The following is a 71514-nucleotide window of genomic DNA, read 5'->3' on the forward strand; positions in this document are numbered from 1 at the left end:
GGAGCCAGAGACAACCCGAACTGCCCCTGCGGCTCCAGACAGACTATGACTCACATAGTCAACGACTGCCACCTCTCCAGATTCAAAGGAGGTCTCGAAACTTGACATCAGGCTCAACCTGACGCTGTTGACTGGCTATGGAAGAAGGGCAAACGCTAGAAGAAGAAGTCTTATTCCCAGTGTGCCCCACCCTGCCCCAGGTCCCTCCCTCCTACAAAAGCTTTAGAACCAAACCCCTAAATACTGAAGTCTCAGCTCTCCATATTTACTGTTTCTCCACCTACTGATCTACCCCAAGGTCAATTACCATTGGAAGCCACCCTTGGCTCTTGATTCTAGGCTCTCTGCTTCCTCCTGTGGTGTTTGTTCCACTCTGTAGTGTTACTTAGCATCCAATAATGTTTATCCTTTTTAGTTTCAATATTTTGTTATAAAATTAATGGACTCACTGTATAGAAGCACAGAGATTGCAAGCAAACAAAAAAGAACAAATTTCAAAAATATTTCATTTCACCCCAAAAGGTGTTATATGGTACAGTTCTTAGTGCATAGTAGATAATTCAGAAATAGTTAATGGTTTCTTTCCAGTAAGTGGTTGGTTGATAGATTAATTGAGTATTTGAGTCTCACACACACACACAATTTCATAACTCTCAGACCAACTTTTTCATTCAGAGAGAGAGAGAGAGACACCACAGTACTGGAGCTCTGCCCAGTTTTGTAATACTGTACTCTTAATGTAGTACCAGGGTTCAAACCCAGGCCTCATGCATGGCAAGGCCCATGCCCTACCCAGGAAGCTATCTCTCTGACCCAATAGTCTTTTCAATGTAAATATACATGTTGTTTAGATAAAATCAAATCATACTGTGCATATTTCTCTGAAATGACTGTAAAAATGTGAGCACTAGGGAGTTGGGTGGTAGCACAGCGGGTTAAGCGCATGTGGCACGAAGCGCAAGGATCGGTGTAAAGATGCTGGTTTGAGCCCCCAGCTCCCCACCCACCAACAGGGGAGTCGCTTCACAGGTGGTGAAGCAAGTCTGCAGGTGTCTATCTTTCTCTCCTGTCTTATCCTCTTCTCTCCATTTCTCTCTGTCCTATCTAACAACAATGACATCAATAACAACAACAATAATAACTACAACAACAATAAAAACAACCAGGGCAACAAAAGGGAAAATAAATAAAATTAAAAAAATAAAAGTGGTTTTTTTAAAAAAAATGTGAGCACTAGTTTTTAAAAATTTTCTTTATATTTATTTTCCCTTTTGTTGCCCTTGTTTTTTTTTGTTGTTGTTGTTGCTGTAGTTGTTATTATTGATGTCATTGTTGTTAGATAGGACAGAGAGAAATGGAGAGAGGAGGGGAAGACAGAGAGGGGGAGAGAAAGATAGACACCTGCAGACCTGCTTCACTGCCTGTGAAGCGACTCCCCTACAGGTGGGGAGCCGGGGGCTCGAACTGGGATCCTTGCACTGGTCTTTGCACTTCGCACCACCTGTGCTTAACCCGCTGTGCTACCGCCAAACTCCCGAGTACTAGTTTTTAAATACATTTTCAAGTCATTAAGTAGGTAAAAAGTTCCCATGACTTTTTAAAATAGATTTCATATTGGTTAAATGGTTTCACATCTAACAATGGTTAAATAGTCTTTAAATAAGTGGAATTAATGAGAGATCAGAGGAGACAGGATAAGAAGAGAATGCATGTAAATACGAGATCAAAGGTGTAAGATACTGAAATCCACTGGATTTAAATCTGCTTTCACCTACCTTATCTGCTGGGATTCCTACAACCACCCTCACACAGAAGGAAGCCTAGGCTTTCTTCATTAATTTCATTTACAGATGAGAAAATGGAAGCTCCATGAAGTTAAATGGTGTGTCCAAAGTCTGTAGTTTGGAACGCCGAGAGCTGAACCTATTCACTCACCTATGTGTTCATTCATTCATTCATTCATTTGTTCATTCATTCACCCATTCACAAATATTTGTTGAACTCTTACCAAGGTCAGGTGCAGGTGCTATGACACTGTCCCTGGCATTGTTAGAGGGCTGAGGAACACTGTGGCGGATTGTACAAAGCTTTATTTTAGAGAAAAATTCAGAAAACATGCAGGTGAATGCAATACGGTGCTTTCTTGGGCAAGGGAAGAAAGGCAGAGTAGAAGTGGGATTCTTTGGTAATTTTCATCCAAATAAGAAAGGGGCCAAGTCCCATGCCACCATTTATGATGTTCTACTTGCTTTTCTCCTTCTCACTTTTTATGAGGTGTGGGGGTTGAAGATCAAAGTTAGGGACCCACATGCAAGGCTTGTCTTCTACCACTGAGTCACCCTCCCAACCTTGAGGATTCTTTTTCAGATGGAGTCAACATGAAGCCCTGGGCTTAGTCCTCTGCTCTGTTCTGTGGACATCATTGCTGCAGAAAGCAGATGGCCATGAAATATTCCAGCCCTTTCCTTCTGCAGATACTGCCCAGGACCTGAAATGTATACACCCCAATAAAGGCTGCTGGCAACTGTTATAGAGCTCCCTCAAGAGCCCACTTAGGTCCACATGTGTAATCTAAACTCAAGAGCCCAGAATCACATGCATGCAGTTTACAACAAGCCATTGAACAAAATGGAAGACTGTCATCCACTTGCTCAATATTCAGAAAGATGCCATTATAAATATTTCCAAAGCTATGTGGCTCCCTTCAAAGTAAGGTTAGCCTCTCCCCTAAACTCCAGGTGCTCTCCTCCAGTACAAAGCCCTCTGTGTAGGCCAAGGTCAAGTACACCCCACCAAAAACCCAGATGAATCTAGGTTAGTCAGACAGCTGGATGGTAGCATCTATGCTGAGATGGACCTTGGGGAGTGGCAGGGAGTGAAGAATGGGTATGAAGAAAATAGCAAAGTAGAAGAAGAGAATTTGTCCTAAATTGCTAAAAAGCAATCCATGGTATTACTGAGCAATAAACTGGCTAAAGTAAGCATCAAAAACCAGAGTTCAGTTGCTTCAAGTTATCTATTTTTAAAAATATATTTTATTTATTTAATTAAATGAGAGAAATGCAGAGAGACAGATACACAAAGAGAGAGACCAGAGCATTGCTCAGTTTTGATTTATGGTGGTGAGGGTTATTGAACCAGAGAACTTAGAGCCTCATGTATGAAAGTCTCTATATAACCAATATGCTGTCTCCCTGCCTATTTTTTAATTACTTATTTTTTTATGAAACCAGAATACTGTGCAGCTCTGGTTTATGATGGTGCCAGGCACTGAGCTTTGGACTTCTGAGACTTTGGGCATGCTAGTCTTGTGTACTACCACTGTCATATATATATATATATATCCCAGTCCCTGAGTTACCTGGATAGCTTCCACAAACATGTCTCAGTCAGGTGTTGATTTAATTATTTTTATTTACAGCACTGATAAACATCTTTCACTTTTAAAGTTTTGCTTACATAACCAAGGGAATTTAAATGCAATTAAATAGCATATCTAATTCTCCCCCAAATGTGGCAATTATACTTTGGCAAAACCACCCATGAGGACAGAAGGAAAATTGTAAGCAACAAAACTCTACTATACTGTAACATCTCTTCAGACCTCCAGAAAGGAAGCGCTCGCCCTTGAAAACCATCATCTACTGTGAGTTGTTCCTATGAAATTCAGATCAGTGTCTCTGGCCTGGTTTCACACCAAAAGGAGACAGTTGATCCATCTATCAGCATTCAGGAATGTTCTATGTAAACACAAAAATCCAAAGTAAAACACCTAAAAAAGAGAAGCTCGAGAAATTGACCCCTCTGTGTCAGTCACACTCCACTCTCACCAGGAGATTCATCAACGGGAGGATTGTGTTGGACGCGAGTTTCACCTGAGCAGCAAAATTCCTGGTGCAATGACTTCATTCCAACCTGTGGACAGTCACATGCAAATACACGCAGGAGTATTAACAGGGCAAACAACAGAGGTAAAGGACGGGCATGCAGTTAGTGATCACCACTTAGTCAAAACTCAAAACCTGAAACTGGCATAATTTTGTTTTCATTTGTTTTGTTTGTTTGCTTTTGCAGTCTTTAATTACAACAGTGTGAAATATGCTTAAAAGCGAGACCATTTAAAGGCAGAAAATATATCTTGTCCTATGGGGAGAAGTGGATGTGACCTGACAAAATTAATTGGCTATAAAGGTTAAAGAACCTTATTTTTTACTTTTTATATTTATTTTTTTAAATATCTGAGCTTGTCTAGACTTAACAACAAGAAGCATTACATCTAAAAACTGGTAGAAAAATAAGCACCTAATGATCTTATCCTATCTCAAAGAAGTAGGCTTCTTAAATAGGAGTTGAAGAGATCATAACCAAAGAGTGATAGCAAATGCTTTTTTCTTCACTGTTAGAATAACTGCAGTCACCTATGGAAATACTTTCTTTCCAAATGGCATATTTTTGTCTATAAATGTCCAAAGTCCCTACTGTAGAAACTATATTTTTCATGAATAATTTGTCCTCACCTTTAGAAATTTAGGGAAGGACTAAATTCTGTAATATTGGGGTAGTGAAAAGTCTTTCATCAGTGTCATACTCTCAGCTCTCCCAGGTTCAGAACTAGACAGCTTTAACCCTCAGGAGACATGTGACTCACTCCTAGTGGTCACACTCGGAAGGTGCTAGTGGCATTTAGGTCAGACATGACGCTGAAAATCCTACAAGGCACAGAACAGCCCCCTCCCCATGCACCAGAGACATATCCCCTTCAGTATATTGATAATACCAAGATTGACTACAGCCTAACCTAATCTCTTCCTGCCTCACAGGGTCCTCATACAAGTAAAATCTACCTCCCAGATGTCTTTCCCATTCAAAAATACCCATTCCCACTGAAATCCAGAGTTCCTGATTTACCCCCGTTAAATTGGGCTGGTCAGTAAGGGAGAAATTCTAAATTCTCCTTCAAACATCATCTTCCTCCCTCCTTTGTTGATGCTGTTTCAAAAATAAAGTCAAGAGATAATATATTGTTTCTGTCAACTTTGAGGTCTAGTTAGATGGCTCACAAAAAGCCTAGTGAGGTGTTCCTTGTGGCAAGATAGCAAGAAAAAAAAAAACAGAAAACATTAATCTCTGTTTTCAAAAACAAAACTGACATCTGGAAGCAAGGGCAGACACAGTACTCTCCAGAAGCAGCACTGAAGTAAGTGTGAAGGTGGCAGAAGAGAAGACCAGTGGGAGAGGCTGCCCTGGGCCCTCCAGCATAGCTTTTTATGACTGGACCTAGCCACTACAGTGGATGCCCTAGAATATTAGAAATAATTTCCAGTTCTTAAGAGAGAAAAAAGCAAGGAGAGAGTTTTCTGGAATTAACCTAGGCATACAGGTCCCCTGAACTGAGTGACAGTACTTTTCTAATCTCAGAAGAATCAGGGTTGTTGAAATTTATTGTCTATCACATGTTATTGGATCCATCAGAACAGATTCAAAGAGAAACTCCACCTTTCCTTGGAAGCACAAAAATGCAGTGCAACTAAAAAGAAAGTAAAACTCAAGTCAAATCCTGTATTTCAGGCATCTGAGGTGGCTAATGCAACCACCTCACACAATACAAAAAAACTGTGCTTAATCAGCTTGTATGAGCATTACCAAGTACACTTGGCCAGTTGTCTCAAAAAAGGTATTATACCCTATTGACTGGACTGCAGAATTTGGTATGTTCATCGAGACTTTTTCTAAGTGTACATCAAGAGTCTTTTCTGAGGTTCAGACTTAATTATATTGGAATTAAGTACATTTCTTTCCTGGGAAAATGATTCAAAGATAAGTTAAAGAGCATTAGTCAGATACAAACTAATGTGCATGCCTTTAGCCACTGGTGAGAAAACTATGAAGTTACTTTTTTCTTCTTTCAATAAAAGCAGAATGAGGTGACATGAAATTAGACCTTCACATCTGGAAATGAGAGACAAATTTCCTCTTTAGTTCCAGTCAACCAACAACATTGATCTAGATAAATTTGGCACAAATATTTCCAAGTGAGTTTCAAAGAGGATCATTTTAAGCCCATATCAAATTTTAATATTAAAAATAAAAATGCTATCTTATGTTTATACCCTACTTTACTTATAAAGTAAAAAGAACCTGGTCCTATAAACTAGAGATAAAAATATAATTTAGTTTTTTTCTTCTATTTACACACTATTCATAATCCATTCATATTCAGACAACATATTTTCAAAGAATAAACAAAAATCCTAAATACTTATTAATACTAAAAAACAGGGGTCATACTTATTTCAGTCTCAGAATTTCAGGAAAACACATTTTTTAAATGATGTTTATGTAGCAAAATGTGGGAGCTGTTTATACTACTAACCCAGCATTTCTGATTAGTATGTCAGATCCCAAATTGGACTCAGTGCTTCAGGTCTAAGAGATAAGCATTTTTGGTCGGCTTGCAACTGATCAAAGAAGATTCTAGCTGTCTAGTGAGCCACCATGCATTTTATGTCTATTTTGAGACTATTCTGGTTTATATATTGCTGCCTCAACAGTTATTAGTAGCATTAAAGATGCTTCTCAATACTCAAGTAGGCCATTATGACCCCAAATCAGATTCTAATGAATTTATTAAAACTTGGAAACATAAGTGAGAGACATAAAAAGATAATCTCCTCAAAACAAATTCACATCAGAAATTAAAAGAATTCTCATTTCTGCCTTGGACAGATACTCTTCCATCAAGCAACTTGTTGGCAACAATGATAAATATTTTTAAATATGTCTAATTAAAGAAAAGCGTCTAGCTTCCTTTTTGGAGAGGAATTAATGAAAAATCAATTTTATATCTCCATCTATGACAGGAGCACTTATTTCCTCCTGGTAAAAGCTGATTGCTCCCTCCATGGGATCACTTAAAAGAAGACTCAAAGTTTATCAGAATAAAAATGTAGGTCATCATGGAAGCACAAGTAAGAAGAATCCCGGTTGGACCAACTCTAGAAAATAGTATTTCAGTATTCATATGCCTCTTAGGGATGTGGAAATGGTCCCACACATCTGAGTCAGGGGAAAAACACATTTTATACATTTAGACAGAAGAAACACCCACCAGCTCTTGTTCAGTTCATAGCAGACAGTAAACATAAGTTTTCTCTCCCTTTCACAAAATGAAGATGTGAAAGCCTTTTCTTCCTACTCTCCTTCCTCCCCACCATAATAAACTACTTCCAAGTACATTTTGAGAATGCTTCCTGCCTTAACAGAGGTGTTCATTTCACATTTAGTCCTAAACAAGTCAAGGAAAACAAGTCTGTCGTAAGAGGACTACCTCACTACTCTTGTGATCTCCCAATGGGATGCTGAAAATAAAATAGCTAGTATGGTTCTTAGCCATTTCTTTCTTCCTTCATTTTTTTACTCTTGTCTGAATACTTGGCTAGAAGCTCACCTGAGAGTCAGCTCAAACTCCCAGACAGTTTCAAACAAAACTACTCTGAATCCCCTGTCCACAGTCCCCACCTCCAGTGTCCCTGACCAACAGACGAGTGCAGTTTGCTTCTGATTACAAACATTCTAGGAAATAACTGTTGGGGAGCAGCATGAGACACCCAGGGTGATGACCCAGGTCCTTGAGTCACATGGATATGAGTAAGATACCTTCAAATAATGTCCCAAACAGCCAAGCCCTGACTGAATGCAGAGCGAGTGCACCATGGCCAGTTTGGACACAAGCCAAGCCACTCTTGCCACAGGCCACACTGGTGGTTACAAAAGGGCCACATTGAAACAGTCTTGGTGTGTGGCATTGGATCAAAAATGTGTGCTGTTTACATAGCCTCGGTCCTCCTGAGCTTTGCTAACAGCGTGTCCAGGCTCACTAAGACAGCCATCCAGAGGCACTTCAATGGCCACCTCTGCAGCAGCCTTTTTCCTGAGGCTGTCCCCTGGGTGGCTGTCCGGAGGGGAACAGCCATTATGCTCAGCACAGCCGTTGACATGGGCCAGTGGCAGCGCCCCAGGTGGACAGCACAGCTGCTTAGAGCAGCTACTGGAGATACAGGGTGAGTTGCAGAGAAGAAGCAGGTCCTTGGACTCTGGAGGCTCCTTCAGGTCCACAGTCTCAAACTGAATGGTGACATTGTGGATCCCCGCATTGTGAAAGATCTCCCGGATTTTCCTACTGGTGTCCTCATAGCCCCTGTCCCTCTGACACTTGATGTGCAGCGTGGCAATGATCTTGCCACTGATGAGTTCCCAGATGTGCATTTCGTGCACGCTGCTAATTCCGGGCACAGCCAAGAGCTTGCTCACTAGGACAGGGGAGAACAAGACAGCAGATTAGCAGGGTGGCTGGAACCTTCTACTGGCCCCTTCAGTGATGTCATCAGTCAGAATGACTGTGTGTTATGGAAGGAAAAACAGCTGCAGCTACTTGGCTACGTTTTCCCATAACCCCCCTTCTCCCTGACATCCTCTATCACACACACTGAGTCTCAGGTAAAAGCAATTTGAGAAAAGTTTAACAAAGAATTAGTTTTGAAAAAACCTGGAGTTATTGAGTTTACAAAGGATGAGACACTCCAGTGGACTGCCCTTGGCAGTATAAGTAATATGGTTTTATGAAAAGGACAACTTATAACATGGATATAAAATGTGGTGAAGGATGGAAATTAGACTATCGCAGGTAAACACAATAGGAAATTAGACTATTGCAGGTAAACACAATATAGTATCTCCAGAGGTTGTTTAGAAGGCTATACACCGGGAGTCAGGCGGTAGCACAGCAGGATAAGTGCACAAAGCACAAGGACTGGCATAAGGATCCTGGTTCGAGCCCCCGCTCCCCACCTGCAGGGGAGTCACTTCACAGGCGGTGAAGCAGGTCTGCAGGTGTCTATCTTTCTCTCCTCCTCTCTGTCTTCCCCTCCTCTCTCCATTTCTCTCTGTCCTATCCAACAATGACAACAACAATAATAATAACTACAACAATAAAACAACAAGGGCAACAAAAGGGAATAAATAAATAAAATAAATATTTTTAAAAAACAAAACAAAAATATATAAATAAATAAATAAATATTTTTTAAAAGGCTATACACATAAAAACCACTAAATGTTCTAAACGCACACAAGTTAAATTACAAAAGAACCCTTTAGCAGTAGTTTTAATACTAGTAACATTTTAAATCATCCATTAAAAGAACCAAGACATCACTCTAGCACATGCAATACTAGAAACAAAACTCAGGACTTCATGCTAATAAATTCATTGCTCTAACTACCATTGAAGGGGGAAATATGGAAATAAGGAAATAGTTTTATCAGTTCTATAACAGAATAGGTTGGAGTTATTCACAAGTAAGCTGCCTACTTAAGAATGTGAGAAACTATAGGAAGGGTATTTTCTAGTGAAAAAGCAAACAGCTAAAGTGTATAGATGGCATGTGATTCCCCCCTTTTCATTTTATAACACATCAGTGTACAAACATTAAAACATGAGTGACCATTTTTCAGTGGCAGAATTTTATCTTCTTCTTTAGGCTCTTCTATATATCCCATGTTTCTAAGGTGAGTGTTTCTCTGGAGAGATAAAATACTCAAGAATGATTGTGAGCAGTGGCCTGGAGGTCAGCTAGACTCTGCATGGCAGGTTAATCATCTATGATTTCCATGGCCTTGGGCAGTGGTCCAGCTTCTATTTGCTTCCATTTCCTCATCTATATATTAGAACTGATATTGGCAGTGTCTCTTACAGATTACTTGAAGGCTTAAAATAAGTTAACATAATTAATGCACTTAGTAACATGGGCAATGGGTGTAGTGTAATTATTATTTTTAACCTATTGTTGGATTTTTGTTTTATTTTTTTAAGATTTTATTTATTCATGAAGAATATAGGACAGAGAGAGAGAGAGAGAGGAAGCCAGACATCAGTCTGGTTCATGTGCTGCCGGGGATTGAACTCAGAACCTCACACTTGAGGGTCCAATGCTTTATCCACTGTGCCACCTCCTGGACCACTTGGATATTTGTCATATATATCTTGTTAAAAAGGAATATAGAGACCTGGAGATGGATCACCCAGTAAAGTACATACTGTGCCCTGTGGAAGGAACCAGATTCAGGTTCCTGGCCACCATACAGGAACACCGGCACAGGGGAAAGATTCATGAGCAATGGAATGAGTAGTGTATTGTCTTTCTCTCACTCTTCTCTCACAGCCCCTAGCTTAAAAAAAAAGGCTTAGGGGGCACTCAGTGTGACAGACAGTAGAATACACACACATTACCACGTTCATTAGCATGCATACCCAGGTTCAGAGCCCTGATCCCCACCTGCAGTGTGGAAATTTCACAAGCTGCGAAGTAATACTTACAAATGTCTCTCTTTTTCTCTCCCTCTCTATCTCAATTTATTTAGTTCCCTCTCAATTTATGTCTGTCTCTATCAAAAAGGGGGAAATGAAAGAAAAAGAAATAGTCTTCTAGGAGTAGAGGGATAGTGCTAGGCATAGAGCCCCAGTGATATACCCTTGGTGGCAAAAGCTGGGGGTGGGGAGGAAGGGTGGAATAGAAGCCAGTGCACATTACAAATTATTGTATCACATCTATGAATGGGAAGCCAGCCCTGTCCCCTGTTCTAGAAGGCAGACACAATAGCATAGAGCTTCCTCTGCCTACAGTACTGGTGTGTGAGAACAGGAGATTGGTTGTTTTAACTCCATACAGTAAAGCAGTCAGAGTTCAGTCCACCCCCAACTGACGTTCAGAGACTGTAAAGTAACCAAGGCTTCCATAAAAGAGGTCACAAAGGAGAGAGGGGGGTGGATCCAGAACCAAAGAAGATATCTCACTGGGTAGAGCACCTGTCTTGCTATGGGCTCAGACCATTTTGGAGCCCTGACACCACATGGGAGGTACCAGAGCACCAGGGGAAACCCGTGCTACATTATGTGTCTCTCTCCCTCTCACCATCATCTCTCTACCTGGGGGAAGGTAAAATTATATATGCTCAAGACCCAGGCTTAGTAAAAATAAGTAAGTAAATAAATAAAAACCCAGGGACAAAGATGACAGTGGAAGCATCAGCTGCTGGCAAAGGCTCCAGTGACAGGTCCAAAGTGTGCTGAGAACCAGAGGGCTGGCAGGGCCAAGACCTTCACAGTGCATCCATCATAAACCACACCTCCAATGGGAGAGGCCATCGAAAGGGTTAATTTCAATCCAGCCTCAGGAATCTGTCTTATAGTAAAATCTTCTGATTTCTAGCCCCCTGGTGTGTCTGGCCTGAGTTTCACACTCACTCTGAACACAGTGCTGTTTTCTATAAAAACATCCTCTCCTCTCAGAAACACTGGAAATAAAAACTGCATGTTCAGCTTTTCCATCCACATCTGGATCTTCGCTGTTTAGAAATCCTGCACATCTCCGAAAGCCTTATTCTCAGATGCAAAAGTGAGAGTCTGCCCTTGCTTTTGAACAAAGCAAAGAAACAGACTTTTCATGGCTGAATGAGGTTGGAGGTGACCTGAATTTAAAACACTGTCCTTTCTACCATGCTGGGGAAGACACACGGCCTGCATGCCCATACTAAGCAACGAATTAGGAAGCAGGATTCAGATCTCAGGATAAAGAGACTGAGAATTCAGTGCTTGGCAGACGTCATCTTATTTGAGTTCAAATAAATCTTTGACAGGCAGGTAAATAGCCCAAGCACGCCAGATTCAGAACTATGCAGCTGAGTCAGCGAGTCAGGATGGCAAAAGGCCTTTGGCTTTTGATGCTGAGAATCATCTTACTAGGTGACAAAACATAAGATGAGGCTGGGGAGACAGCTTGGCATGTTATAACTCAGGACTTGCATGCTAGAGGCACTGGGTTCAATACTAGTATTGCATGAGTCCCAGAGAAGGCAAGCCAGCAAAACAGTTCACTTGGATAGTGTGCAGCTTTGCTATGTGTGAGACCCGGGTTTGAGCCTGGCCCCTACTGCATTAGAAGCTTCAGTTCTATGATGTTTCTGCCTCTGTCTAAAAATGAATAAACAAATAACAAATAAATAGCAGTCCAGGAGGTAGATCAGCAGATAGAGTGGTGGACTCTCAGGCATGAGTTTCTGAGCACCAAGGGAAGCTCTCTAGTTGAATGAAAAGGTGACCCCGGAGCAGTGAAGTTGGACATGTGTGAGGTCCCCAGCTCACCAATAAAAGTAAATCAATCTTAAAAAAAAAAAAAGCCTATGATGGATATCTTCATTCCCCTCCACCTGGTGGTTTGAACCACTTCTGCACACAAAAAGCAAACAAAGATCCAGCTCAAAGGGGTTTGACTTACTGAGGTCCTCCACGTTGACCCCCTTGGGGACCATCTGCAGTAGAATGGCGGCAGTCTCCTTGATGAGTGGAAATGCTGAGGATAGAATGATGATGACCATGACGATGGTCAGGCTAGGGTCAATGTAGCACTGCCAGTTGCAGGGATCCTCACGCTTCAGAGGGAGCACATAGAAGATGATGGCGGTGACCACCACCACCACTGAACCCAGGGCATCTCCCATCACATGCAAAAGCACACCTGCCGGGAACAGAGGAAGATGACTTAGCAGGGGACCCACAGGCCAGGGAGCCCAGGGACACTCCCTGGGCTGCTCTGGCTTCCTGTTGGTTTTCTTTTGAGTTAAACAGCAGGATGGATGTGAACAAAAACACAATGGTAGTGGGTTCAGCTTCACAGAAAAGATTTTGAAAACCTCCAGCCACTACCCCTTGCCAGGACCTATAAGACACAGGGGAGATTCTAAACGCCCCATCAGAAGGCACCAGCCCAGAAAAAAGAGACTACAAGCAAGGGTGGTTTCCTCCTATTTCAGCTCCCACTTATATTAGGTATTTTCCAGGAAGGGAACTAAACTCTCTTTTTACTATTTGCTATCCCATCTGATTCCATTCCCTACTATACAGGTTCATTTGTCTACTTCTTAGTCCGAGGTCATTCCACTTGCATTTGGTTCATGGCCAGGGAGGTGGCTAAGTGGACAGGACAATGGATTGGGATGTGTGAGGAAGTCTGGGTTTGACCCCTGGCATGCCACATATAAAAATATTAACTAAAGGAGACTGGGTAGAGACACACCTAGTTGAGCGCAGAAAGACTCAAGCCCCCACTCCCTATCTGCAGTAGGGAATCTTCACGAGTAGTGAAGCAGGTTTGTAGGTATCTTTCTTTCTCTCATCTCTATCTCCCCCTTACCTCTCAATTTTTCTATCCTATCAAATAAAATAGAAAGTAATAAGTAACTATTTTGCTACATTTGTTCTAAGAGATTCTTAGGAACAGAGACTCCTGTGCATGTCCAACACAATGAGAGCCACTTGGGCACTGGTTCAGGGGGCAGACTGCATGCCTTGCATGTTGCATGCACAAAACCCTGGGCTCAGTTTCTGGCACAGGATATGCTGAAGTGGTGCTGTGATATTTTGTTTCTCTCTCATCAAATTATGATGATGATGATAGCAATGGTAATTTTAAAAGAACCACAATAAAATACAATTTAAATTCTATAAGTAATGATAAGAATTGTGGATGTCTTTAATGATGAGAACTATTTCTAAGTCTGTTTTTTTTTTTTATAATCACTTATTGAGGAGAGTAGGAAAGAAAGAATGAGTACAAGAGCATCACTCTGACATATGTGATGCTGGGGATTGAACTTGAGACCTCACAATCGCAAGTCTAGTACTTTACCCTCTATGCCACCTCCTAACACATTAAAGGTTCCAGTTATGATACAGAAACTATGCAGATCTAACTATGCAGATCTGGATCTCCAATTGTTTATTAGGCATAGACTAAACTGAGAAAAATCTATCTAGCAGGATTATGTAATAAAAATACAAAAGAAACTGGCTAAACAAAATCAACATTAGGATCTTCTTCAAAGTAACTTGTGCAAACTGGCGTCAGCTAAAAGTTTGTGAAAATCACAAACTAGGGGTTGGATGGTGGCACATTCGTTGAGCACACATAGGACAATGCATTCTGATCCAGATTCAAATCCCTGGTCCCCACCAACCAGGGGAAGCTTCATGAGTGGTGAAGCAGTGCTGCAAGTCTCTCTCTCTCTCTTCCCCCATCTCATCCTCCCCTCTCAATTTCTCTCTGTCTCTATCCAATAACTAAATAAATGAAAATATAAAAATAAGATATTTTTAAAAGAAAGAAAACCATAGATTCTTGGGTTCCACCTCAAAGTTACTGAATCCAATACCATATTTTTACAAGAGTCCCATACCAAATACTACTCCAAAAATGTCTGCTTTCTGTCTCCAAGTATTCACTGACTGAGTCACTCAGTAGAGTGAATAATTATCCCAAATGCTAACCATTGTTGAATCTTCTTGCTTGGAAGCTGTTATCACTGTGTTAATTCATGCTGGCAAAACTTCTAGGATTCTGAAAAGAATCATAAGGGAAATGACATTCTACAAACATACTAAATGCAATTCATGACAACTGTTCTCCAGAACATAGCAGAAGGAAAAGAATATTAACATTTCCTTCTGGCAGAGCATTTACTTTATGGGACTGGAATCCTGAGTCAATAAGCACATTTAAGCAGCCCTACTTTCCACTCTTTCTCTATCATTCCACATCCATAAGAGAATCTTACTCCCCAACCCCCACTGATAACCACCAATAAAACTCAAAATGTCCTCAAAAGTCAATCTCATATTTAGTTTCCTAAGAAAGAACTGTAGATGAGAGCTTTAGCCTCTCCAGGGAAGTACAGAAAGCTATCACAAAAACATGAGGACCAACCAAATAAACTAAGAACAAACTCTTAGATTTCTGAGAACAAGATGGCAGTCCCCAGGTCATACATTACATGCTGATGGATGGGAAGTGGAGTTTTTGTGGCCATCATGATGTAGCACATGAAGATATCAAATGCAGAGCTGTACACCTCAAAGTTTTTTGCAGTCAAACTTATAATAAATTGTTGCTGGTTTTTCTTTTCTTTTTTTGCCATGAGAATCAAATACTTCTTATTTGCACTTGACTTGATTTTACTGCCAGGACAGTCTGTTAATCTGTTTCATACTTATCAGCCTCATTCCCTCCACTAAAACTAAGGCAACATGCAATTTCTTTGTTTCTACTTTGGCTCTGAACAGCTAGGCACTCAGTGAAACAGTGCTTTCTGGTTGCTAAGTCAGAATTCCCACGACTTCAAGTAACTTCTGTCTTTTACTTAATAACAAGAATTGTAGCGCTGGCTAACATGTATGCGTTCTGCTGGTTTAAATAGGTTGAGCACATATACACATTCAGTTCACAGAAGGACTCTCTGTGGTGTCTGCTCTCTCCATTTTGCAAAGCAGGAAAATGAGGACCAGAGGAGCTTGGTAGCTTATCCCAGATCACACATCTAGGAGAATGAGTAAAGGTTTGTGCTTTCACTGCTTTTCACAGTAGAAGATGGAACATGTTCCTTGAGAGGCATTAGAAGAAGTAGTCATAAGAACTAAGAAATTATTTTTTGCTACTAAGAATCTCCATCTGAGCCAAGGAGATAGCATAGTGGTTACACAAGAGACTTTCATACCTGAGACTCTTAAGTCCCAGGTTCAGATCTCTGGTACCACCAAAAATCAGAGCTGAGTGCTCTGGAGAAAAATAAATGAGAAGAACCTCCATCTAGTAATCCAAGGTCTGGTCCCCTACAGGTGTGGAGGGACAATCCTGCTTTCTTAAACAACAGCTTGGGAACTGGAGAGATAACTCAGTGCATTAAACCACAAGATCTGCATGCCTGTGAACCCAGGTTTGATCCCTCAGTACCTCCCTATGTTAGAGCTCAGCAATGCTCTAGTATGTCTGTCTGTCTCTCTCTCTATCACTAAAAAGTAAAAATATGTTACATGATTAAGTGACAGAGCCAGGACCACTAACCATGCAGCTTGAACCCAAATCCCTAACCATACCCCTGGACCTCCAGCCTTGGCCAGCGTTCACCCTTTTTCTCCTCAGGAGTTTTGGTGGCTTTGGACTAAGGATATCATAGAAGTTTCCCTAACACACTGCTTTCCACAATAAGTCACAGTATCTACAGGGGACATGCTCTTCATTCTCTGCTTCTTTCTACCCTTCTCAACTCTGTGATATAAGATAAGAAGGAACAGTTGTCACAACATGCTTTGAAAAGTTAAAAGTGCTATGGTAGTGAGTCTACCTTAAAAATCTACTATGTGTTTTTCAGCTGATCTAAAAAAATACAAAGATAAATAATCATGCATTTTTTTCATTATAAATTATCTCTTTTCAAAAAGGATGTATTGCCAAGTTCTTGAGAAAATGTAAATTGATTTTTTTTTGTCACTGCCAGAGCTTCATTGCTCTAGGCCAAGTTTTTCAAAGAGAGAGAAAGAAACTGTAGCATATAGCACTGAAGCTTTCTCCAGCACTGTGGGGCTGAGAACTCATGAACAGGCAGCAAGCATGGCAAAGCAGGTGCCTTCCCAAGTGAACTATCTCACTGGTCTAAAATTTAAAAAGAATCTTTTTAACTAATTCACTTAGAAATTTGGGGAACTCATGATTTGTTCTTTTCTGAATTTCCTTACCAGAACACTCTGTATATCATACTTTGCAGATCAGGTGTAAGTGTCAAAACTAAAGGTGCCTCCTGGATTGGCTTTCTTTCAGTGAGTTCCTTCTATGGCCCACTCAGGGCTCCCCCAAGACACCTCAAAATAAGTGGATCATGTAATATTTGTGGGAATTCTCAAAGTCAATATTGGGGGATTACCCTTCTAGAATAACTCAGATGTAAAGCCTGTACCTAAGAGGCTGAAAAGGAGAGAGCTGGGCACCAACTCACATGTCACATGTGAGAAGCACAACTCTGAACTCAAAGGCCACTCTTCTCCCACTATTTGTGACACTGAACGCATGGCAGGAAGAGGAGTGCTAATGAGGTGCTCAACATGTCTCTCCAGAAGCCTCACTCAGGGCTTTCAAAGTAGAGATTCAAGAGGCCCTTCAGAAGAGCAGATTTGGCAGAAAGAACCTAGGTCATTCGTCCATGCTCTAGGGTACTAGTTTGCCTCCCTCTTATCAGAACTCTGTGTCATCTGAAAAGGCTGTATTTCATGTTGGCCAGGGGTGAACAAAGTCATGTAGAACAATGCCATGCAGAGTCCTGTGCTGGTCTAAAGCAGGCAGTGTTTGCACAGGTCTAAGTGGAGCAAGGATCATTCTCTAACCACTGACATCTATTTCCCTGAGGATCAATGCAGCCATGAGGCAAGAGTGCAGGGTCAGAGTCTGCCTTGCACCCTGCCAGCCTTCTAACATGCCCGATGAAAAGGTAAACAAAGGCAGAAGCCAGCACCACCAAACTCACAGCCTGGATGGCACTCCAAGTGGGCCCCAAGTCACCCCTACCTCTGATATTCAGGGCTTCTGACTTCTTCTCCTTTCTCACCATCTCTTCCGGTTCATTCTGGGTGTTCAGGGAATCACCTGCATTCAAAGAAGAAACCTTGTGTTGTGTATAAGTTCTACAAACAGAAAGAATCAAGGGACTCAAAAAAAAGTGTTATTTGACATTCCCACAGGCTTACCAGCCACCCCCAATGCGTGTGCACACACACACTCACACACACACACACACACACACACACTCACTCACACACACACACACACACACACACACACACACTCACTCACACACACACACTAATTTACTCACTCACTCACACAAGCCTTGCCATTTGGCTGTGAGATAAGCCATCCACCTTTGGACTTTATTCAGACTGGCATTCAAGTTACAACAGAAAGGAAGCAGGGGGGTTAGTCAGGTGTCCCACCTGAAACCCTATGAGGACAGATGAGAGGGTAAAAAGAGAGGGTGCAGAGACTACAGACACCATCCAACCAAGGAGGGGGGGAAGCGCCATCTGTTGCACAGTAATAATAATAATAACGATGATGATATCCAAGAAATATATGCATACAGAAACAACAGAGGGAAGGCGAGAAAACCAGAGGATAGGGTGCGGGCAGAGGTGAGGGAGCATCCCGGAGCATGTGTTAAGTCAATCGAACTAAAGACCAGACTAGGGAGACAGAGCAGAGTTATAACATCAGACTTGCAAGCCTGAGCCCACCCACTCCCAGATTGCAAATTCAATCCCTCGCAACTCCCCCCCATATGTCAGAGCTGAGCAGTGCTTTGCTCTTTGCTATCTGAAAAGAAAATCATTTAAAAGAAGAGAGGAAGACAGAGAGAGAGAGAATAGGAGAAAGGAGGAGGAAGAAGAGGAGGAGGAGGAGGAGAAATTACAGATAAAATACGTCTTTAAATTAAAAAAAAAAGAGGCATAAAAAACACTAAAAGCAGGCGAGGGCCCAGGGGTCCCCAGGATGCAACCGAAAGGCACCTGCTACGTTGGCGAACACGGTGGCGCCCGGGGCCTTGCTGGGGACCCGGGAGGGCGCGGGGCGGCGGCGGCCCCAGCAGGTGCGGCAGGAGGCGCAGTCCTGGAAGATGAGCAGCCCCAGCACGTTGACCGCCAGCCCCAGGGCGCCCACGATGAGCACCAGCGCCGGGTCGTCGATGCGCTCGGGCCGCGCCAGACGCAGCACAGCCTCCACGCAGATAGTGAAGCAGAGCGCGGTGAGGAAGACCGCGTTGCTGAGCGCGCCCACCACCTCTGCGCGCCCGTAGCCATAGGAGGCGCGCAGTCCTCCCGGGGGCCGCCGGGCCAGGAGCCCGCTGCCCAGCCCCACGCACAGCGAGATCAGGTCGGACAGCATGTTGAACGAGTCCGACAGCAGCGCGATGGAGTTGCCCAGGTAGCCGGACACTAGCTCGGCCACGAAGAAGAACACGGTGAGCACCAGCATGAACAGCAGGCGGCACGTCTTGCCCGAGTAGCGCCCCATGGCGCCCGGTCCTCCAGTCTCTGAAACGCCCACTCCCGCCCCCAGCCCCCGAGTCTCCTAGTCCCCGAGTCCCCGAGGCCTAAATATCCGAGCACCCGAGCCACCGAGTCGCCGAGCCACCGAGTCGCCGAGCCACCGAGTCGCCGAGCCCCTCGAGTCCCCGAGTCCCCTGGGTCCTTAACCCCCCAAACCCACCGAGTCCTCGAGCCCCCCAGTCTCCGAGTCCCGGAGCCCACCCCAGACCCCCGAGTCCCCGAGTATCCGAGTCCCCGAGTCTCCGAGTCTCCGAGTCCCAGAGTCCCAGAGTCCCAGGGCCCCCGAATCCTCCCGGCGCCACAGCCACAACAGGTGGGGCGCACGCTGCCTCTGGCACTGCCTCCCGGGCCTCCCCGCCCGCCGGCGCCCGCGGTTTATAAGGCGCCGTCCCGAGCCCAGGTAGCGGCGGGTCCAGAGTCTAAAGGAGGGGCACCCGGCGGCCCCAGTATCACCGGGGACCTGCTTGGCGGGTGGCCATCGGCGGGTGTCTGTCCTTGGGGGGCGGACTGAGATGGAGTCGCGGGGGCGTGTCTAGAGGGCGCTTTACGCCGACACCCCCAATCCCAAGGTGGGCTTCACACCGCCCAGGCCCCGCCTCTGCAGGGCCCGGAATTTGCTCAGAGCGCCACTCTCCACCCCGAGAGATAAGGCCGGCCTCCGTGGGCACCACGCGCAGGGTGGACAGGACCGCGCGGCCTACGTGCCGGGGCGCAGCTCGCCCGCCGGGAAGGAGTCCTCATTAGCCCTGCTAATGGCTCGGAATTAGCCTGCAGACAGGCCATAGAAGGCTGCAGCCAACGCCTCCCGGGTGACATCATCCATCCCCGGCCCCTCCTCTCTTTCAGGATCTTCGCCCCCAAGGTGAAAGGCAGACAGCGCCCCCACCCCCAGAAGAGCGCAGAGGACCCCTGTTTTGTAACAGCAACACTTGGGCACCTGCCATCAGCCACTAAGGACCCAGAGCCATCTGGTGGGCCTCTCACTCCCCCACCTCTCCCTCCACTTCCCCACTTTGGGACTAGTCTACTGACACCACTTTCTCACCCACCATCTGACCCTCCTGAGGTGTCCCCTGATCACAGTGTTCTGAGCTGCTTTAAGGGTTAGTCCAAGCAAAGCCTTTCCTGGTGACAAGTGGCGCCGTGGGAAGTAAAACTAAACCCAGGGGCCAGGACATACATAGCTCAGCCGGTAGAGCGCACCCTTTACCATGCTCCAAGAGCCAAGTTTGAGTCCCACCACCACCACTCATAGCACCACGCACAAGGGTTATTTGAAGAATGTTGAAGCAGTACTCTGTCTGTCTGTCTATCACCTAACTATCGATCTATCTCTATCTCCTGTTTCTCTCTCAGACCCACAAAGGAAAAAAAAAAAAAAAAAAAAAAAAGCAAAGTAATTCCGTTGGGAGTCGTGCAATTGTGCAGGCACAAGACCCGGACAAATGCCTAACAAAAAGAAAAGAAAGGGAGTCGGGTTGTAACGCAGCGGGTTAAGCGCAGGTGGCGCAAAGCACAAGGACCGGCATTAAGAATCCCGGTTCGAACCCGGCTCCCCACCTGCAGGGGCGTCGCTTCACAGGTGGTGAAGCAGGTCTGCAGGTGTCTATCTTTCTCTCCTCCTCTCTGTCTTCCCCTCCTCTCTCCATTTCTCTCTGTCCTATCCAACAACGACAACAACAATAATAACTACAACAATAAAACAACAAGGGCAACAAAAGGGAATAAATAAATAAAATAAATATAAAAAAAAAAAGAAAAGAAAAACAAGACAAGGTTAACCCTAGGCTCCAGAGTCTGAAGTTGAGCTGCTTGAACAATGAAGGTGTTTGCTCTGCTCAGTTCTGGGAGGGGAGAGGGAAGTTGGCTTGTTTATTGGTTTGCTTGTGTGTTAACTTGGGAAGGGGGGTGCCTCCACTCCCAGGCTGCTTTTTCATTCAGTTGGACAGAGAGAGTGGGAGACACACCACAGGACCAGAGCTTCCCCCCAGTGCCTAGCACCTTCCATGTGGTAGCTGGGTTCAAAACCAGGCCGGTACATAGCAAGGCACATATTCTAACTGATGAGCTGCCTCCCTGACCCATGTTTTTGAAGATATGCTTGTCTCATCCTCAGAAGTGGCTGAAAGTGAAGCCTAGTGGTCTCCACATTCAACATTTCTCTCTCTCTCATACATACACACACACAAACATATACCCTCACACCCAAATGTTAATCTTTCTTGAAACAAACTAACAAAAATTATATCAGTTTTGGTCCTGGAAATACCAAAAATAATTCTTAAAAAAAAAAAAAAAAACTACTAGAATCCATGAGCTGAACACTCCACACAAACCCCATTTTTTGGCAAAGCCTGGTCTAACCTATAACCCTGGTTTTTTTAATGACCTCTAAGCACTCTGGAGAGTCAAGGTCACACTCCTTTCCTGAAGGTTGTAGCCTTACACCAGAAGAGCCTCCAAACTCAGTACGTGCTAAGAATTGCCTTTCCACAGCAGGAAAACATTCTTCCTGTGCTAAGAACTTGAGGAGGTTCATCTTTTCATGAAGTCTCTAGAAATTAAGTTTTAGTGTACAGAGAGTCTGAGGCTGGGCTCTCAAAAGCATATAGTATAGAAACACAATGGTAAAGCAATAACATTTCTTTGCATTTTTATTGGTGACTTAATAGTGATTTACAAGATTCTAAGACAGTAAGGGTATTCTACACCCTCCTAACATCAAAGTTCTTTTCCTCCCCCCGCCCCCCGACGATACCACCATAGTTCTCCCAAGGTCTAGGTTATGAAGCAATAGCATCTTAATTAAAAAATACAGAGCTAAAAAAATTCAAGGCAGGTGGGAAACAGGAGTCCAATTCTTGGACCAGAGCTTAGGTTATAGGCCAGCTAGACAGACCCTCCAGCTTTCTGGTCAGAAGCATGACTCTGAGGTATCTATAGCTACACCAAACTGGGGGCTTAGGAACGGGTGGGATTAAGTTAGATAAGCAAGGAATAGTCAACCTTGTAAAGTAATTAATTAGTTAATTTTAAAATACAGGGCTGAGGAGAAGGAGATAGCTTACTAAGTAGAACAAGTGCCTAATCACATGCAAGGCCCTGGGTTCAAATTCCAGTAGTGCCTTCCACAGTGGGTGTTCTTATTATGGATGAATATGGCCTCTTTCTCTCCTATCTCTCAAAAGCTAAAAAAATATAACGCTAGACTGGGGAACACTCTCAGCAGTGCTTTGCTGATCTCATTCCCTAGAGCAACATAAAAATAAATGAATAACAATAAAGGGCTGAACATGCCCTGGAACCTCACCTCTCTAGAGTCCTACCCAACTAGGGAAAGATAGAAACAGGATGAGGGTAGGGATCGACCCGCTAACACCCATGTCCAGCAGAAAAGTAATTACAGAAGTCAAAATTCCTTCCTTCTGCACCCCCAAAAGGATTTTATTTCATACTCCCAGAGGGGTGAAATGTTAGGGGAAAAGGACTAGAGGGCTCTAAACTCCAATTCCACTGGCACCTGGAAGTTTGTCACCAGGATTCTTTGTTTTTATACCATCACTGAGGGGGAAGAGAATCTGTAAAATACCAGAGGAAGTCAGGTGCTGTTTCTCTTATCTGAGAGAGAAGAAAAGAAAAGGACATTTGGAAGTAGTAATAGGTAGAGGTGTGGTTTATAAAGGAAGTGAAGGCAGGGCCATATAAGTGAATAAAATTGGCACCAAAAATTTTTTATATAGACACATATGTATATTCAACCCATAGTTATGATCTTGGGAGAACTGTGGTGTGGAATTATACTGCTACTATAAATCATTATTAAATCACTAATAGAAAATTTAAAAATCAAATATGATGATTTACAGTAGGCAACAAATTGAATAATACAAAATTTTATGTATATGAAGAAAAATAAGTATGTATATGACTATATAGAAGACTGTAAATAGGGAGTCGGGTAGTAGCATAGTGGGTTAAGCGCAGGTTGCACAAAGCACAAGAACCGGCTTAAAGATCCAGGTTCAAGCCCCAGCACCCCACCTGCAGGGCAGTTGCTTCCCAGGCAGTGAAGCAGGTCTCAGGTGTCTATTTTTCTCTCCCTTTCTCTGTCTTCCCCATCCTCTCTCCATTTCTCTCTGTCCTATCCAACAATGATGACATCAATTATAATAATAAACCAACAAGGACAACAAAAGGGAATAAATAAACATTTAAAAAAATTTAAAGGAGACCATATATGTAAACATATATAGTTATCCCAATATTCTAAGCATTTACATTCTAAGCATGAACAATAGGGATGTATATCTTATATAAGCACACACACACACACACACACACACACACGTGTGTGTGTGTGTGTGTGTATGTGTATATATATATAATTTCATTTTCTAAATAAAACAAAATTTGATAGAAATAAATAAATAGGGCTGAGGGCTGGAGAGATAGCACATTGAGATTGTAAGTGCCAGGTTCAATCCCTAGCACCACCATAAGCACAAACTGCTGAACAGTGCTCTGATTAAAAAAATAAAATGAAATAATTAAGGGGAAAAAAAAGAAGGCCAATGATGTTATCCAGCAGTTAGAGCACATGCCTTCCATGCTGAGGTTCATGGCTTCCATTCCTGGTACCACATAAGAGCGCCCAAGTTAGACACTGGTGAAACCATGGATGGCGCAGTGGTGCTTTTCTCTATCTCTGTCTCTGTCTCATAAAAAGTAGTAAGACTAGATCAAAATTAGCATGGAAATGATCATCGATTTTGGTCTGGTTTCTAAAGAAAAGCAATTGAACATTGTCTTCAGGCTACTAAGAAAAATGCCTTCTCTTGAAAATAATCCGTTGTAAAGAAGAAGGAAGGAGAAGTGGGTTCATGGGAGTGGTCACACCTGCTCACAGGTGAAGGGGTTTACTGCGGTGAGGGGTGTGGTTATACCAGTGACTGCTATATACAAAAGCCTCAATAAATGCCGGCTGCTTACTTGAAAGAAAAAAGGGGGGACAGGTGGTGGTGCACCTGGTTAAGCACTCACACTACAGCGCACAAGGACCTGGGTACAAGCCCCAACTCCTACCTGTAGGAGGAAAGCTTCATGAGTGATGAAGCTGGGCTGCAGGTGTCTCTCTCCATTTCTATTCCCCCCCTCCCTCTTAATTTCTGGCTGTCTCCATCTAATACAATAAAGAAAATAAAATTTTTTTAAAGACAGGAAGGAAAGGAGGGGTGGAATGTGGAAGGGCGAGACCAAGCAGTGCAGAGGTCCATGTGTGCATCAGCAAGTCACTGTGAGGGTTCACCTTAAGAACACCAGCAACAGATCATTCCTGGCCCACAGATGACACACTCAGACTCAGACTCAAGAAGGTGTGGCAGAATGTTGGTTCTCCCTCCTGTCTGGCGCACCATGTTACAATGATGCAGTGATGACAGTGAGACTACAAGAAAACTGAACAGGTGCCAGGGACCAGAGCCTTCCCATTCAAAGAGCCAGGACTTTGGGAAGTCACTCTCCTTGAAAGCCTGCTCCCTGCTGATATGCATGTCTTTGTGTTTCAAGAAAACCTTGAGCTCAGCAGAAACCCTCTGGCCAGTTGCCAGGTCATTCTCTCACCAAAGGCAGATAAGGAGAACTGGGGCTCTGCCCCACAGGGAATACAGGGGTCACAGCCAATGGCTGTCAGTGTCCTTCCGCCCTGGCCTGCCCTGCCCAGAGTCTGTTCTTGACCTTAAGAAAGCAGAAGGGTGTCCATGAGCTGTATAAAACCAAGGTAACTGGCTGCAGCTGAGACTGAGGTTTATGCCTTCCTGCCAATTAGGAGGTGTCAATAGCTTGTGTTCATTAAGCATTTTATAGGCATCATCTCATTCCATCCTCACTGCAGTCCTATAAACTGAGGACTCATTCTCTGGTGAGGACTAAAGTCAAGAGGCTTGAAGTGACACCCCCCCCCCATCACACAGTCTGAAAGTAGGGCAACTGACCCCTGAAAAAAAGCATCAGTATTATACAGTTTTTAAAACAAACACTTCTTTTGTTCTAAATGAGTCAGTGGATTTTTCCCCCCTAACTTCACTTTTTCTTAGTGTACAGCTTGTACCACAAGTCATACAATCTGAGATTCTGGCATTGGTATTGAACCCCAAAATTAGCATATGATCTCCTTTTTTAGAAATTGAAAAAGCAGGGAGTCGGGCAGTAGTGCAGCAGGTTAAGTGCACATGGCATGAAGTGCAAGGACCAGCATAAGGATCCCAGTTCGAGCCCCCGGCTCCCCACCTGCAGGGGAGTCGCCTCACAAGAGGTGAAGCAGGTCTGCAGGTGTCTATCTTTCTCTCTTCCTCTTTGTCTTACCCTCCTCTTTCCATTTCTCTCTATCCTATCTAACAATGATGACATTAATAACAACAACAATAATAACTACAACAAGGGCAACAAAAGGGAATAAATAAATAAATAAATATAAAAGAGAAAAGAAATTGAAAAAGCAGCTGTTTTTAAATATATGTATTAGTTCAACTTGACAAATCATACTTCCTACAGGGAAAATAATGAACATCTTGTGTAAAGCACCAATTTTTTAAACTGAACTTTATTTTGTTTATTTTGGGTAGAGACAGAAATTGAGAGAGAAGGGAGAGAGATATATATGGAGAGGGAAGGAGAGACACTTGCAGCATAGCTTCACCTCTTGTGAAGTTTTACCCCTGCAGGTGGAGACTAGGAGCTTGAACTGGGTAATTCTGCACTGTAACATGTACACTCAACCAAGTGCATCACCACCCAGTCACTCTAGAAGATTACTTTCATGAACTGGGGAGATAGCACAGTGGGTATGCAAGGCACCAGATTTTATTCAAAAATAGAGCTGTAAAAAGTTATATAAATGTCCATTGACAAATGACTGGATAAAGAAGTTATGGCCTATATACTCCTCAGATAGGCAGGCAGATAGATAGGCAAGCCAATAAGCACAAAACCTGCATGCCTGAGGCACTGTGACTCACTGAAGTAGTACTCTGTCTCCAATCTCTCTCTCTCTCTCTCTCTCCCTCCCTCCCTCCTGCCCCCCCTCCCCTTCATGTTATGTGAAACTTTATTTGTTAAAAAGAAAGATAGTATTTCACCATCAGCTCAGCTCCAGCTCCACACACAGGAGGGTAAAATATTTTGATGACTTGTCAGAAAGAAATCTTTTCTCCGGTGGCTGATAGTCTGGTGTGCAGCACTTCAATGGGGATGTGTATGGAATGTGTGTTCATGATTGTCTGTGTGAGATTTGTTGCTTTGTACAAACATGCTTGTGCCCACCTAGTTGACTAGATTATCAGCGGATGGTCAAGGTAATTCACTCCAGAGGCTCTCAATACCCCATTTTGTGTGTGCGTGCAAGAGATCCTCTGTTCCCTCAAACCTCACAGTTCTACAAGGACACTCTCACAGGAGTAACACTCCTGTCCTCTTTCCATTAAACCCTCGCTTTCTCAGAAGCAAGGTCACTACTGGGATTAATAACATGAGAGAAAGTGGGGTACAGACTCCATTAACTTTTTTTTCTAGATTTGCCTTTGCCTTCCCGTGGAGATAGCGATGTCTGCATACCCCTGAGATTACACTGAGGGGTTTGGGGGGGGCAGGCTTTGTCCTATGGAGGCGAACTTGAGACTTAACTAGGTGAGTTCCAGTCTGGGATGAACTATTACAAAGCTCTTCCCATCTATGCCATATCTTGAAACATGCCCTATCTGTAATAAAGTTGATATAATGCTCAAATGCATTGACAGATGATCAATCAATTCTTCCAAACCCTCAAGGCTAGGCAGAAGTATTATTTATTGATCCCCAAAGCTCAAACATTCTAAGGAGTTGGCAGCAGCTTTGAAAAAGATGAAGGTAGGTGTGTGTGTGTGTGTGTGTGTGTGTGTGTGTGTGTGTGTGTGTGTGTGTGTATACGTACTACAGGCCAGAGTAACACATGTAAATTGAGGCTTCTGGGGAGACCAGAACAGGAGGTTTCAAGGTTTCTATAAGTGGTAACCAAGCAGTGTTTGACCTTGGCAGGTCATAGCTTTGGTTGCCTATGTGAACATTAATATACAGAAACCTTATTGAATTGTATTCATTTTTTTTATTGAGGTAATACTGGTTTGCAAAAGTATTATGTTTAATGGTACAATTTCATTTCTCTTCGAACTGCTTGTTGCCACACCACACTCACCAACATGGTGCTGATCTGCCCCCCAAGTCCATTGGATCCCCTCCCTTTATCATGACCCACTTCTTCGGTGACTTTGAAGTTTTGCACCAGAGTTTCAGGCTTAGGTTTTTGCTTCTCTTTCTTTCTTTTTATCCACAAGTGAGTAAGAGTATTCATTGTTTGGCCTTCTCTTTTGAGGACAGAAAGCCTATCTAAGTGAGGTTGGGAGGCAGGAAAGAGTGCCACATACTTGAAATCAGAAAGTGTCACAGAGCCCAGCAAGCCTTGGAAGTACTGTTGCTTCAACACTCATGCGGGAGGTAAAAGAAGTCCCCAGAGAGGACCTGAAGGCTAGGACCTTGGCTTGGGGGGTTAGAGGCAGTGCACATGAGACATGCATTTTTCTTTTCTCCCTTTTTCCCTCTTTCTTTCTTTCTCTCATTGTTTTTTCCTTACCAGGGTTATTACCTCTGGGGATCAGTGTGGTTTTTGTTTGGTTTGTTTATTTATTTCCATGAGACAGAGAGGCCAGAGCACTGCTCAGTTCTGGCATAGCATGGTACAGGGGAATGAACCTGGGGCTTCTGGGATTTGGAGCAGGCACATTCTGTGCTCTGCTGCCGAGTATCTCCCCACCCAGAATTGTGACTTGGGGAAAGGAATGGAGATGCTTTTTTTAAAAAATAATTCATCATTTTCACAAGTGGGAGAGAGAAAGAAAGAAGGGCAGGGAGACTAAGGACAGAGCACTGCTCAACTCTGGCATATGGTGGTGCTAGGAGTTGAACCTAGGACCTCTGAGTCTCAGACCTTCAATCTAGTGTGATACCACTGTGGCATCTCCCTGGCCTAAGAAGTGTGAGTTTTTAAGGTGGATTATTTCCTATATGCTTTAATCTAAATGTGCAAAAAAAAAAAAAAAAGCGGGGGTGTTTATTGTGAAAACAATAGGCAGATTATGCTAGACAAAGTTTTCTTAAGGCTAGATGAGTGCAAGAAAAAAAAAAGAAAGTGAAGAGGAATGCACACGCATCTAAATATTCTTCATGGGGGAAGTGGGTTAAATCAGGTTGATGACAGGGAATCAAAGAAGCCTTTCAAAGATGGTGAAATTTTTAGCTAGGCTAATGTACCCCACCTCTGCTCCCCAATCAGCAAAGGGAACCAGGCCCTGGGCACTATAAAAAAAATCATGGTTCGTCGTGGTCCGGGAGGTGGCCCAGTGGATAAAGCATTGGATTCTCAACCATGAGGTCCTGAGTTCGATCCCCGGCAGCACATGTACCAGAGTGATGTCTGGCTCTTTCTCTCATCCTACCTCTCTCATGAATAAATAAATACATTCTTAAAAAAAAAAAGTCATGGTCCGTGGTCCAGGAGGTGCCACAGTGGCTAAGGCACTGGATTCTCAAGCATGAGGTCCTGAGTTCAATCCCCAGGAGCACATGTACCAGAGTGATATCTGGTCCTTTCTCTCTCTTCTCCTATATTTCTCATTAATTAATAAATAAAATATTTTTTAAAAGTCATGGTCTGGAGCCAGGCGGTAGCACAGCAGGTTAAGCGCAAGTGGCGCAAATAACAAGGATTGACCTAAGGATCCTGGTTCGAGCCCCCAAGCTACCCACCTGCAGGGGAGTCACTTCTCAGGTGGTGAAGCAGGTGTCTTTCTCTCTCCCTCTCTGTCTTCCCCTCCTTTCTCCATTTCTCTCTGTCCTATCCAACAATGACGATAGCAATAATAACTACAATAAAACAAGGGCAACAAAAGAGAATAAATAAATACTTAAAAAAGTAAAAAATAAAAAACACCAAAAAAAAATAATAAGTCATGGTCCTCAGTTAGTGGTCACCAGAAGGGAAAGATGAGGGGGTCAAAAATGGTCAAGGGGGCCAGGTGATGGCGCACCTGGTTGAGCACACATGCTATAATGCACAGGGACCTGGGTTTGAGCTCTTGATCTCCACCTGTAGGGAGAAAGCTTTGTGAGTGGGTGAAGCAGTGTTGCAGGTGTCTCTCACACTCTATCACCCCCTTCCTTCTCAATTTCTGCCTGTCTCTATCCAATAAATAAAAATAAAGATAATAAAATAATAACTAAATAATAATATAAAAATAATAACTAAAGTAAATTTAAAAAAATAAGAAATAAATGGTGAAAGATGATAGAATTGGACTTTCAAGTCCTGAGGGCAGGGGTAGATAGCATAATGGTTAAAAGAGAATCTCATGCCTGAGGCTCCAAAGTCCCAGGTTTAGTCCCCCACACCACCATACAACAGAGCTGAGCAGTGCTCTGGTAACAACAACAACAACAACAACAAAAAATCTGAGAGACAGCTCACCCAACAGAGCACATGCTTGAATGTGCGTGAGGTCATGGATTTGAGTTCTACTTGGGTGCACCAGCTGGAAACTCTATAGATAGGGAAGATATACCCACACTGATTTCAATAATCCACACTTTACATGATAAAACTTATATGATGTTCTAATGTGATGTTACATCTATAAAAAATGGAATTGAGGGGTCAGGTGATGACACACCTGGTTGAGTGCATATGCTACAGTGCAAGGACCCAGGTTTGAGCCCCCAGCCCCCACCTGCAGAGGGGAAACTTTTTGAGTGGTAAAGCAGTATTGCAGATGTCTCTCTGTCTCCATCTCTATCACTCCTTTCCCTCTCAATTTCTTCTGTCTCTGTTCAATAAATAAATACCCCAAAAAATAATGGAATTGAAATTAAATACCATCAGCTGAAAGCTATGAGAACAGTCTAGAATAAAGACAACTATGGAAGGCAGAGTTTTATTGTGAATAGAGGGGTATCCTTGTATTCTGTAGGGATGGAGTCAGGACTCCAGGACAGACCTAGAAAGAATGGAACCCAGTGAAGAAAATTGAAGCAGGGCAGTCCAGGAGGTGGCACAGTGAATAAAGCATTAATTCTTAACCATGAGGTTCGGAGTTCAATCCCTGGCGGCACATGAGACACTCTGGTTCTCTCTCTGAAATAAATAAATAAGTCAAAAAAAGAGAGAGAAATCCAAGGCAGGAATAAAACCTCCCATCCAGGCCTGGGGGTGGTCTCTAGTTTAGCTGGAAAATGCTTTGTGAGTGAGATGATCCAACAGAGAGAGGTGAGAGTTGAAAAGAACTGTTTGGTCAATAGTTGCTTTTGGCAGGCCCATAAAACACTGACTTCATTCCTCTCACTGTGAAGAGAAAATAATCTATGTTGGGAAAACAAGTGAAAACAATGACCTGGTGAAAGTCAAGCAAAATGGTAAAGAAGGAAAAGGAGCAGCCTTGATCACCAACAACTGTACTCTATTTTCTAAAGAGGGAAGCACAAAAAAGAAAAAAAAAAAAAATCCCCAGAGCACCTCCCCTTGCCCCACACCAGATAGACTCAGCAAACTAAGTTGCCTTACTGTTGATTAAATTCCACCTATGTGTAATCATCCCATATTCCTCCTCCTCTTTTTGGCTTATCTCACTTAACATCATTTCTTCAAGCTCCATTCAAGATGAAAAGAAGAGGAAGGAGGACGGGGAAGGGTCTGGGGGTGAGGTGGGGACGGGGGTCCTAATACATGATGGTGGGAATGGAGGCGAGAGTGTTTTGCATACACCTATCATGAAGAGATAAGACACTGTTCCCATGTGTCAATAACTGTAATGGAAACCATTAGCCCCCAATACAGTGTTAATGGGGGGAAAGAGAAAAAAGAAAGAAAGAAAACTGCTAAGGCAGGAGTCGATATGGAAGCAAGATAGAAGCTTCCACTGAAGTCAGGTTCACTGTCAAGGCAGGTCTGGAGTTACGGGCAGTGTATCTGTGCTTGTACAGGTAGTGACAGCTGTCCTTGAGGCAAACGACTGACAAAGATCCGGACCGGGGAAGGGATACAGCGCCACCTACAGTTCAACCTTCAGGCCTGAGGTCCAGAGGTTCCAAATTCAGTCCCCTGCATCACCACAAAACAGAGCTGAGCAGTGCTATGGGCTAGAAACTTCAGCTTCTTTTGGAAATTGAATTCAGGGGCTTCTTCCCTTTCCCCCTTGTTTTCTCCTCCCTTTCTTCCTTCTTTCTCTTCCTTCCTTTTTCCTCCTCCTCTCCTCTCTTCTCTACTCCCCCCTCTTCCTTTTCTATCATACTCTCTGCTCCAAAGCAAAATAAGGGAAAAGAAAAGAAAAAGGGAAGCAAAGCAAAGCGGAGACAAGCGATGGCATACCTGGTTAATCACACACATTACAGTGCACAAGGTCCCAGGTTCAAGCCCCTGGTCCCCACCAGCAGCGGGGAGGCTTCACAATCGGTTAAACAAACCCACAAGTATCTATCTCTCTCCCCTCTGTCTCCTCCTTCCCTCTCAGATTCTCTTTGCCTCTATAGAAAATAAATAAAGGCCTCTATCTAAAATACATAAAGAAATAGAAAAAGAATTCTAAGGCTGGGGGGGGGGCAGCTCAGACTGTTAGTGCACTGACTTGTGTGCCTGAGACAAAAAAAAAAAAAAGACACAGGTTTGATCTCCTGTGCCACCTTACACCAGAGTCATGCAGTGTTCTAGTCCTTGTCCTTTCTCCCCCACCCCACTTTCATTCTGTCATCACAAATAAATCTTTAAAATATATGTCAATAGGGAGTCGGGTGGTAGTGCAGTGGGTTAAGTGCGCCAAGCACAAGGACCAGCATAAGGATTCCGGCTCGAGGTGAAGCTGGTCTGCAGGTGTCTTTCTCTCCCCCTCTCTGTCTTCCCCTTTTCTCTTCATTTCTCTCTGTCCTATCTAACAATGATGACATCAATAACAACAACAATAATAACTTCAACAACAATATAAAACAACAACAAAAGGGAAATTAAATAAATAAAAATGCATGAATAAAATTGTGTTGTTTTTTTTTTAATTCTACTGTAGGTGTGTGCAAAGAATCTTTCCCCAGAGATATTTTTGGACCATGGTCCTCCGGGGAGGGCTGCTAGAAATTTAAACATGTCATGGGACTCCCCCAGTCTCAGATGGGATAGTAATTCACATTGGTGTTTTTCTGGGCTATGAGTTAGGAGAGATTTCTTTTTTTGATATGTGTAAGAGGTATCTTTTATATACTGACAAATCTACATTCACAGAAAGACTCCTTGCCTATTTCTCTGTTGATTCTCCTACTTTCTCACTAACCATGAGTTTAGTAAAAAATAAATATTGATCCTGTTGTATGAAATTGCTATCTTGTTTATCTCCTACCTAAGAGAAAAACACATAATAAAGTGCTCAGGTTTTATTTATTTAAAAAAAAATTCTACTGGACACAAATATTGAATCTCTCCAGTTAAGGAGCCACCCTAGCCCTCACTGGCCTGAGAGAAGGGACATCTGTTTTCCTATTGGCTGGCAGGTTGATATATTACTAGAGTTGCCAATGTTTATAAAAAATAAAAGATTGGGGGAGTCGGGCGGTAGCACAGCCGGTTAAGCTCATGCGGCGCAAAGTGCAAGGACCAGCGTAAGGATCCTGGTTCAAGCCCCCGGCTCCCCACCTGCAGGGGAGTCGCTTCACAGGCGGTGAAGAAGGTCTGTAGGTGTCTGTCTTTCTCTCCCCGTCTTCCCCTCCTCTCTCCATTTCTCTCTGTCTTATCCAACAATGATGACATCAATAATAACTACAACAATAAAACAAGGACAACAAAAGGGAATAAATAAATAAATATTTAAAAAATAAAATAAATAAATAAAAGATTGGGGGAGTCGGGCAGTAGCGCAGCGGCTTAAGCGCACGTGGCACAAAGCAAGGACTGGCTTAAGGATCCCGGTTCGAGCCCCCAGCTCCCCACCTGCAAAGGAGTCGCTTCACAGGCGGTGAAGCAGGTCTGCAGGTGTCTGTCTTTCTCTCCTCTTCTCTGTCTTCCCCTCCTCTCTCCATTTCTCTCTGTCCTATCCAATAACAACGACATCAATAATAACTACAACAATAAAAAAACACGGGCAACAAAAGGGAATAAATAAATAAATATTTAAAAATAAAATAAAATAAAGATTGGGAGTTGGGCCGAAGCGCAGCAGGTTAAGTGCATGTGGAGCAAAGCGTAAGGATCCCGGGTTCAAGCCCCCGGCTCCCCACCTGCAGGGAAGTCGTTTCACAGGCGGTGAAGCAGGTCTGCAGGTGTCTATCTTTCTCTTCCCCCTCTGTCTTCCCCTCCTCTCTCCATTTCTCTCTGTCCTATCCAACAACGACGAAATTAATAACTACAATACAACAAGGGCAACAAAAGGGATTAAATAAATATTAAAAAAATTCTCTCAGGACATCATCCTAGATGTAGACAATAAATATCAAAGACATGGACTTTGAAAGACATTCTTCTAAGAAAAAAAAAAAACTGAGTCCCTAGATGTTATTGCCTCTCATAAAATGGTGATGACAATCATCAGGGAGTTACACATAGTTTATAAAAGTTGAAACAATCACTGTCACATAACTAAGCAAGGCAGAGGTGAAAAATAGAAAATTATTCTACAGAGGATACGCTGTCAGCATCTGACCAATAAGAAAAGAAAGTCCCCAGTCTCCACCAGTGGAAGGGGCTTCCAAAAGGGTGGAGCAGTGCTTCAGGTGTCTTTCCTCTCTGTCTCCCCCTCACTCTCTCCCTCTCACCTTATAGTAAAAGAAAGAAAGGAAGGAAAAGAAAAAAGGAAAGAAAGGAAGTAGAATCAACTCACCTTCACCTCAACCTACTAGAAAAATAAGTTTCTCCTTTGCCCCTGCAAGTAGGAGGCTTGAACTCATGTCTTGAGTGTTATAATTTGCTCCCCACCAAATGCACCACCACCTAGACTCTCATTCTTCATTCTTTTGTGTTAACCTATGAATGAATAAAACCCTATTTGGCTAGTCTAAAAAAAAGAAAATTAAGTTTCTGAGTAAAGAGAGAGCATCTTTGGGAAAATGTTTAAAGATGAACCAACTTACTGCAAAGAGAAGTGTGGAAATGCAAAGTCCTGGTTCTAAAGTCAACTTTGGAATTAACTAAAAACAAAGTTTCCTCATTTGCAACTAGAAAATATATAAACTGAACTTAGGATACATTTGCATTATTTTCATGATATGCTAATACTGTCACAATATTATGAAGTGATTCTTTTTTTTTTTTTTTAATGTTCTTGTTACCAGGCTTCATTGCTTCAAACTGAATTTTTCAGACAAATAAAGAAAAGGAGAAACAAACACCACAGACCTAAGCTTTCTTCAGTGCACTACCCATCAGGCTTGAAGTTGGGCTGCCTACATGATAAAGCTCTCAGGTGAGCTATCTTGTGGTCTGTGAAATCAGTCACTGTTAAGAGTTGAAAAATACAAATTATTCCCTTCAACAAGGAATGTCCCATGTGAAAGGGACATTATCAAGAGCCCTTTGGAAAATTATGCACTATGATAGTATTGTGATTTAGAAAAAAAAAAAGCCACATAGTTTATTTTATTAAATATTTTATTTTAATGAGAGAGACCCAGAGAGAATGAAAGAGACCAGAGCATTGCTCAGCTCTGACTTATTGTGGAGCCAGGAATTGAACCTAGGACCTCAGAGCCATGAAACTCTTTTACATAAACATTAGGCTATCTCCCTGGCCCTAAGCAGTTTTTTAAAATTTATTTCCTTTATTGGGGGATTAATGTTTTACAGTCAACAGTAAATACAATAGTTTGTATAAGCATAACATTTCCCAGTTTTCCACATAACAATACAAAAACAGTTTCTTTAGAATAGGTATAATGATATCTAAAATGACGCTCAGTGTGGTTAAGGGTTAAGCAGCTCCTCCAGTATTAGACTGAACAAGTTGTCCAAGTTCCTTTCAGCTCACCCTACTAAAGAAGGTAAAAACCAATTGCCAAAAGAAACATGTTAAGTGTGGACTTCTAGGACTGGTGATGGATCAATTCTGATCATAGGTATTACTACCAGATGTGTTTTGTTTTGTTTTGTTTTGTTTTGTTTTGTTTTGTTTTAAACCAGAGTACTTGTCTGCAGAGGGAAGATAGTAATTTTCTCTAAGTATTCCACAAAACATGCAACCCCACCTCCCCAGGTGTGTGACTGTGGGCTGTCATTACTCTCTGCCATTTTCACAATGCCTGTTAACTCACAGGTGCCAGCAAACACTCTTGGTTTTCATTAAAATTTAACTCAGGTGGCAGGAGAGTCTCTGCAGAGGAGAAAGTGGCTGAGGACAAGAGTGAGAATTCTCCTACCCTCTTTCTCTATGTCTTTCTTTTTTTCATTGAATTTGATTTATCCTGCAAAATAGCATCTACTTTCCAGTCTTCCTCTAATCTTTCTTCCTCCGTATAGGTGACCCAGAAACCACTCACTGGAGACAACACAGACTGTCACCAACAGAGAAAGGTATTAAGGAATATTTTAAGCAACTACATGAAAATAAACAGTGAAGCAAGTACTGAGTGTGTGTGTTTTCTGATCACTAACTGACCTCTGAAAGCTCCTTATCCCAAACAAATGATGGTTTGTAGAAGACAAGGGTGACTGTTAGAAAGGGACAAATAATAAAGCTTCCAGGAATTAAGTGTCATGCAAAGTTATCTGATGCTTCTTGTAATTCCCAGTCATCCCAGCCCTAAAGCTGTATCAGAATTGTGCCTAGAACACCTTTCCTCTCCAGCTCAGAAAGCTGCCTGCTGTGAACCAGCTGAGGATTTATTATTAGTAATTCACTGCTAAGAGGAAGCTGCTAACCTGCCCTTGTCTTCAGCTCAGGACCTGGACTCCTTTGGATACAATCTGCTCCAAAAGGAAAGGAAATCTAACTTGCTTTCAGAGTCTGTAAGACTGTCCTCAAGAAAGGCTCCTATCAGCACAGTGGTCAGCCTTTACCAGAAGCTTCTTTGAGCCACCAGTCATCTGTGTGCTAAACTCTCTGCCACAGGGAACTTGGCTGAAGACAGTGCCAGAGCTGATGAAAGAGAGAGGAAAAGTGTGTATAATTTGAAATCAAAACAAAAATAGTTTAAATAAATTCAAAAGAGATATTTTGTAAAAAGCACATTTAAAATAGTAAATATATTTCATTACAAATCAGTCTTTTCTTAATCATATAACTGGCAAGCTGGATCTTGACACAGCTGCAGCAAATTACCTTTGATTTGAAATAAAAATCAGTATATGATAAGGCATCTACCTGGCCACATAAAGTCAAGGGCATAGAGAGTTCTGTTTAGATGCATTTTAAAGAAAACTCAGGTCTGGAAAAAGAGAGAGAGAGAGATAAAAGCAAACATAAAAAACAATGTGAAAGTCAAGGAAAATCAAGGAAAGTGTACAAAGTGTAAACAAAGCAAGTTTAGTCCCAAAGTCTAGAGGAAGTAGTTGAAAAACATGTATTTCCTGGAATCCACAGCTATTGTTTTCAGTCTTTCCTCTAAATACACTTAGAACTCCATGTCCCCTCACCCCCAACACACACATACACACACGTACTTCTAACACTCTCCAAATTTTCCATCCAAATTTTGAAGTTTAAATCAATTTTGCTTTTTCTCTCGTGCTCACAATTTTTTTTTTTTTTTTTTTTTGCCTTTTACTTTAGTCAGAAATGCCTTCTCCACCAGCACTTTTTCATGTCAGCATTGCACTCTCACCAGGGGATAGAGGGTCTCAGGTGTCCAGGCTCCTTTGTCTCAGCGAAATCTTCTAGACATTCTTCCCTCCATTTGTTTGTTTTTACTTCTGACTTACTAAGTTGATTCTTCCTCTATACATCTCAGCATGTTTAAAGACTATGTATAGTCTGTTTGGTAAACATTTAAAGTTACTGGTCTTGATGATATTTTTATTCATCTATGCTCTCAAGCATGTACTATTATCAACTCCCACCCCAGACAGGTTGAACAGAGCTAATGAAAGACCACGGAGCTGGAGAAGAATGAAAGCTTGCCTCACAAGAAACTGTTTCTCATCACAGATTGACCTAAGGAAGTGATGGCTTCTCTGATGCCAACCATTGAACCAGGAGGGGCCACCTTTGTTTGGTTTAGAGGAGAGGTGCTTCAAAGTGCTGCAAGTGAGGGTTCTAGACAGACAGAAATTCTGTTTGTTTGCAAGTTTATTTGGAAAAACTATCAAGATATAATTAATATGATTATAATACTAAGTTAGTAATATTAAGTTGGTTTCAGGTGCAACACATATTGATTTGAAGTTTCTATGTAGTGAGAAAGGGTCAGCACCATAAATCTGGCTAACATTAGTCCCCAAATATAGTTTAAAAATTTTAAATACTAAATTCTTCAGCTTAACGGTAGGCTTTTGAATCTTAGGATTTTTGAGTCTTTGGATGTCTAGAATCCTTTCTTCCCTCAGAGTGTATACTTTGTAGAAATTCATGTGTAAAATTTTCCCTTGTCTACAAAAAAATAAATAAATAAATTCATGTGTATAGGTTAGCCATATTTATTCTTGAAATGACAGCAATTAAACCCAGATTAATGTCATATTATGATAGTGAGCTATTCCAAAAGTTTACTTTAAACTTCTTTAGGTGATGGACAGCATTTTTAGTAAAAATGAGAAAAATCTGACTCAAGATATACTGATAAGAAGCTATGTAGTGACCCCTAAAATTACTTGGAGGGTTAAAACACTGTAGAACTCAGTTCTCAGTGTTAGTTTTAAAATGCCCCTGGGGATGGCAGTGGTTAAATTGATAAAGCATACAACTTACAATGGGCAAGGAGCTGGGTTCAGGCTCTCAGTCCCCACCTGCAGTGGGGGAAGCTTCACGACCAGTAAGTAGTACTGCGAGTGTCTCTCTCACATACTCTCTCTCACTCTCTTTAGCCCTATTTCTCTCTGTCTCTATCATAATAAAGACAAATTAGAAAGAGGAGGAGGAGAGAGGAGAGGAGAAGAAATAAAATGTTCTTACTAGTGAGAACAAACTATTAGGTAAGGAAAATCTTGAATGACCATCTAGATGAGCAGTTGGAATAAATGATACTGGATTATCCTAACTCAACAATTTGCATTGTGGCCCCAAACCATTAAATACTTCTTATCAAGTACCTACTCAGTGCTAAACACTTAGGAACTCTTTTAGTCCTTGCCTTCCCCAAGTCACAGGTGGCCAGATAGGCTGGGTAAAGGAATCTAATGACTGCCTTGGGGTAGAGCTAGAGTTTAAAATCTGGTCTCTTCTTACTGTGTGGCTCTTTTAAAAGGACTAGAAATGGGTGGGGGAGATAGCATAATGGTTATGCAACAGACTCTTTTGTCTGAGGCTCCTAAGTTCCAGGTTCAAGCCTCCACACCACCATAAGCCAGAGCTGAGCAGGGCACTGGTGTTTCTGTCTCTCTCTCAAAAATAAAATAAAAATAAGGAGGAAAAAGCTTTAAAAAAAAAAAAGGACTAGAAATTTATCTTCTGCAAGATCATAATTTATCTTTTTAAAATTTCTTATGTGGCAAAAAATTTTTTTCTTACTTAGCAAGAAAGAAAGTTGGCTCCATCTCACAATTTCTCTTGGATATATAGTTCTCTGATGAGATTGAAGGTGGTCATTTGACAGATGGCATAGTCTATTCAGTAAACACTCTTAAGTACTTCCTAAGAATTCGTGTGTAGTTTTCATTTTTTTCTCTAATAGGACAGATGTAAACTATATACATAACATTTCCAATAAAAGCTAAGTTTATTAGATCATCCCCTTAATTTTTTTCTCTCTATTTTATGTAACATTTATTGGATGTTTTCTTTCTTTAATATTTATTTATTTCCTTTTGTTGCCCTTGTTGTGTTATTGTTGTAGTTATTATTCTTGTTGTTATTGATGTCGTTATTGTTGGATAGGACAGAGAGAAATGGAGAGAGGAGGGGAAGACAGGGGGAGAGAAATTTAGACACCTGCAGACCTGCTTCACCGCTTGTGAAGCGACTCCTCTGCAGGTGGGGAGCCAGGGACTCGAACTGGGATCCTTACACCGATCCTTGTGCTTTGCACCACGTGTGTTTAACCCGCTGCGTTACCTCTCAACTCCCACCTTAGATGCTTAAGAGTCTATCAAACAAGTCACTTATTTTAGATTTCGCTCTACCTGAGCTGGTTGTGTAGCCCAGTACTTTTGGAATTTATTTTACAAGGCCGCTAAAATAACATCCTTTAAAAATCTTGAGTTAAATATTTAATGACAAAGAGGTACAGAGAGAAGTGCATGCGTGCGTGCATGCACACACAGAGGGAGAGAGAGAGAGGGAGAGAGTTAAGAGCACCGCTCTGTTCTCTCTTACAGTGGAACTAGGAATTGGACCTAGGGCCTTGGAGCCTCAGGCATGAAAGTCTTTTGCATAGGTAATATCTCCCTGACTCCTAATAACATTCTTTTTGAAAGGCTTTATCTATTTTATTACCTATGAGAGAGAGAGAGAGACAGATTGATTCACAGGAGGCAGAGGAAGAGAGAAGTGTTAGAACATGGTGTGTGCAGTGCAGGGATCCCTCTGGGAACCTCAGATATATGAGTCCTATACTTTGCCACTTGAATTAGTTCCCTGGCTGCTAAATTAACACCATTTTCTTCTTAAATAAGACTATCATTCTTTTTTAACTTTTCTTTTTAAAAAATATTTTACTTATTTATTCCCTTTTTGGTTGCCCTTGTTTTTGTTACTGTAGTTATTGTTGTTATTGATGTCATTGTTGTTGGATAGGACAGAGAGAAATGGAGAGAGGAGGGGAAGACAGAGAGGGGAGAGAAAGACAGATACCTGCAGACCTACTTCACTGATTGTGAAGCGACTCACCTGCAGGTGGGGAGCCGAGGGCTCGAACCGGTATCCTTACGCCGGTCCTTGTGCTTTGTACCATGTGCGTTTAACCCGCTGCGCTACCGCCCGACTCCCATTCTTTTAAAAAATATATTTATCTGTCTATTTATTTTATAGGACAGGGAGAAACTGAAATTGGGAAATGGGAGATAGAGGAGAAAAACACCTGCTTATGAAGAAGTTGGGGGCTGGAGGCTTGAACCCAAGTCTCTGCACACGGTAACATGTGCATTCAATCTGGGGCACCACTGCCCCGCCCTCAAAGCTATTGTTCTTAAATTCAAACATAACCATGTTTCATCTGTGTAAACATAAGCGAGTCAATCATCAGAGGAGACTGCTTGCAATGCCACATCAACTTTCTTTCAACTTGTTCTTTGGTGCCTGCAGCCAGTACCTTCACACATTCTGTCTTCCTGCTGAAGACACTCATTCCCTGTGGCTCTAAATTAAAGAAAATCCCCAAGATGAAAGTGGCTGCCAGCTGCCAACCGGCTCAACGAGGGACTCAGACCAGAGGTGACTCTTTTGAGACAAACCTTTAGCTAAATCTCAGCGACAAGAGGGACAAGTCCTCAGCCCCCCTAAGAAGCTCTGGCCAGGACTCTGAGTGAGTAGACAGTCATGTCCCAGCATATAAATTCCTTACCTGTTTCTGTGTCTGCCTGGGGCCCTTGGCCTGTGCAGTAGCAGCAATCCAAGAAGATGACATAGTTTAGGACGTTGAAGAGCAGCCCGATGATTCCAGCACTGAGAACCAGCAGAGGCTCCTCTGTCTTCTGGGGGTTCACATACCTCTTGACAGCTTCGATCAGGACACTGAACATCAGTGCCACGGCAAAAACAGAGTTGCCAAAGGCGCCCACAACGTCAGCCCGGAGGAGGCCGTAAGTGTTCTTCTTGTGCTGGCGGACGCTGCTGGCTCGCAAGCTAAACAGACCGATGATCATGGAAAGTAGGTGGGACAACACAGCAAAGGCGTCGGAGGCCAGGGCCAGGGAGTTGCCGATGTAGGCAATTGCCAGCTCCAGAATGAAGAGGAGGATGCTCACAATGCACATGAGGGCCAGACGGCAGCTTCTCCCTGTGTACCGGCCCATGGTGCCGGGCCCTCCTTCTGCCTCACCCTCTCTGCGTTCTAGGGGAAGCAGCGAGGGATTGAGTGACTCTAGCCTCAGGATCACTCTCCCTTCAGGCTTCCAGCGCTTGTCATATTTGGAAATCACCTTTTATAGACAGCTATAAAGCCATAACACAGTTTAAAGGGCAATTAAGCAAGAGAGGTCACGTGAGCGGGGACTTCAGGAATAGGGAAGACACCAGAGGACTGGCTTTGGATGACTTGCTGGTGTGTTGGGTGGCAGAAGCCAAAAGCTTCTGGCTTGGGATCATGTAGAAGTTCATCTGTGGCTTGCGTCTTTCCATCTCTGTGCCATGTTGGCTCAGATGAGACACTGGTAACAGATCCAGGCTGCCTAGCATGTAAATTCTCTGCACGGATCAAGGAATATTCCAGGGACCACTGGTCCAGAGATTAGAGGCTGAAGTTAAAATGAAGCCAGATTTTCTGTCCAGTCCACTGGTCTAGAATGAACTAGCACCTTACTTCTAAACATTTTCCATAAGTAAGACCAGAAAAACACTCATGTTCAAGCAAGATATAATACCTATGAAAAGCTGAAGAGAAGCCCTCAGTTCATTTTGTGAAGAAAGTCACTTCAAGGTGACACAAGGAAGTCTGTAAGTTTTTAACCTAATCTGCCATTTTTTAAAAATTATTTATTCCTTTTGTTGCCCTTGTTTTATTGTTGTAGTTATTGATGTCATCATTGTTAGATAGGACAGAGAGAAATGGAGAGAGGAAGGGAAGACAGAGAGGGGGAGAGAAAGATAGACACCTGCAGACCTGCTTCACCGCTTGTAAAGCGACCCCTCTGCAGGTGGGGAGCCGGGGGTTCGAACTGGGATCCTTAAGCTGGTCCTTGCACTTAACTCACTGTGCTACCGCTCAATTCCCTTATCTGCTGTTTATAACCCTTCATGGTTTACTAGTTTCCCAATATCTAAAACAGCAGTGGCTTGTATGATTTTGAGTTGACAACTCCTAGCCCACTCTTCAAGGGAATGTAGTCTGAAATGGCTAGACCCAATCTTTTTTTTTTTTTTTTTTTGGGTTAGATTTCCAGATTTTTTTTTTTTTTGCCTCCAGGGTTATTGCTTGGTTCCTGCACTATGAAACCACTGCTCCTGGAGGCTATTTTCCCCATTTTGTTGCCTTTGGTGTTATTGTTGTTACTGCTGTTGTTGAGATAGGACAGAGAGGAATTGAGAGGAGGGTAAGTCAGAGAGGGGGAGAGAAAGATAGACACCTGCAGACCTGCTTCACCGCCTGTGAAGTGACTCCCCTGCAGGTGAGGAGCCCGGGGGCTCGAACCAGGATCCTCACGCTGGTCCCTGCATTGAGGTAATTCTTTAAATCCACAATTTGCATAGGCTCATACTGGTCATGACAACCCTATACTAGAGAAAAGAAATGTTAAAACAAAAAATAGTTATACTAGACTGTATCAGTGTTGCTTTGGTCTCTTGTTAAACGAAATCTTTCTTTTTTTCCTCTCTCCCTCCCTTTCTTGTTTTCTAGAGAGGCAGAAAAGTAGAAAAAGTGAATGAGACAGCAGCACCAAAGCTTCCTTCAGTGTGGTGGCTACTGGGATTGAACCTGGGTTGAACACATGGCACAGCAGCACACTTAAGCAAGTGAGCAGTTTCTCAAATCCTAAATAATCTTCTAAACAAAATTAGGTATTTGAGAAAGAGAAAACCAGAGTATAACTGGCATAAGCAGTTCCAAGGATTGAACTCAGAACCTCATGCATGCAATTCTGTTGCTCCACTTGCTATGTAACATCTTGGCACTGAACTTCAGTTTTCCAAGTTCTGGTGATTGGTTTCCTAATAGTGCAAATATAGTAAATTTGGAACAGTACGTGTAAAAATGGTTAAAGTGATGTCATGCCACTTTATCAGTCACAATCAGTGCTACTCTTTGCAGTCCCATACACAATTATATCACCACTACCCACAATATACTTTTTCATTCTTCCTGTTCTAGAGAGGTGGAAAGGGAGATACATCTACAGTAATGCATTGCATCCTGCTGGATGAGCTAGCTCCTGGTACACTGTCTATCATGACAACACTGCACAGCTCTGGTTATCAGTGGTGCTGGCTGGACACTGAAGCTGGAACCTCTTGTATGTAAGTCCTGTGAGCTACCACTGCACTATTTCTCCAGCTCTTCGTGTGTGATGCCATGGAATGAACTCAGGGGTTCAGGGGTTCATGTCTGCATGACACTGTTGAGAAGCCTGCCAGGGCCAACGTCTTTTTATTTTGTTTCTTTAGGAGAGATAGAGAAGAGAGACATAGAAAAAAGAGATTCCCTAGAATTCCTCCACCATCCATGAAAGTCCCGTATTGTTCCAGGGCTCAAACCCAGGACCTGGAACAAGGCAAAGCAGGTGCTTCAGAGACAGAGCTCTCAACCATCCTCAGGTTTTGTTTTCCCAACAGTAAATTTAGGGCAATTTCAGACTTAGAGTTGAAGAGAGAAAGTTACTCAATATGCAGAAAGGGGCATAATTAGTGGTAGAGATCTTAAACCCTAGAGGTGCTGACTCGACCAAGAGTGGTTACTTGGGGTCATCTTCCTCTGTTCACAGGAGCTTCCTGATGGCCATGATTTTGTCCTTTCAGAGACAAATGAATACACAGAACAGTATTAGTTAATGGCATTTATTATTGGGGTTGTTTACAGAAAAGTTTTATTTTATCCACAGGTAATTTAGGCACAAGAATAGGTATTTGTCTAGTGTGACCGCCTTCAGAATTTTTATTTAAAAAAAAATCAGAAAACTGTCTATGTCTGAGGAGTATCAATTAAAAAAAAAAAAAAAAAGTAAGGAGGCTTGGAAACAGGGCTCTGCTTCATCTCTCAGTAACTACGGCCAAACAAGGTGTAGTATTTGGCAGGGTTCTTGCTGCAGATGCATTTGGCTCCAGGCTTCAGCTCACAGAGTGGCTTGAAGGGGATGCAAAGGCTTTTCGCTCCCATGGACGGAGCCCCAGGCTCAAGATCTTGATCCCTGAAAGACAGACAGAATGAAGAATTCCATTCATAGACACCATGAAATTCATTCTTTTTCACTGGAATCATCACAAGTTTTGTCTGTTAAATATTTACCTGGCAGTGGTCTTTTTGATCCAGTCTTCACAATCAATTTCTCCACAGAATGGAATCTGGACAATCTAATAAGAAAAGGAGACAGTATTTACCACTCTTATCCTATAGCTAGAGCACTGAACTGAGATCTGTATAAAACTAATAGTAGGCCTCTTGGCTTCTTACAGAAGATGCAAAGATGCCAGGTACAACTGACCAAAAGAATGGTTTTCTCTGATCTAAAACCCGCAACCCATGAGACATTAGAATATAACAAAGATGCTCCGCTTCCCCAGAGACCCACCCTACTAGGGAAAGAGAGAGGCAGACTGGGAGTATGGACCGACCAGTCAACGCCCATGTTCAGCAGGGAAGCAATTACAGAAGCCAGACCTTCTACCTTCTGCAACCCACAATGACCCTGGGTCCATGCTCCCAGAGGGATAGAGAATGGGAAAGCTATCAGGGGAGGGGGTGGGAAATGGGAGATTGGGTGGTGGGAATTGTGTGGAATTGTACCCCTCCTACCCTATGGTTTTGTTAATTAATCCTTTCTTAAAAATAAAAAAAAAATAATATAACAAAGACATTATACATTAAAACTTCAAATTGGCTAGGACACAGTGTCTGAAGAGAAGGAGTGAGGGGGAAGACCTGGGCCTCTCTCTCACTGCAAATGCGGACTACTGCTGCTCTGACAAGCTAAGTGTTTTTGGGGGGGTAAGAGGGGAGATGACAGTGAGCCAGTTTTTTAAAGTTGTACGTATGATTGTAGGACAGAGAAATATAGACCAAAGCACCACTCAGTTCTGGCATAAGACAGCATCAGGGATTGAACCAAAGGTTTCTAGGCACGCAAGCTGGACACCAATAGGCTGGACTAGCTTCCAACCCAAAAGCTGGTCTTTAAGGAGTTGTTCATAATAACATTTAGCTCTAGTAAGCCTCCCTCTAGGCCACACTAACATGCTACAGATAATTAATTACTTTTCAAGTCCAAAGGTAGGGGCTAGGAGATAGGTCAGGTGGGTACAGCATATATTTACTTGAAGGCTCTATGTTCAACCCCAACACCATATGAGATCAACATGGACAACACCAAAGGGAACTCCATGGGTGAGTGATGGCATCGTGCTATAATTATCTTGTCGCCTCCCCCCCAACCCTTTCCTATCTCTGTCCCCTCCTCCTTTCTTCTAAGTATTTACAACAACAACAACAACAATAATAACTGTACTGAGAAGGCCACTTGGTGGTACTAATATGTGAAACCCTCAGTTTCTTTCCCAGTGCTACATAAAAGTTCCAGGACATTTGAAAATAAAAACACATTTTGTATCAGAAAAATTTAAATCTCAGTTTTTCACAAACCACATAAAATAACGGGCATAACTGTAAATCCTGGGTTTTTTATCCTACTTCTGAGCTGTACTACCTGTTGAAAAAAAAAAATCCCTAGATTTCTTTTGTGAAATGTGGATCGCACACTAGACAAGAGTTAAGTTTGCTTCGTTATGACTCCTACGCCTAATTCAAAATGAGGTTTGCCTGAAGAAACAATATGTAGTAGTCCTGTTAAAAATGAAATCTCTGGAGATCAATTTTAGTATAGTGAGCTCAGAAGTGTGGAAACGCTTGCTGAAATGCAGTTAGAGAATCACTTATAGCTTTCTGATCAACATTTTCCCTGTAAACTCTACCTTGCCCTGGGGGTTTGGTTAAACATATTTCAAAAGCTTCTCTAATAAGCCAAGTGAAAGTGAGTAAAGGGGAGTCAGGCTATAGCGCAGTGGTTAAACACAGGTGGTGTAAAGCGCAAGGACCGGAGTAAGGATCCCGGTTTGAGCCCTGGCTCCCCACCTGCAAGGGGAGTCGCTTCACAGGCGATGAAGCAAGGTCTGCAGGTGTCTATCTTTCTCTCCCTCTTGGTCTTCCCCTCCTTTCTCCAATTCTCTTGTCCTATCCAACAATGACAACAACAATAATAACCACAACAATAAAACAACAAGGGCAACAAAAGGGAATAAATAAATATTAAAAAAAAAAAAGAAGAAAGTGAGTAAAGGCCAGGAAATCATTCAAACCTGAACCATTCCTCAGGCGAACAAAATGGCAGGGTGAAGAAGTATTAGTCACACTCGATATGCTCACTTACACATAAATCAGATACAGCATGTCTTTCAACCAGGAAGAGTAGAAGAGCAAACTTTCACCTACTTTTAAGTTAAACAGAACCCTTTCTACTTCGCCCCTCATAGTAAACACAACTTTTTTAAAGCTTCAAAGGTTGCTTGATGGTCACTTAATAAATCCAAACTGAGCAAAGAGACATGAAGGAGGGGGTAGAACTGATGACTTAGTACAAGAAACAGTTTGCTTTGGCCTTTATGGGCCCTGTGGCCATAATGCAAAAATACTATATCACACTTTACAGCACGTTTTGAAATCTCTCCAGTAGCTTATCTAGTGCTAGATTAAGAGCTCACTAACGTGCTGAGATTTCCTCTGAAAAAGCAGCAGGTTAACTGAGTAACTATCGACTTTATTAACTCTTATGCAAAGTCTTATGCAAAGTAGACTGTGCTGCCAAAGTGACCACAGTACTTCTACAATGTGTGGAAAATTTTAAATCCAGTAATTAATGAAACAGAATTAAGTGGTCATAAATTATAGCGAAAAAGTAGACAGACTATCCTCTACCTCTGGTATAAATACGTAGGCTGAGTCAAGCACATTATGAAAACCAGAAAGGAGAGACAACACAAGAATAAGATTTAGAAGGTTAAGAACCAAAGAATTATATATCTAAAGAGGACTTGTAAATTTATTTTCTTTTCATTTTATAGATTAGTAAATTGAGAATCAGAGAGATTAACAATTTCCCACTCACACTACAAGAGAAAAAAATCCTAAGAGCTGATGACCATAAACATTGTTGCCATAGTTCTCAGGATGAATTTAGAAAGCTATAGAGAAAATATATTAAACCAAGTGAGAAAAGAGATCTAGAGTCAAGTAAAAAGTCTGTAGAGATTGGGGTAACTCATTTAAACTCTCGAACATGGTTTTCTCATTTATAGCTTAGGGCACAGGGCAAGATGTATAATGAAAAGCCTAAACTAAAATACGAAAGTTAGTAAGTCATTCTCTTAATTATTAATTTTTCCAATCAGGATTTTTTTCTTGATAAAAATTAAAACTTTCAGCTAGGAACAACTGCATATAAACAGCACATACAACAAGCAAAATCTTTAAGGGTCATTAGCTTCCAAAACAGAAAAACCATTGGCTTTTTCCCCTGTTATCACCAACTTTTTCAGATAGACAAGAGGAAGAGAAGAAAAGATACCACAGCACCAATACTTCCTCCAGGGCTTCAGTGGGGGAACTCAGGCCAGGCTTGAGCCTGGGTTGTGCACATGGTAAAGCAGGCACCCTCCCAGATGAACAATCTCACTAGCTTGGAAACCCTACGTGGTTTTAAAAAACCAGAAGTACATGCTCATTCTTAAAATCAGACACAGACACAAGTGGCACTTTCCCCTATTACACAGAATTTAATTAGTTAAGATTTGTTAAGATTAATTAATTAATTAATTTGTTAAGATTTAATTAGTTAAGATTAGTTAAGATTTAATTAGTTAAGATTAGTTAAGATTTAATTAGTTAAGATTAGTTAAGACTCTATGATCAGAGAATTGAAAAAAGTGGGCATAAAATATTTTAGTAATCGACACATTATGTTTCTAAAGCTGTAATACGTTCAGTTTAGGAATTCATATCCAGTTTAAAAAAAACTTGAATCTTATAATAATGAAAATGCAAGGGCAGGAGTAGATAACATGATGGTTATGCAAAAAGATTCTCATGCCTCTCCAGAGTCCCAAGCTCAATCCCTACCATAAGTTAGCAGTGCTCTGGTAGAAGAAAGAAAAAGAAAAGAATTAGGAAGATGAGAAAAAGGAGAAGGAGGAGGAGGAGGAGGAGTAGAAGAGAAAAAGAAAAGAAAAGAGGTCATACACATTGAGTGGTACTTAGGCAGGATTTCAAACATGAGAAAAAACTTGCAGGTAATCAGTACTCAGTGATAGCCAAAAATAACAGATAGTGCTATAAACTTTAGGACAGTCTATGGAAAAGAAAGTTTATGAGGCTAAGTGAGATAGAATCCTCCTGTGTGGCCAGACTTGAAAAAGGGAATATCATGCATAAAAACGATTTATAAGTAATTTCTGAAACGCTTTTAAGTGTAAACATGTTCGGAAGCCTCTTAACCTTTCCAGAATCGAGTTCCTTCTGAAAGTCTTCCATTGTATCAGCCACCACCATATGGGTCTTGAGGTCTTCAGAAGCCCTTTGAAAAAATCATCAGAAAACAAGATTTTTTTTTTCATTGATGTGAAAAAATGTTAAAGAAATAAGGTCAAGGAGTCGGGCAGTAGCGCAGCGGGTTAAGCGCAGGTGGCGCAAAGCGCGAGGACTGACGTGAAGATCCTGGTTCAACCCTCTGACTCCCCACCTGCAGGGGGGTGGCTTCACAGGTGGTGAAGCAGGTCTGCAGGTATCTATATTTCTCTCCCCCTCTTTGTCTTCCCCTCACCTCACCATTCCTGTCTGTCTTATCCATCAACAACGACGTCAATAACAATAATGATTACAACAATAAAACAAGGGTAAACAAGAGTGTTAGCCCACACTCTCCTCCTGAATACTCTGCTTACTACTTATGAGAATCTGGGTTATGTTTCAAGTCTTTCAGGTGTTTCCGTCTTCCCTCCCAGCAAAGTGGAATACCAGGGCAGATTAATGGAGAGGATTGTTGTAAAAATCATCAAACACAAAAGCATGAAACTGTCTTGAAAAGGAAAAACATGTAAATATGCATTCTTCAAGCTATTTCTTTTTCTTTTAATCTTTTATTTGTTATTGAACAGAGAAAGAGAGAAATTGAGAGGGGAGGGGGAAACAGAGAGGGAAAGAAACAGAGATATACCTGCAACCACTCATGAAGCCTTCCCACCGCAGGTGGGGACCACAGGTTTGAACCCAGGTCTCTGAGTACTGTGATATGTGTGCTTAGCCAGGTGTATCACTGCCTAGCCCCTTCAAGCTGTTTCTCACATGGATGTATGTAAGTCTATCCTACATTGAAAGTCACACCAGAAGCTGGGAGATGACTGTGATCTAGTTCTGACGATGTAATGAGGATATGTTTTGTTTTGTATTTTTAAAGAAGTATCTTTATTTATTTCCTTTTTTGTTGCCCTTGTTGTTTCCATTGTTGTTGTAGTTATTATTGTTGATGTCATTGTTGTTGGATAGGACGGAGAGAAATGGAGAGGAGGGGAAGACAGAGAGGGGGAGAGAAAGATAGACAGCTGCAGACCTGCTTCATCGCCTGTGAAACAATTCCCCTGCAGGTGGGGAGCCGGGGGCTCGAACCAGGATCCTTATGCTGGGTCCTTGTGCACTGTGCCACGTGCACTTATCCCGCTGCTCTACCGCCCGACTCCCATGAGGATATGTTTGAAATAAGTGGTTCCTGAATAACCCGAGTAGCTCTGACGATGTAATGAGGACATGTTTGAAGTAAGTGGTTCCTGAATGACCTGAGGAGGTGTTGTTGCTGACCTCCCAAGATGGCAAGTCACTTCTTCACTTCTCCAAGTTCCTTGATTTTTGCTCTGTCATCAGCTCAGTCTGCCGCACACAGAAGCTCTTCAACTAAGAGTAACTGCTCAGTAAAACCAACAGTCTAAAAACCTGAACTAGACTATCAAAATGAGCTAAATCTGACAGGATCCATTTGTCAGGTCTTTGACACATTAAAACAAATTCATCTATCAGCTTTTTTTTTTTGCAAGGATCTGAGCACAAGTCAGGATAATCTGGAACCTTTCTTAGAAACAGTAACTGAATTTCATCCTAAACTAGCTTTTTACCTTGTGAACAGGTTTTGATGGATATCCTCCAAGGTAGCCTGAAGTTTAGCCTCAGCCTCACTCTCAGCAACTGTCAGCTTCTCTCCAGTATCTCGTCTGACAGCTACAAACTGACAGCTCTTCAGGTCTCGCGGTCCAACTTCAAGTCTAATTGGGACTCCCTAGGAAACCAAAAAAGATGGTTAAAATGATATATGCATTTCTCCAGCTCAATATACAGACGTATTTCATAGTTCTTATCTACTATTAAAAGTATCCAAAAAACAAGAGCATAAGCAAACAAGGGGAGAAGAGTAAGTAACATTTCTGAGATGTCACAGAAACATTAAGAAGCCAGAAAACTAAGAAATTGACCTACTGCCCAACTGACTCAGAGCTTCTTCTAGAAGAAGAAGAAAAAGAAGAAGAGCTAAGGGAGCTCTTCATGGAGACATGAAGGAAGTCGTCTAGATCGGCTTTCCTAAGTTTTCTATTATCATAGGGTGCACGTACACCAGTGCTTCCGCTACCTGCAAGAGGATCAGTGCTTGAGGATTCTTGTCTCAGTCATGACATGACAGTGGGGAAGGGCACCCTAGCGCTCGTGCTACAACAGGTCAGGAGTCGAGGCCTGAGAGTTCACATTTCTAGACAGTCAATGCGTGCTGTTAAGACTGCTGGTCCTGGGACACTACTCTGGACACCTCTCCCCTAATTCACTTTGCTTTTTAGAGAGGAGCCTAAGAACTAAATGCAATTTAAACCCCTTGAGTATTCAACCTTTGAGAATGCCTATGTTGAGTCTTTGGTACCCCACCTTTATAGGGTCTAAAACCTTACTGAGAAATTTAAGCACTCTCACCACCCCCCACCCCATAAACAATCTTCTCAAACTAACTTGGAATTTTCAGATAAGACTGGGTGTGTTCAGGGTGGTATAGCCGTAATCTTAGGTTTTTCAAATTGAAGTTGGGCATCTCTACATAACATAGTCCTTAGTTGACTGGAGGTCCACAAATCAAACTCACAGGGGGGAAAAAAACAACTTTTAAATGTTCCTTTAGAAATAATAATTTACCTTGGAGAAAACATATTCTATAAAATGACACTATGGAAAAACTGTTGTGTTTAAAGTGCTACACCATTTTATTATCTCATTTCCTCATCTGGTGCATCATGCTTGTGTGAGATGCAGTGCTGAGTACACTGAGGTCTAACGTGCAACTAGAAAACAGATCCTATCCTCAAGAAGCTTCAGGTTTTATACAGAAAATTCATCATGCATAGAAATAATAAAACTCAGAAGTGGGGATCATTCCTCAGCTGAAGAAAGAGGTTCCTGGATAAGGCACAAGTTAATGAGCAAATGAAATTTATCAAAGCTGAAGAACTTTTACAATAGCTGATCTGCATTTACATAAAGTCAATGGCATGGGTAACAAAGAAAGACAAAGAACTGATCACAATGGATGATTCCTGATCAAAGCAAATTGAAAAGACACACAACTCGGTGCAGAGACTGACCTGGACACTAGAGGAGAGCTGTGGCTGCCCCCACGGGCTCCCAGAGCCTGAGTCAGTGAGAGGGCACCTTTGTGTGCCAATGGTCCACCATGGACAGAGCCCACCTAGAGTGGGAGAGGTGGGCATGCATGAAGCGGAAGGTGGCAAAGGCAAGGTCCCACAAAAGGACTGAGAAAATATGTAGGCATTTGAAGGGTAATGAGTCAGAGAAGGAAGACATCAACAGAATGGCAGTGGGCTGGAAAGACTTTCATTCCTGAGCCTCTGAGGTCCCAGGTTCAAACCTCAAACCACCACAAGCCAGAGTTGAGCAGTGCTCTGGTCTTTCTTCAGTACCTCTCTCATTAAAATGAATAAGATATTTTTAAAAATAGATAGAATGAGAGAAAACTAGAATGAAACCTGTGGTTTTGCTTGAAATGAAGGTACTGATATCACTCTGTTATCACGCTTCACAGAGACATAATGTGTGCATGTGTGTACACACAGTCACAGCTCCATCTACTGTGATGTCGTGGAATTACTGAGAGTTCAAGAGCAACGGACTCAGCACTAAAAAAAGAAAAAAAAAATTCCACTGACAAGAACTAAGGTTTCTGGAGCCAGGTGGTGGAGCACCCAGTAGAATGCACACATTACCATGCAGGAGGACCTGGGTTTAAGCCCCTGGCCCCTATCTGCATGGTAGTGCAGTTAGCACTATCTGTCTTATCCTTTGTAAAAAGAAAACTGGGAGAAAAAAAAATGAGAAGAACCCAGGTTACACAGAGACAAAGGGTTGGGGCAGAGAAAGCACAAGATAAATCTCCCAACAACCTGTACCAGGAAGCAAGGGACTACTCAGATAATACTAGGGTCAAGGGGTCTTACTGGTCATATCAAAAATACTTGGGCATTAAAATCAACCAACTGTTGAGACATTGAGCTGTGAAAAAGCAAGTATGAAATTAATCTCTGGAGTTTTACTGATTCACTGTAAGAATGACAGGAGATACTCATACACATTTTTCTGATACTCTTACTGTTTAGATAATTATATGACTCCCTGATACTTAGTATCTTAATATAGACATATTAGGCTTACTAATTATAAGCATGGTCTTCAAGATAACTTTTATCCTAATATAAGAAAATAAGCTCTCATAAGAATAATTTCATATTTAGCAAATATCTAAACTATAGATATCATTATTAAAAAACTCCAGAACTAGGCTGAACACTTAAGAGTGAAGACTCCACACCACAATCAATATAGAGAAGTAATGGAAAAGTCTTAGTTATTATTTCAGAGAAGCATATATACTGAAGACCCAACTCAAATTCACGTGTGGGAACTGATATAAATGAAGGGTTTACCTTGAGTTCCCAGTGATTGAATTTCCAACCTGGAGAATAGTTGTCTCGCAAATCAACTCTAACTCGAATAGCAACACTGAGTAATCGCCTTCGATAATCATTACATTTTGCAATCAGAGCAACCCTGTCTTCTTCAGAAAGTGCATTTGTAATTCCACAAGGAATAACCACCACCTAGAAACCAGCACAGTATCATAAATATATAAAAAAGAGAAAGCATACATTTCATACATAGTAGCCAGGAGCTGATCATAAATCTTAATACACTGATCAAAGAATCCTTATCTACCTAAGATACCTACCAATCAGTCTGATGCTAATTAGCCACAAACCGCTTTTCCACATTACATGCATTTTCATTTGATTTACTGTATTTCATCTAGCCTATCATAAATAATTACTAAAAATGCTTTATACAGAATAGGAAAAATAATAAAAACTGCAAGTGATACACAGTTACACAGTAAATACTAAGGTCTAGACTACAGTCTGTTGTTTTCACATCAGGTCAGTCTACCTGAATAGTATCTCAAAATCACTCTTTCAGATTTTCTTCATTTTATAAGAGTTCTTAGAAACAGAAATAATTTTCTTACCTGAACACAGGCTACACGGGGTGGCAATACCAAGCCCATGTTGTCCCCATGCACCATGGTCATAACACCAATGGTTCGAGTTGTCAGGCCCCAGGAGTTCTGGTAGGCAAACTGCTTCTCTCCTGAGGTCTTTGGATCTTCAAACATAATTTCAAACATTTTGGAAAAATTCTGTCCTAAATGATGTGATGTTGCCCCCTAGAAGAAAGAAATGTAAGCTTAAACTTTAATAAAGTACTATGCCTTTAAAATTATCATTAGAAGATCACATTTCCTGGGAGTCGGGCAGTAGTGCAGTGGGTTAAGCGCACGTGGCGCGAAGTGCAAGGAAGGATCCCGGTTCGAGCCCCCGGTTCCCTACCTAAACGGGAGTTGCTTCACAGGAGATGAAGCAGGTCTGCAGGTGTCTGTCTTTCTCTCCCCCTCTCTGTCTTCCCCATCCCTCTCGATTTCTCTCTGTCCTATCCAGCAACAACGACATCAATAACAACAACAAAACAAGGGCAACAAAAAGGAATAAATAAATAAATAAATAAATAAAAGATCACATTTGCTAAGTGGCGCTAGACTTGTTTTATTTTCCCTCCTTTAAAAATACATATTAAACAAGTGTTTGGAACTTAATTGATAAGCATGAATTTAACTGCAAAGCTTAACAAGGGAATCTATGCTGCTCCTATATTTTAGGACACAGGTGCTATCTAATTTGCCTTGGAGATTCAGAGGAATGTAAGAGATCTTTTGGGCTGTTGGAAAAGTCGTGACACATTTCTGCATAGAAAAACAGAAGAAAAAAGCCTGGACTTTTCAAAAAACCCCATTTAAAATTATAACATAACCTAAAATGTATATGAAATATGTATTGAAGAGTCTTATTTTTGTGAGGAGAGAGGAAATTTCCTAGATCTGCCCACAAGCTATGCTTCCAGACCAAGGTAACTATGATACCTGGATAGCTCTGCCACTAGCAGATATAAATGCTTCTACAGTTGTTGTATAGTCTCCTCCAGCAAATTTCTCCTTCTCAGTCTTTCTTCCTTTCACCACAGGAATTGCCAGGAGTTCTTCATATACTTGAGCATATAAATCAAGTATCTCCAAGACCTGTAAAAACATTTTAGATGTAGATGTGCTCAATATGATAGCTTATGTGTTAGTCACAGAGCTATACAACTATTTTTTTCTTTATTTGATAGGACAGAAAAAAATGGAGAGGAGAAAACAGAAAGGGAGAGAGACAAGGAGATACCTGTAGTACTTGCTTCACCATTTGTGATGTTTCCCCCTGGAGGTGGGGAGGGGGGGGCTTGAACCTGAGGCCTGAGCATGGTAACATGTGCATTTAACTAGGTGTGCCACTGCCCAGCCTCCTATGAAACTATTTAAAACTAAGTGTGGTAAGAAAAGTATTTTAAACAACAAAAAACGTTTAATGGAAAGATGAAAGTAGCCACTGTAATTTATTAAGAATGACATTCAAAACAGTGGTGTGACAGTGATGAGTTTAGTAACATTTTTAAATATAAATAAATTTAGACAAAATAAATGCTTATGGAAGATACCTAGTAATTAGGGTAAAAACCTCCTGAAGAATAATTCACCTACAGGATTATAATTTCCTCTATCCACTAAAAGTCAAAAATATTTTCACATGAGAATTTAAAACACAAAACTTTTAATACAATTTAAAAAATCAGATTATAGAAACATATTAATCTTGAGTTAATCTGCTTTCCCTTTTAATTAAGCAGTACATACATTTTAAGTAACAAAATAATCTTATACAATGAAATTATGTGTACTGGGATATAAACTTATCAGGCACACTTTTATCTGTAGTCATTTGCTAAATATTTTCTATGTAAATAGGCAGCACTGCCTGCCTTATAACAAGACAATTTTTTCTACCTCTTTTGCTGCTTCTTCGTATGTAGCAAATGCACTATGTCCTTCCTGCCACAGGAACTCCCGAGTACGGAGGAAAGGCTGAGGATGCTTGAACTCCCAGCGCTGGAAGAGGCCAGACCAGAATTTATTCATTACAGAGAGCTTTTCAGTTTGGATTAATTTTAGGCAGCAAGTTATCAGAAATGGTAACTGATCCAAATACTTGCAAAATGCCTTCCCACCACTGACCTTTTGAATGTAAAATAAGGGGGAAACAAGATATGCTCTTCCTGTTGAGGGAGGAAGAGTGGCTGCAGGGGCATGCACCTACCACGACATTGCACCACTGGTTGAGCCTGATGGGCAGGTCTCGGTGTGACTGTACCCACTTCGCATAGGCGGGATACATGACTGAAAGGCACAGAACAAGCACAGACAGAGGTGGTCAGCACAGATCTGATTTCTCCTTGACAGTTAGTAAGAGTCAAACTACCCCTAAGGCTGTGAAATACCTCATGGTGGGAAGCAGACACTTCACAATGACTGAGGGCCTGAGTGTCTGGCACCAAACAGGACACCAGGTGGCAGTCCATGAATGGTACAACATAGCTCAGATCTCTCCTCCCTGTCCCACCCCCAATCTTCATCTGAAATTAAAAGGAAAACAACCATAACAGCACAATTTGTAACAGCCCAAACTTGGAAGCAACCTAGGCATCCAACAACAGATAAGTGGCTAAGAAAGCTGTGGTATATATACACAGTGGAGTACTACTCAGATACTAAGAATAATGAAGTCACCTTCTTCACCTCATCTTGGATGGAGCTTAAAGGAATCATGTTAAGTGAGATAAGCAGAAAGAAGGATAAATAGAGACTGATCCCACTCATAGACAGCAATTGAGAAATAATAGAAAGGGGAAGCACAAAGTAGAACTTGGACTGGATTTGATGCAAAGAACTTTGAGTGGTGAGGGCTTTCAAGGTCCTGATGCATGATGGTGGAGAACCTAGGCTGGAGGTGAGAGTGTTTTGCAGAAAATTGAGAGATTCTACCCATGTATCAACAACTGTATTTACTGTAAACCATTAAATCCCCCAATAAAAAGTCAACTGTGAGTAGTGGAATTATACATGAATACAAAGGCCCTAGTGGACAAAACAGAGATAAATAAATACCATCAACATAATCACTAAGAATTAAAATACTATAAAATACTAAATGTGCTTCCTATGTTTATAATGGTTAAGTGCATGTATGCTATACATTTCATAAGATAACACTATTCAAAATCTAGACTATTTTATATTCTATACCTTTCACATTTAGATAATCTTTTTGGTCTGCTTTTACTATTTATCCATATTTTTGGTGGAGTGAATGCCTTACACATGTGTGGTTTTACTGCTGATGGACTGCTTTTTTGTTCAGAGAGAAAAGCAGACATGCCAAGCACCAGTTTCCTCTAATGCCATAACACATGCTATGTGGTGTCAGGGTTTGAACCTACCTCATGAGCTATCTTTCTGATCCCAATGCATTTTTTTTCTTCCCTTCTTTTTAAACTAGGGTACTGTTGAGCTCGAGTTTATGGTAGTACCAGGGATTGAAAGTGGGGCCTCAGAGCCTCAGGCATTAAAGTCTTTGGAATAACCACTATGCTATCTCTTCAGCCCCTTTAAAACACTGAGTATATATCAAGTTCTATATTGAGTTCTTTGCATTTATTCTGTTCAGTTCTTGCATTTAACCCACCCAGTGGATACAGCCTCACTATTAAATTGGTGGAAACTGAGTTTAGAAAAATGAAATGACTTGATAGTTACTTATTACAACCAGAATTCAGACTGACTCTACCTGATATGCTGACCCAGACTATGAAAACTCTTGCCACAAGCTGCTCATTAAAGTGAAGCTTCCTGTCTTATGATAGGTTACTTATGATTTTAGTTAGTAAAACAAAAATTCCAACAATCTGGTATGTGAAAAAAAGCTGCTATATATTTAATTAATCATCACTATATATTTGATACTAACAGTTTTGTATAAAGTATACATATACATAATCCTCAACTCTAAAGATGAACAATCACTTTGGAAGGCAGGAACAAGCCCAAATGCTCAATTTTTCCAATGTTTTATTAAAAAATATTGCTTTATTCTTTTATCATTTTTATTAGAAAAATAGTTTTAAAAGAAGCTGTTGTCACGAAAGGAATTTTTATTTCCCTGTGACAGGTGTCTGCAACACCAGTTGAAGTCCTACCATGCACTGCAACGCCCCCTCAGCTCCCTCCTTCCCCTCCCCCCACTCCTAATTTCAATTTCAACCTATGTCCTCCCTTTCTTTCCTTATCTCTTAAATCCTACCTATGAGTAAGACCATCCAGTGTTCTTGGGAAAGTAAACACCAGAAGTTAAAGTGATGGCATCTGGGGAGGTGGCACAGTAGATAACATATTGGACTCTCAAGCCAAGATTGATCTCTGACATTGCATATGCCAGTGATGCTCTTTGAGAGAAATTTTATTATGTTCCATTCAAAATTTGACACAAATCACGGTGGTATGTTAAGTTTTTTTTTTTTTTTTTATAATATCAAATATTCATCTGGCACAAGTGTACCAAAATACCTCCATAAAAAGTTTTCTGATTTGGGTGGGGGTAGATAGCATAATGGTTATGTAAAAAGGCTGTCATGCCTCAGGCTCCAAAGTCCCAGGTTCAATTCCCTGCACCACCATAATAATAAAAAAATAAAATAAAATTTTCTGACTCAAGCAGCTAAAAAGCCATACCAGGTAAAGTAAACAAAACAAAAACATAAACACTAAGAGGGTAGGAAAAAGTACGAGGGGAAAATAAAACAATGGCTGCACAGTAAACTGATGTGTGCTGGTTTGGTGTTTGTTGTCATGCTTCCTGTACATTTAACATTTGAGTCTCACTTTATCAGTCCCCTAAAGGCAAATCAAGCTTGTATTCATTCATAGTCAGCGCCACAACCACACTCTATAATATACAGCCACTCCAGGGGTAAAGCCTGCTTCAGGAGCAGAGTCCTAGATTTATTTGAAAGATGGACTGGCTCTCTCTTCATTGAGTCTGAGATTCATCAGTACTGTCTATTCACACTAAGCACAGCCTGGCCTCACTTCCTCACAATTTACAGGGGCACCCTCATCTCTCTTTGTAAAATTTGAAGACAGAGAAAGTCTGAGGGCTTTTGCAGACACAAAACTGTGATCTGTGCTTACAATCTAAGCAGGCATCCAGAACCTGGTAGGAAGCAGAATCCAGAACCCCAGGAGCCAAACTTAGATCAAACTTTTTAATATACATGTTTCTATATATGAACACATAAGCACACACACTGTATCTAACTTATACTGCATTTCTAAAGCTGGGAGTCTTCTTCTGTTGATATATCCACAGATGAAGTGAGATCAAATGCTCTATTTTGTGCTGCCTCAGGAATGGGATAAAGAGCTTCTTCTTCTTCTCCATCTTCATCATCTTCTTCATCACTATGATTACCCTCATCATCTGAATAGAGGAACTGATTGATGATCTCATAGATCCAATCTATAGATGTCTTCATTTTCATGTTTTTGAAGGTTCTCAATCTTTTCTGCTCCTCCACATTTTTCCAAGACATCGACTATGGCTTCTGCCTCATCTTCAGCAATTTTTAATATATTACCTAGTCCATCAAGTACTACTTGCACATCATTCATAGACAGCAAGCTGCAAAAAGATGGAATGACATTTTGTTTGACTAGGTAAGCTGTGTGCTCCTTCCTTCCACTGATAGTTAGGTTATTTAGGGCCCAAGCAGCTTCCCCCTGAGTACCAAAATCCCCCGTATCCGTAAGGTGGATTATCATTGGTATGAGGTTGGCATCGATTACAGCCTGAACTTGCTGCTGACTCCCCACAGTGATGTTAGAGAGAAGCCACATTGCTTCAGTCTTAATTTTCTTCTTGGGATGTGTCAGGAGTTCTGGGAAGCGTGACAGAGCATTACAGTCCAAGACGACTTGGTTTGCTCGTCAGTTCCAGTGACAATGTTGCTGGCAGCTCATAGTGCAGCCACCTGCACTTACATTTCTGGATGGCTGAGCAGGGGCACCACATGTGGGACCGCGCCAGAGCACACCCACCAGTATGTCTGCTTCTGTGTGATGAATTAAAAAGCAAAGAACTGGAAGGATCTCCTGAATGGTTTCCACTGGGGCTAGTGGGTTTTTGTGGTGACTTAAGTTGACCATCACCCAAGTGATAATTCTTAACAGAGACACTGGAGTAGACAGATTTATCAAAGAGAGCAGGAACTTTACGAAGCGGAGGCTTATAATGTATTTCCAGCACTGTGGCCCATCACCGATGATGCTTCCCAGGGCCCACAGTGCTTGCCTGTGGACACAGAGATGTGAATACAGAAGTCGCAGGAGAAGCGGCACCACATTGGCCTGAACCGCCATCTACGTTTGCTGGGAGGTCCCAGATGCGTTGTCAAAGCCCAGGTGGCTTCAAACTGTAGAATAGGGTTGTCATCTCTTTCAAGACAACGGACTAGAGCAAGCACAATGCCAAGTTTGATTAACTCGCTGATAGGCGGGTTTCCATCACTAGACAAAAGCTTCCTAGGTGCCTGGACAGCATTCATTTCAATTTTGAAGTTATGTTTTATGGCTTTTTGAACCACAGCTTCTAGAGTTACAGATCAAACTGAAATAGTCTTCCAAAGGTTGCTCTTCACAGGCGTCATCCAGTGGGGTGTTCCTTCTCTTTAAGAGCAGACCATCTCTTCTATTCGGCCATAATTCAACTACCGCTTCACTTCACTTTGTCTTCTCAGTGCCATCAAGTCGCGTTTTTTTTTTTTCCTTGAAATTGCTCAGCTGTGGGTGGCCCATTGGCTTCTCCCAGTTCCTGTCAGCCATAGTTGGGTCTGGGCCTGCGCAGGGCCCTCCATGCCACCCTTCTGTCACTCCGCCTCCTGTCCTGCCAGTATGGCTGCCATTGGGCTGCCCTCTCCGCCTGCCACACACAATGCAACGGCAGCTCTGGCCAGGACCTTGCTGACAGGGAGGTTCAGCAAGCAGCCGCTGAACATGGAAGAGAGTCCCATGGAGGGAGGAAGTCTTGTTCTGAAGCCTGGCTCATCCACACACTTTTCTTTGCTTGTGAACTGGAGGCAGCATTGGACTACAGCTTTCTTGAAAATAACAAGTGCCCACTTCGACCTTCCTCACTCTAGTTGAAATGATACAAGGTGATGCAAATACACAATCACTAAGCTATATAAACCTTACATAAATGCAAATACATTTGAGAATACTAACACTTATATGGCACTGAGAGCATTAATATCTGCAATTTTCAAATCAATTGCAAGAATAAAACTCCTTGGAATTCTTAAATGTTACAGAATGGGATAAAAAGTGACACACACACACTGCTATCTGGGGTGCCAGGCAGTGATTAAACACACAGAGTAGCATGCTTGAGGGCCCAGTTCAAACCCCCCCACCCCCGCCAGTAACGGAGGGAAGTTTCAGGAGTGGTGAAGCAAATCTGTATGTCTCTTTCTCTCTCGATCCTTATTTATTTCCCTTTTCCCATCTGAATTCCTATCTGTCCTGTAAAGTTTAAAAGGAAAAAAAGGGGGGGATAGTTGGCTGGAGCAATAGATTCATAGTGCAGATAACAAGCCCCAGTGATACCTGGTGGCAATAAGAAAATATCTGGCAGTCAGGTATCACACTGTTCCACTGTCACCAAAAAAAAAAAAATGTGACTTCATCAAACACATATAAAAAGTAATGGTGGGGGTCGGGCGGTAGCACAGCGGGTTAAGCGCACGTGGCACAAAGCCCAAGGACTGGCGTAAGGATCCCGGTTCGAGCCCCCTGCTCTCCACCTGCAGGGGAGTCGCTTCACAGGCGATAAAGCAGGCCTGCAGGTGTCTATCTTTCTCTCCCTCTGTCTTCCCCTCCTTTCTCCATTTCTCTGTCCTGTCCAACAACGAATGACATCAACAATGGCAATAATAACCACAATGAGGCTACAACAACAAGGGCAACAAAAGGGGGAAAAAATGGCCTCCAAGAGCGGTGGATTTATGGTGCAAGCACCGAGCCCAGCAATAACCCCGGAGGAAAAAAAAGAGAGAGAGAGAGAGAGAGAGAAAAAGTAATGGTAATTCTTCTAATTTTTCCACACATTCTTTGGGCTATTTAATGGTTCACATCAATTTGCAACACTTGAAGTACAACTGAAAAAGTGTACGTAACAATTAACCAGAGATTATAAGAACTCTAAACTAGCAGAATTCTTTATGAAGAGGAATCAGGAGTTAAAAGTAATTCTGGAAATGTGTTTCTGTTCCTTTTATTTATATGTAGTAGGTACTCAATAAGCACTTAGTAATTAAACAAATATATGTATTCCTAAAAAGCCCCTTCTCCTTATAATAGCTTTGAAATATAAACAGATATACAGAGAAAGAAATGCTGTACAGCCTAGCTCTGCATTGTCATTACCACCATCCATTAAATTTTCTTCTATCAATAAGGATTTATAAATATCATAGAAAAGTGGAGGGAGACCTCCCTACTCAAGCAGCTGTTTCTAATGTTCCAAAAAACAGCAACCACCCTCAACTCCAAGCCCAGCCTCACCTGTTTCACTTGTAGGACGTACAGCAATTGGTTCTGCCAGTTCTGTTTTGCCAGATCTCGTAACCCAAGCAACCTAGTAAGATAAGATAATTTCCCATACATTTTTAAACAGCATTTTAGAAAAACAGCACACATGCAGGCCAATCTTCTCAACTTCAATCTTAGCTATATCATAAGGCATTTAAAAAAATTTTCTGTTGGATCTTTCCTATAAAGCATCTATTTGTCATTACTCTTACTTAACACACTACACCATGAACACGGTTTTTACCCCTCAATTCAGAAAAAATTCTGAGTTCAGTTTCTTTTCTTAAATCTCTGGAAACTGTGTAGTTAGAAAATTGTCTTTGCAAGGATAAATGTCTTTCTTTTTGGAAGCACAGTTCTGTACTGTATGTAGTCCCAATATCTCAAAAACAGTTGTTTCACACAATTTGTCTAATTTTCGACTTCTGTAAAATGGCAAGTCAAAATATGTATTCCTTCTTAGAAACTGGTTATTCTCTTTTTATTTATTTTCTCTCTGTATGGAGCATGAAGTGAATACTTATTTGGCATTTATTCTGAAGTGGGTATTGGCTATGGGTTTTATGTGTTTTAAAGGTATTTAATATTATTTTCTCCACTTTCTAAATAAGATGGTAAAACTTGAGCATAGAGAGTAAGTGAATTTTTCTATATTAGCTAATAAATAAAATGATAGACCCAGAATGTAATCCAGCTTCCCTCCTTACCATTCTACTCATACCTATATGGAATCATATCACATTGTGGTTTTCCAAATCTTATAGTCACTCTCTAAGGTTTATGAACTTGATGTATACTGTAAATGATTATTTTAAGGATATGAAAACTGAAGCTCTTAATGATTTATGCAAAAAATTCTGTTGTAATAATGGTTAGTTCATGTCACAAGCAGAATCAGTAATATTTCTCTAAGCTGGGTGCTACACTTTGCCTCTTAAATTACAATTCAAGTGTAAGCTAATATACTTTTGAATTAGAAGAGAAAACTGCAAAAGTGAATCAAGCTAACTTACCTCAGGAGCAAAGTCAGCAACATGTGTCTTCTCCTTCTCTAATGCACCTTGAGACACAAACATGGGGAAATAGCAGTTTTCAACTCCAAGCTTCTTGATCTCAGCATCAAAAAAGTCCTTGATGAATTCCCAAATGGAATATGCCCAGGGCCGAAGGATATAGCAGCCACTTACATCATAGTATTCAATCATTTCTGACTTGGTGATGACCTTTTAAAAACAAAAATATAGTCTAAGAGCCCACATTTAACCAAAATTAGAGTACAAGTGGCAAGAATATGATGAGCAAGCTACAAATATGGAGACTTCCACTACTGGCACAGTCTTTTAAATAGTGTGTGTAAACTGGGACTTCTCTATACTGATAAACACAGAATTCTAGGCTCTGAAGAAGGCTTCTGGACATATCCCTTTCTCTCACCATGAAAAAAAAAAAAAAGTCAACAGTTATTTCATAGAGCCACGTCACCATTCAGTACTTTAAGCAAACTACAAAACAGACATACATGTCTATGCTATATGTATTACAAAAGGTATTATACATTATAAGTCTATGTTGGGACTTTAGTCTGGAAAAATAAAGCTTAAAATATGAGATGTAAAACACAAATGAACTGTACATATACTCACTTGAGAATACCAATCTGCTAGATTTTCTTCTTTCTTTGCCTCCAGACCCAATCTGAAAGTATAAAAATAAAATATAAAGCACAATTGTTTCTATTAATTTTTTAATTTTCTTTTTCATTATCTTTATTTATTTATTGGATAGAGACAGCTAGAAACCAAAAGGGAAGGGGGAGATAGAGAGGGAGAGAGAGTGGTCCAGGAGGTGGTGCAGTGGGTAAAGCATGAGTTCCTGCCCTGGCAGCACATGTACCAGAGTGATGTCTGGTTCTTTCTTTCTCTCTCTCCTATCTGTCTCATAAATAAATAAATAAATAAATAAAATCTTTTGCGCTCAACCAGGTGCACCACCACACGGCTCCATAACTGCTTTTAGAGTAATGGAACTAAGGTTCACATAGATTAGTTTTTCTTGATTATTAGTTACTTCTACATTTGCAGCTCTTTCTAAGACATTTTCTTTTTTTTTTATTTATTTTTTTATTTTTTTTATTTTTTATTTAAGAAAGGATTAATTAACAAAACCATAGGGTAGGAGGGGTACAACTCCACACAATTCCCACCACCCAATCTCCATATCCCACCCCCTCCCCCGATAGCTTTCCCATTCTTTATCCCTCTGGGAGCATGGACTCTAAGACATTTTCAACCTAAATTGTCTTTTTTGTTTGTTTGTTAAGTTAAAGAGAGAGAGAGAGAGTGTGAGAGTGTGTCAATGAGAACACAGCACCATCACTAATGTTTCCTTCAATACAGTGGGAGCTGTGCTCCATCCTGTGTCACTGAGTTCAGTCATTTCTTAAAAGGTGGTAAGGTATCACCCCCACGCCACAATAATCAACTAAGAAGAAAGGTTAGGGGAAGATGACCAGAGAGCTCTGAACCCCAATTCCCAATTCTCTTCCTGAAAGAAGAGGAAAAAAAGGAAGTACACTCAGAACTACTGCAATGGGGACACAGAACTCTAGTGATGGGAACTGTGTGGAATTATAACCCTGTTATCTCATAATTTTGTAAAGCAATATTAAATCACTAATAAAAAAAAAACCTAATAAAACTAATTTGCTGACTCTGCAGTTTCCAACATGCTCCAATAGTGTGATATTCAGATTAACCCCAAAGTCTTTCTATGGGAGAGAAATGTCAGAGCACCAATCAGACCCAGCATATGTAGTTCTAGGGATTAAACCTAGGGACTAAGGCTTTTAAATCCTGCGCTCTACTAATGAGTTCTTTCCTCTATCCCCAAGTTTGTTTTTCACAAAGCTATTTCAAGAAGGTGAGTTCAATCAAAGCTGTTCCACATTTCATTACCTTGTCTGTTTTTTAGGGCCCTGTCCTTCTCCTGATCCACTTGGTGACACACCACTTCCTTGGTTTTTAGACAGGTCTTTCTTCTGGCCGTCATTTTGTTTCTGAGGCTTACTCTGCTTCTCAGATTTATTTTCTTTTTCCTTCTTCTTCTTATCTTTGTCATCAGCCCCTACGGCAGAGACAGGCTTATACTCCACTCCCGTCAGAGACTTGTACTGTGCCTTCAGCTGAAGGAGCTCTTGCACAGCCGTATCCACCTGATCCTTTAACAAGAGGAAAAAGAGAAAATAGTATTTAATTCACATCTCTGGCTAAGCAGATTTACACAAAGCCCAACTTGCTCTCGGCAGATTTAAAAACATGTTTAAAAACAGAAAAGGTGTGAGTTAGGGAAGATGGTATAAAATATGTAATCTTGGGTTTGATCCCTGGCACTGCATAAAATGGTAGAGCAGTGCTCTTATCCCCTCTCTCATTCTCACTCTCTTCATATATATGGGATATTTATGATAGAAATACTATATGATCTAGATATTCGACTTGCAGGGTATTTATCCAAAGAAAACAAAACACCAACTCAAAGAGATAACACGCACACCATGTTCACTGCCATGATGAAGATGTGATGTATCCAGAATATTATTGAGCTATAAAAAAGTGAAATATTTTACTGGACAGATAAGGAAGAGAGAAAGAGAGAGAGAGGGATGGGGAGAGGGAGAGGGAGACAGGTGTATGTGTGTGTTTTGGGGAGGAAGGGGAGACTGGGGGAAGGTCTGTGATCCACTGTATAGTTGGGATGGATATAAAGTAGACTTCTGCTGGTGATCATAATATAGTGTATACAGTAACTGAATCATACTACCACACACCTGGAACACATATAACATTAAAAGAACATACTAACCTTAGAGGCTTTTTCAGCTTTAAGTTTTCTAACTACTTCTCCTTGAGAAGCTACTTTGTCAAAAAGTGCTTTGGCCTCTGTTGTTTCTGGACCACTAGGCTCAGAGTTTTTGTTTGGCTTTGAATCTGAACTCTGAGATATTGGGGGCTGACCAGGTACATATTCCTTCCCAGTTTTTTCTTTATACTGAGCTTTTAAGGAGAGTAAGCATTCTACAGCTTCATTTACTTTAGCCTGTGGTAAAAGAGAAAAAGATACTGAATAATTTCTGAAAATGTCAATTTGAATACAAATTATCATGGAGCAAATCATGGAGAGAAGAGTCCAGTCACTCAATAAGCAAACTGAGACCACTAATAACTGTTCATTCAATTAAAATATTATGGACATCAGGCCAGGGAGACAGCACAGCAGCAGTGCACACAAAGTGCCCACCCAAAACCCTCGAAGCCCCAGATCTCATCCCCGGCATCTGTGGAGGCTACAGTTGAGGCCCCGGTCTCACAGGTGCTGGCCGCGCTAGAGCAATGCTACTGTCTCTCATAAACCTTTACTGTTTACTCTGTGTCAAGACAGCAGGCTAAAAGCTTTATGTAGATCATCTTATTGAAGTCTTAAAGCAAATAGCCTGGGCTGGGGAGACAGCATAATGGTTCTGCAAAAGATTCTCATGCCTGAGGCTCTGAGGATCCAGGTTCAGTCCCCAGTATCATCATAAGCCAGAGCTAAGCAGTGCCCTGAAGTCAGTATCTCTCTGTATATGTCTCCTTGATGGGTTGTCAGAAAAGTCTTGATGTATTTTCCTATGTTTTTCTCTGCAAAAATGTGTCATGACTTTTCCAGCAACCTAACGTAATAAAACAAACACCCAAATATCTTTATTTTACAGAAAAAAGTAGTTAAGAAGTACTTTAATTAGAGTTAACTAGTAAGAGGCAGAGCAAGAACTGTAAGGTAGAGTTTTATTTTAGAACCTGTGATCTGAACCACTGTAGTCTGCACAACATGTAAGTGGTCTGAGATAGGGGTCTGGGTGATGGTGTACCCAGTTAAGTGCACACAGCATTATGTGCAAGGATCTGCAAGAGGAACAAGGTTCGAGCTCCGTTCCCCACCTGTAGCAGGGCCACTTCACAAGGTTAAGCAGGTTTGTAGGTATCTCCTTTTCCATGCCTTATCTGACCCCCACCCCCAATTTTATAGTGACCCACACTTGGACCATACTAGCATATGAGAACCCCACATTCACACACATGTCATTATGCTCCCCAAAGCAATGATTTTCACTTGGTAGGAGTAGGAGACAAAGATAACTAAAAGGGAATTATTGTAAGGGCTTGGGGCTGGGGAGGGCTGCTAAGAGATTTAGTGAAATTAAGCCTAACTGCTTTTCAAACAAAGGCATTTATTTTAAGTCAAATTGGTGGTGACCTAAAATCTTGGGATTGGTAAATGCAGAGTGTTATGTCAATAAAACACTCAAGCAGTAATTCTATAAGAAATTTCTCGCAGATGTGACTGCTCTGAGCAGTCATTCCAGCTTACTCACTCACCTTGGGGGCTTTTTCAGCTTTCAGTTTGCGAACTACCTCCCCTTGAGCGGCGACTTCATTGTACAGAGACTTACTATCCTGAAGACTTTCTGATGATCCCAGAGAAGCGTTCTGTGTGGCTGCTGCAGGAGGATTTCCAGGTTTGTATTCCTGGCCTGTCTTCTCCTTATATTCAGCTTTCAAAGCTAACAGCTGTTTCACAGCTGTATCTACTTCTTCCTTTGCTGCTTTCTTGGTTTTTAGCTCACGGACAGTGTCCCCTTGAGCAGCCACTCTGTTGTAAAGAACTAAAGAGTCCTCAGACACAGCACAAGAATTATTCAATGGTGGTGTCTGCTTTTCCTTAAAAGAAGCAGTTGTCTATGGAGGCAGAAAACCCAAAGTAAAATATTTAGTGACTGGCAAATGTTTTACCACCAAACTACACCAAACTAGGCTAGGAAGAGAACATAGTGGTTGTGTGCAAAATGCTGTCAGGCCTGAGGCTTCAGTGTCCCAGGTTTGATCATCCACACTATTAAGTCAAAGCTGAAGACAGCTCTGCTCAAAATAAATAAGTAAAATTATATCAAATTGATTTCTGTGTAATGTCTCAAGCCAGAAATAAAACCAACATTTTCTAATCTCTTAAAAATTTGGGCTAGGGAAAGACAACATAATGGTTATGCAAAAAACTCTCATGTCTGAGTCTCCAATGGCCCAGATTCAACCCCTGGCGCCACTATAAGCCGTCACTAAGCAGTGCGTTGAGTCTCCAATGGCCCAGATTCAACCCCTGGCGCCACTATAAGCCGTCACTAAGCAGTGCGTTGAGTCTCCAATGGCCCAGATTCAACCCCTAGCACCACTATAAGCCGTCACTAAGCAGTGCGTTGGTCTGTCTTTCATTTTCTCTGTCTCTTATGAAAATAACTGTTTTTAAAACTTCATTTCTAAAAATTTCTAAGCAAAAACTACAAGAGTAAGCAATGTTTGAGGAATACTGAGAATGATTTTTTTCTTTTGCAATAAAAACCTGAAAATAGCCTGTATATCATTATAAGACTAAATGGAACTGACACATACATCAGACCTGAGGATAAGATCTGCTTCTTCATATACTAGCTGTGCCACCTTGACTCCATTATCTTTCTTTTATTTATTCCCCCCTTTGCCACCACCAGGCTTATCACAGGAGCTTAGTACCTTCACTATCAATCCATCACTGATGATCATTTTTCATTTTTTGTATTTTTTAATTTGATAGAACAGATAGAAATTGAGGGAGGTGGTAGCGCAGTTGGGTGGTAGCGCAGCGGGTTAAAGCGCATGTGTTGCGAAGTGCAAGGACCAGTGTTAAGGATCCTGGTTTGAGCTCTTGGCTCCCTACCTGCAGGGCAGTTGCTTCTCAAGTGGTGAAACAGGTCTGTAGGTGTCTTTCTCTCCCCCTCTCTGTCTTCCTCTCCTCTCTTCATTTCTCTCTGTCCTATCTAACAACGACATCAATAAAACAACAATAATAACTACAACAACAAGGGCAACAAAAGGGAAAATAAATAAATATAAAAAAAATAACCCTGGAGGCAAAAAAAAAAAAAGATGTCAAGTTCCTTTAAAAAAAAAAAAGAAATTGGGAGGATGGGGAGATAGGGAGAAAGACAGGTAGTTGCAGACCTGCTTCACCGCTTGTGAAGCCTCTCCCTGCAGGTGGGGATCGAGCCTGTGTCCTTGTGCATGGCAACATGTGCACTTAATCCGGTGTGCCACTGCCTGGCATCCCAGTTTTTTCTTGTCTAAGCTGTAATGCAGTGACTGTTAGGGACTCTTCTCCAAGAGGTACTGCATACCAACTGAAAGTACAGACAAGGAGTCAGAAAACCAGGTAACTGTCCTGGCTCTTGTTATTATCAGCCTTCATTATATTGGGCAAGGTTTGTTGTTGTTTTGTCTTTCCAAGCATAAGCAAGAAACTAAGAATAGATGACCTTCGACAAGCTGGCCAGCTACAAACCAAAACAAATTAGTTACTAAAAAGGAAAGGATCTGCTGAAGCTCCATTGTGGGAATCTTTCTAAAAAAAACAAAAAAACAAACAAAAAAACCACATTCTTATAGTATATTTTTTTACTTTTTTTAGACAGAGACAGAGGTGGATGGTCAGAGACCACAGCATCAAAACTTCAATACAGTGAGGCTTGGCTTAAACCTGAGTCTGGGTCACATACTCAGCAAAGCAGCACAATATGCAAGTGAGCTATTTCACTAGCCCCATCTTACTCTGTAAAATAAAAAAAAAAAAAAAAATGGAAAAAAAAATCTGAGCAGGGGAAGATAGTGTGATAGGCCAAGAGACTGACATTCCTGAGACTCTAAGGTCTCAGGTTCAATCCCCAGTACCAACATAAATCAGAGAATGGAGCAGTACTTTGGGGTGGGTAAAGATCTTCCTCTGCAAGATGTTTCAGATCTTACATGGTAAACCATAGTATAGCAGCATTAGTGACAGGAACATACAAGTCAATCTTTACCTCATTTTTAATAGTTTCTGTTTTATTTTTTTCTTTTGAGCCAGATGTTGGCATCTCCTTTGTATGGCCATCAGGAATATATATCAAAATGCATGGTGCTTCTTTACAACTAAATGGGCTGAAGAAAGAAAATGAAGGTCCAAAATGGTTATTTGAACAGAATTATAGGACCACTATTAAAGCATTCAATAGCACTAAGCTCATCCTCTGATTGTTCAAATCTGAAGTTCATCACAATAGTTAAAAAATATGCAGGGGCTGGGGAGACAGCATAGTGCTTATGTAAAAAGACTTCCACACCCGAGGCTTTGAGTGCCCAGGGTCAATCCTGGGTACAAGCATAAACGAAGCTGTGAAGTATTCTGGTTCTTTCCTCCCTCTGTATCTCTCATTAAAATATTTAAATAAACAAATATTTAAAACTATTTGAATGGAAGTTGACAGTATTAATTATAAACTATCAGTTACGAGCTCCCATTGATGTAGACATGCTAGCTCCAAGACAAAAGTACTTCTAGTGTCACCAATACAGCAACAGTGGACGCTGATGGTCTCACTGGATTTAAAAGTAGGGTGTCTATATGTACCTAATCTACTTAGGAGCAAATGAATGCCCTGAAAGTATGTATAGGATTTTTCAATTCCTTTCTTCTTCTTCTTCTTTTTTTTATTTTTGACCAGAGCACTGCTCAGCTCTGATTTATGGTGGTGTGGGGGATTAAACCTGGGATTTGAAGCTTCAGGCATGAGAGTCTCTCTGCATAACCATTATGCTATGAAAGTCATGGGAAGTAGTAAATTTCTGAGATTATTCATAGGCAAAGTACACAATTCAATGTTTACACTTAGCTATAAAACTACCACTATCTAATCACCTACATCACTTCTTTCCTGAGCCTTTTATCATCACTTTCTAATACCATATTCTTCTTGCTACTGGCAACCAATGACTGTTTCATTTCCATGGACTTGCATATCGTGGACATTTCATGTACATGGAATAATACTCTACATGGTCTGTTCTGATTAGCGTCTCTTAATAATTGCAATGCTGACAAGATTTATACATGTTGCAGCATGAAACAGTACTTCATTCTCTAGGACTGAATGACATTTCCCTGTATGGATCACTTCCTTTTGTTCATTTATCCATTCATTAATTGATGGGCATTAAAATTATTTATACATTTCAATTGATGTGAATAATGCTGCTATGAGTACTATACAATTTTTAAGTGCACACATATGGTTTTTCTTGGAAACAGACCTAAGAGTGGACTGAGTTAAATGCTGTTTAACTTCTTAAGGAAATGCCACATTATTTTCCAAATTGACTTAAGTCTA

The 71514-nt window shown here is 41.5% G+C and overlaps 2 protein-coding genes and 1 pseudogene across 5 annotated transcripts in view; all 3 read right to left on the minus strand.

Annotated features, from left to right (window-relative positions):
* Window positions 1-6608: 6608 nt before the first annotated feature.
* On the minus strand, window positions 6609-41129 carry SLC30A10 (solute carrier family 30 member 10). Of its 3 annotated transcripts, none has more exons than XM_060178456.1 (4): window positions 40679-41129; window positions 17445-17522; window positions 12333-12572; window positions 6609-8309 (listed from the first exon to the last, which is right to left on the minus strand). In XM_060178456.1, the coding sequence occupies exons 1-4, from the start codon at window positions 41127-41129 to the stop codon at window positions 7810-7812; spliced, it is 1269 nt and encodes a 422-aa protein (XP_060034439.1). In that variant the 3' UTR covers window positions 6609-7809. The 3 variants fall into 3 exon arrangements, with proteins under 3 accessions (XP_060034439.1, XP_007521391.1, XP_060034440.1); XM_007521329.3 differs by lacking the exon at window positions 40679-41129 and adding an exon at window positions 18443-19075; XM_060178457.1 differs by lacking the exon at window positions 40679-41129 and adding an exon at window positions 18443-19020 and having other exon boundaries at window positions 17445-17560.
* A 2679-nt stretch (window positions 41130-43808) lies between these two features.
* The window catches only part of EPRS1 (glutamyl-prolyl-tRNA synthetase 1), a 65928-nt gene continuing 38222 nt past the window's right edge, over window positions 43809-71514 (minus strand). For both annotated transcript variants that reach the window (XM_060178459.1, XM_007521319.3), the window contains 16 exons: window positions 70171-70288; window positions 67664-68023; window positions 66111-66344; window positions 65204-65466; window positions 63893-63944; window positions 63263-63472; window positions 62223-62295; window positions 55867-55946; window positions 55557-55658; window positions 54597-54752; window positions 53649-53846; window positions 53053-53226; window positions 50194-50354; window positions 48527-48605; window positions 44273-44337; window positions 43809-44174 (listed from right to left, as the gene is read on the minus strand). In XM_060178459.1, coding sequence (XP_060034442.1) covers window positions 44024-44174; window positions 44273-44337; window positions 48527-48605; window positions 50194-50354; window positions 53053-53226; window positions 53649-53846; window positions 54597-54752; window positions 55557-55658; window positions 55867-55946; window positions 62223-62295; window positions 63263-63472; window positions 63893-63944; window positions 65204-65466; window positions 66111-66344; window positions 67664-68023; window positions 70171-70288 — 2476 coding nt within the window. In that variant the 3' untranslated portion in view covers window positions 43809-44023. The remainder of the gene's footprint in view (window positions 44175-44272; window positions 44338-48526; window positions 48606-50193; window positions 50355-53052; window positions 53227-53648; window positions 53847-54596; window positions 54753-55556; window positions 55659-55866; window positions 55947-62222; window positions 62296-63262; window positions 63473-63892; window positions 63945-65203; window positions 65467-66110; window positions 66345-67663; window positions 68024-70170; window positions 70289-71514) is intronic.
* On the minus strand, window positions 57881-60670 carry LOC132534772 (importin subunit alpha-3-like; annotated as a pseudogene).

Source organism: Erinaceus europaeus, chromosome 19 (genome assembly GCF_950295315.1).
Source record: "Erinaceus europaeus chromosome 19, mEriEur2.1, whole genome shotgun sequence".
In the NCBI taxonomy this organism is placed as follows: domain Eukaryota; kingdom Metazoa; phylum Chordata; class Mammalia; order Eulipotyphla; family Erinaceidae; genus Erinaceus; species Erinaceus europaeus.

Bases quoted from the DNA above. Each gene is read 5' to 3' on its own strand.
- SLC30A10 (XM_007521329.3), bottom strand. From the start codon at position 18,947: ATGGGGCGCTACTCGGGCAAGACGTGCCGCCTGCTGTTCATGCTGGTG. The intron at 17,523-18,442 runs GTGCCTTTCGGT...CTTTGAATGCAG, and splicing joins CGTGTTCGCCAACGTAGCAG to GTGATTCCCTGAACACCCAG. The intron at 12,573-17,444 runs GTAGGGGTGACT...TGTTCCCGGCAG, and splicing joins AGAAGCCCTGAATATCAGAG to GTGTGCTTTTGCATGTGATG.